The sequence below is a fragment of the Marmota flaviventris genome, chromosome 5 (assembly GCF_047511675.1).
Source record: "Marmota flaviventris isolate mMarFla1 chromosome 5, mMarFla1.hap1, whole genome shotgun sequence".
Taxonomy (NCBI): domain Eukaryota; kingdom Metazoa; phylum Chordata; class Mammalia; order Rodentia; family Sciuridae; genus Marmota; species Marmota flaviventris.
This window is the reverse complement of record NC_092502.1, coordinates 110,446,583-110,518,671: the sequence shown is the minus strand read 5'-3', so window position 1 is coordinate 110,518,671 and position 72,089 is coordinate 110,446,583. Positions and strand designations below refer to the sequence as shown.

At 41.1% G+C, this 72,089-nt stretch overlaps 1 pseudogene; it reads left to right on the top strand.

Annotated features, from left to right (window-relative positions):
* The first annotated feature begins 19,274 nt into the window (after positions 1-19,274).
* Positions 19,275-52,542, top strand: LOC139705914 (homeobox protein TGIF2-like; annotated as a pseudogene).
* Positions 52,543-72,089: the final 19,547 nt, after the last annotated feature.

Sequence of the window (72,089 nt, the reverse complement as noted above, 5' to 3'; positions counted from 1 at the left end):
TCCCAGCATCTCCCCCCTTCTGATTAATTAAACAACAAGCAATGTGGCTTAAGGACCGTGCCTGGTAGGTTGTCCAATTCAACATATGGTTCTTACCCGTCATCGGAAAACTGACCTTTAGGCGTCAGCCTCCTGTCTTAGGTTGATACCACTGCAATTGAATCATACCCGTCACTGACTACCGGTCCAGCATACAGCCATACTTGTGGATAGGTCTATGCACCAGTGGGGGGGTGAGGTTCTTTGCCTCACCTCTGTTGGCCCCCAAATTTGGCCTTGGTGCCAGTGGGGGAGTGAGGTTAATGTGGCTTATGGACCGTGCCTGGTAGGTTGTCCAATTCAACATATGGTTCTTACCCGTCATCGGAAAACTGACCTTTAGGCGTCAGCCTCCTGTCTTAGGTTGATACCACTGCAATTGGATCATACCCGTCACTGACTACCGGTCCAGCATAAGCCATTGGCCCCCAAATTTTAGACCATCACTAGCAGAAGGGAGGAGGATACAGAAATGCCACGACACCAAGCCAATTGACGGCTCCTTGGGAAAAAATTGCATCACTGGTGACACCATCAGCAAAGATATGTCAGCACTACCACAATTAACATGGGGTGCGCTGGCAAGGAAATAAAAATTGCATCACTAGTGACACCATCAGCAAAGATATGCCAGCATTACCACAATTCGCTGCACCAAACGATAGTTACATAGTCCAGGCAAGTTCTGCAAGCAGTTCAAAGCAGAGGAATCTATCAATATGTCCATTTCCTCCCAAAATCCGTTTCCTCCCAAAGTAAGTTGACTCTTTGATTGAGCATTACTTGTTGAGGTCTTCACTGGCACTGGGATGGAGATAGGAATTCTGGCAATGATGCTAAAGAGACATTATCCTGAAAAGAATTATTAAATATAATGAAAAGGAAAGGTGAAAGTAAACAAACAGATCTGTTAACCTACTTTAAAAACAATCCTTAACAGCTGTTTACCTAATTTAAATTAATAAACAAACAGATCTGTTAACCACCTTTAAAAACAATCTTTAACAGCTGTTTACCTAATTTAAATTAAACCATTTAAATCACGTGAATAAAAATAATAATTCGGATCCATTTTTTCATGAGCGCTCCTCATATAAGAAATATGGACATACGCACATACAGACATACAACACAAAACACAAGAGTGTACACAAACGTACAACACATAAGAAAATAGTAAAGGCCTTGTAGCTTTACCTAGGTGAAATCTCCATTGCAATGTTTAAAAACTCCACAGTCAAAAAATAAAACTGATCAGAAAAACATTAACCTAGGTTTGTATGAGCTCAAAAAATAAAAATAGAACCTTATGATGTGGAAAAATGCAATAATAAAATAGCTATTGAAAAAAGCATCCTGGTTAATCACTGTCGCAGATGTAAGAATGGCCAAGCTGGAGTTCTGGATATCAGCTGTTATGGATTTGAGTCAAATCATCTTCTTTTCGATCTGTAGAAACTGTTTTAGTTAATCTCTCTGGAATCCAAATGGGCTGCTGTTCTCCCTGTGGAAAAACACAAACAGACCCCCGACTCCAGACAATCACTGGGTCAGGACCTTTCCATTGTCCTGTTAGAATATCCTTCTAAAGTACCTTAGGCTTATGTATGTTTTTTGGATACATATGCCTTTCCGCAGCACTAAGTCCTGATGAATCCAAATTTAAAAAGTTTAGAGTAAAAAGGGTTATTTTAAGTTTATCCTTGGGGGATATATACCCCTTTCCAATTCCCTCTTTTTGCTTTAATAAGTACATTTTAATAGTTTGATGAGCTCTTTCAACTATGCCTTATCCCTGTGGATTGTATGGGATTCCTGTTAAGTAAAATATTAACTGATTTTTCTTCAGGGATGATGTTCCAAAATATTCTATATGCATCCTTTGGAAATTTAAAGATCCTTTTAAATTTAAGTCTTTCAAAAGCATTTTGCCTTAGTTTTTAGAATTACTTTAGTCCTTTTAATTTTTGATGTGGTTTTAAACCAATTTTCTTTTAGTTTAACGTTTTCTAAATTGGCTCTTGTCTATAAATTTTAACATCCTCATCTGAGACTTCTAATTTTCTGCACCACCAGAAATTAAAGTTGATGGGCTTTTTGAAAAAATTACTAATAATCTCCTTGTTCTTCTATTTTATCCAATATTTGACTTTAAACTTTTCTCTTCTACCTTTTTCTATCTTGAATGTCTGTATCTAATAGTTGTCTTAGCTTTTTGCATTTTCTATCTGAAATACCTTTACTTGACATTTTCAACCATTTTCTATCTTATTTCTATCTTTAAGTTTTTTTTTTTCCCTAAGGTTTGTACATTCACCCTTAGTTGCTTTTTTTTCCTCCTAGTTTTCTTTTGTTTCCTATTTTGTGGGTTTAAAATTTTTGTCTTCCTACATCTTTTCTATCTTCTTACATCTTTTCTATCTTTTTTTTCACCTTTTTGTACTTCTGTCTTCAAGGTTTTTCACTTCAAATTTCTAATATTCTTTCTCCAAATTGCTTTTATCTTATTATCTTTTAAGTAATATTTTTAAGATTAACTAGGCTTCGAATGATGCAATCTTTCCTCTGTCATGAAGGCATCTTAACCACCTTCAATTTAACCTTTTAAAGCCTTCCAATTATCATCTATACTGTACTTTTAAATGTACTTTCCAATTCCCTCTTTTTGCTTTAATAAGTATATGTCTGTATCTAATAGTTGTCTAGCTTTTTGCATTTTTCTATCTGAAATACCTTACTTGACATTTTCAACCATGTTTTATCTTATTTCTATCTTCTAGTTTTTTTTTTTCCCCCTAAGGTTTGTATATTTACCCTTAGTTGCTTATTTTCCTCCTAGTTTTTTTTTTTCTTCCTATTTTGTGGGTTTAAAATTTTTGTCTTCCTACATTTTTTTATCTTTCTACATCTTTTCTATCTTTTTTGTTTTTAACTTTCTATACTTCTGTCTTTAAAGTTTTTCACTTTAAATTTTTAATCTTCTTTATCTAAATATCTTTTATCCTATTATCTTCCCATTTTTTTTAAAGTAATGCCTTTAAGATTAACTAGGCTTCGAATGATGCAATAAAGCAATCTTTTTTCCGCCATGAAGGTATCTCGACCACCTTCAATTTAACCTTTTAAAGCCTTTTAATTATCATCTATACTGTACTTTTAAATGTACTTTTTCACCACCTACAGCTTCACTCTTTTAAACAAGGCTTAGATTCTGTTTAAATCGCTTTAATGTTAGTTTACATGGCTGCCCTTCAACCAAAGGCTTTTTTTTTTTTAACTCCATTGAGAAGCTTTGTCTCAATCTGCCATGTACAAATACCTTTTTCTTCTTTCTTCCTTTCTCAAGCTTTTAAAGTAAGTCTAGTTTCCTCAAAATCTTTTTAAACGGCATTTTACAACTTTTTACTTTACCACACAGAGATTATCTCATCTAGAAACATTTCTTTTTCCTTTAACCTTTTATATTAAAATATATTTTCACATCTTGAATCTTTTTCTATCTCTTTTTTAACCGTTAACCCTTTTTATAAATTCACATTTTGAAACAACTCTTATAAAATTTCTGATTTAGACAAATTACTCCACTTTAATAAGATGAAAGACTTTCATGTTTTTTATGATACTATAATACTATAATTGAAACCCAACTGAAAATTTTTCTACTCTTTGTATATAAATTACACGATAGAATCTTAACACTTAGTAACCTTATTTCAGCAAAGACACAGACACAAAGCAATATTAAACATTTTTCCATTTACCAATTTATGAAAACACACATAATGTTTAAATATATTACCTTATGGAACTTAAGTAAAGAGTATTTGATTTCATATTTAGTGGTTGATATTTTAACACTTTAGCTTTGTAAATTAATCAGATGTCTGTAAAAACCAAGATCTTAGACAAATGTAGTAAACAGAACTAGCCATCTCTTTCTTGTTGAAGAAAAATCCTTCTACAGGATACCATGATGGTCCCATTAATATACTTAATAACTCATCTTTAAAAAGCCATGGGCTACATTTTTGTATTGTATCAACATATGCCCTAATTGTTCTTGGTCTCACTGTGGTGCCTTCTTCCTCTAACAATTTCTCTTGCTTGGAGGCGAACAACTTCAAACCTTGAGTCAACCATTTTTCCCAGTTTGCCTGAGAAAGTTCTAGGAACAGGCAACTTGAAATAAAAACAAAATAAATCAAAACGAGAACATATTGTTTTTTGAAATGGTCACCCATTCTTTCGCTCTTCTTCAGGGGCGAGCAATTTCACTTACCTCTAAGCTTCAGAAGTTCCCCACATGGGCCGCCAAATGCCACAGTCTGGCTGGGCACAAATGCCGCAGTCTGGCTGGGCACACAATCACGAGCCACCATACAGCTTGTAGATTCAAACAGCAACTCTTTATTCCCGAACTCACACCAGCCGTCTACAATCACGTTCTGGGGAAATCCACGTTCTCTGCCCAAATCCACGTTCTCTGCCCAAATCCACCTCCACTGGGCTTCTATCTCCCAAAGAATATACTGTCTGAATCCCGTCAGAACTCAAGGGGAACTCAGGCAGCAGGATACGCCCTATTCCCAGCAGGAATAATCTTAAACCTTAAACCTGGAACCTAAACTGGGAACGCCCTAAACACGATTATCTTAAAACCGGGAACACCCTAATCTGCCTTGGTCCTTGAGCAAGGTCACCTACATTCAATGTCGCTGCAACATGTCAGCAACATGGGGTACGCTGGCAAGGAAATTGTCATACCTACTTGGCTAATGGCTCCCAGCAGGGGGGCAGAGTTTCCTGTCCCAAAGGGATGCATTTATCTGATTTGCCTTAAAAGCTCTGAGATGTATATAAAAGAAAAGGGAACCCAGACCAAGACAGAGGGCTGGCATGCAAGGAGGACCCAGCACTGCTTCCTGCTAGCACAGCTGTTGGTGACCTGGAGGCCCTACTTTTCCCTTAGACCAGCCTGATGCATGCCCGCCTTGGGTGATACTCAGCCTGCTCTCACCACGTGCAGCCCTCTGGGTCAGTAGCTGGAGACTTCAGTAATTGGGGACCCAGACTTGGCCAAGAAAAAGAAAGGTTTGGTTATGTTGGAAGTGCAGGTTTGGGGACAGCCAGCGGGAATGGAAATCTCACTAGCAGCATTGACTCACCAACATTCCTGCTAACTTCTCACATCTGGTGTAAATTTACCTGCTGCACCGCTGATGGAGCCAGAAGTAATGGCTTTGGCTTTGGTAAAGCCATAAACTGGGTTTGGATTTTGCAGGATTTTGGATTTTGACACCAGCAACTGGAATCGCAGATCACTAGTGCCTTACCCAAAAGGAAAGGAGCCTGCTTTTCACCTTAGCACTGCCTTTAGTTGCACGGAGAGAACGTTTCTCCGCACTCTGGGATTTCCCTTTCTCAGTCCTAGGCCGGTTGGTGCAGCCTTTCCCAGGTTGTCTTTCTGGGCGTTCCTATTTGCTCTCTGACCAGCAGCGCGCCCCCGACAGTTTTCCCGTGACAGCACATATTCGCACCAAGCCTGGGTGGCACTAAGTCTCCTGTCTTTGCGTCGCCAGATTCTAGATAACAGCACCGTGGTTGGCGCCAAAGTGGAAGGTTGGCGCCAAAGTGGAAGTTTGTCGCTGGCAGCAATAGCTAGTTGAGGTCCTTTGCGGAATCCCAGCACACCGTTCTCTCCCGCCTACTTTCTCTTGGTCTCGGCTCAGCTAGTTGTTCCGTTGGCGCGTTTTCTCGGTGGCACCGCCGAATACATAGCTCTGATGGGTCCTAAAGTGCAGTTTCCGCGGTTGCCCGGATCAGAGTTCCTTAGTGGCAGCCTGGCTGGCAGGGCCACCGCGCCTGTGTTCCCCAGCCCTTTGGCTAGAGCGGCGCCTGCGCTTTTTCTTTCCCAGATCAGTCTTCCCAGCGCTCTCCTCTCTTTGGCCGCCAAAGAACCGAGTTTTGTTTCGGTGGCGGCTTCATCTCTGTCGCAGGATCCCTGTCCTCCCTGCGTCCTGCGTTTATTGGCTTAGCAAGCTTCGATTTAGAGGCGCCTGTGATTTCCATTCCTTGTCCGCCCCAGTACCAGAAGCGTCCTGATTGGAGGCTAAGCTAGAAGCCAAAGCGCTTCCTGGGGTTCCTCCTTGGGTTTCCAGATCCTTGGAGTCCCCGCTTGTCCATGGCGAGTTGAGACTTAACAACGGAGGGCGATCGCTTCGTCGGAGCAAGTCCGGGATTGGCCATTTCTTAGTGTTTATTCCAGCCTCCGATTTTTAGAACTCGGGTTTAGCAGCAGCGCCTGTCATTTAAGTGGAAGCAAGTTCCGGATTGGTGAGAGCAAACTCCATTTCAGCTTTGTGGGTGATGGTTACGTCGGGTACAAACGTGGGTACTGGCGAATGCCATTTTTCTGAAAGGCCAGTTCAACAATTGTCACTTTAGCACTATCCGCAGTTTCTTTTTCCTAACAAGTTTGGTTTTGCAATGGAGGGCTCTGCTTTGACTAAGTTCGGGTTTGTACCTCCCTGGGAAACGCGATGTGGCCACCAAAGCCATTTCTCTGGGTTGCACCAGTTCCCTTATCTCAGCGGCATGCAGCTGCCTGTGACTTTTTTATTCACGTAGAACCCAGGGAACACCGGCTATTGGGACTTTTAGGCATCGCCAATATCTCTGTCTTTTTAATCTTAGAAAATATAGGTTTAGGCAGAAAAGGTCTCAGATACATCCCACGGGAATATCACAATCCAAGATGACACCATGCAACAAACCATGGTTTGCAGTTTCCTTGTAGGGCTCTCTGTTTTGTTCATTTTGAAGAAATTTTTCTTTTGGTAAATTTTGCCGTGCGTTTTGTAGTGTTTTCGTGTTGGCTTTTAATAATTTTATTACTTTTTTGTACTTACGTAAATGTTATGCTTGTCCTAGGGATTCCCTCAGTGTCGCCCAGGAGCTTTGTGCCTCCTTGAAGGGCACCCCTTTCTGCACAGAAAAGCCCTCTTCACCATGGCTGATTTTGGGACTGTCAGCAAAAGAGTCTCTGCAAAAGAGTCCAATGTAGATAAACTTCCTATTTTCCTGTCACCCTGTTTACTTGGCCACTGGCTGAGAAGATACCAGCACTCCAGGTGCTGGACATCCCCTTACTAGTTTTCACAAACCTATACAGTATAGTACTTTGAAGAAATGTGCAAACAAGGCCTCTGGCCTTGAGCTGGGCTTCACAGAGATGTCTACATTTTTAAGATAAGTTACAAATGGGCTCCATGGTAACAGCTGGCAGGGGGAGGAAAGAAAGGGGAGAAGAAGCTCTCCCCTTCTCAGGTGTTGTCCTTGAAGAGTTAACTTGACCAGAACAGTGAAAGAAAAAGCTGCTTTTATGTGAACTTTTGCAGATTTTGAACTTCTGAGCCCCTCCCCTTACACACTGGGTATAAAACTCTGAAACTCCCTGAACTCGGGGTTCAGGGGATTGATTGATTACAGCAAAGCTTGTACCCTCTGAACCTGGCTGCAGCCAAATAAAACTATTTCCTGCTGTCTTTGGTGCCTTGCCTCATTTGTCCCTATGACAACCTGACTTGTTCCTCCAGGAGCCAGTGTGATGGTTTAGGTGTGCTGTGCCCCAAAAGCTCACATGTGAGACAATGCAAGGTTTGGAGGAGAAATGATTTGGCTTTATTAGCCTTAATTTAATCAATGAATGAATCCCTGACGGGATTAACTGGGTGGTAACTGGAAGCCGGTGAGGTGTGGCCAGAGGAAGCCATTTACTGGGGGCGTGGCTATGGGGTATAGGTCCCTATCTGGCTGGTGGAGTCCCCCCCACTTCCTGCTGGGGACCACCACTTGAGCTGCTTCCCTGTTCTGCCTGCCCTAAGCCCAAAGGAATGAGGCTGGCCTTCCATGGATAAGACCTCTGAAACAGTGAGGCCTTAAATAAACTCTTCCTTCTATAATTGTGCTGGTTGACTCCTTTTAGTCACAGTAGCCAAGAAAGCTGACTAAAACAGCTGGGAAGCAGGGCTCCGCCTCCGCAAGGCTAGTGTGCCTGCAGCCAAGTTCTGGTGCCAGCACTGCTCCTAGCCCTACAGGGAGCGGGGTTTCTCACCAGCCCTTGGGGCAGCAGTGCCCAGTGGATTTCCAGGTTGCCATTCTGAGCCAAGCGCCCCCAAACCGTGTCTCCCTCAGGAGACCTGGTGGTTTCCTGTGCAGCTGCTTTCTTGGTCCTAGCACCGCAATTTTCCCAGGGCTACTTTTCATTGAGGAGGTGTTCACTGAGAGGACTGGGCTCAGTTTTTCCATCACAGGTTGTGTTTTCGCCTCCTGTGTGTTTTTGTGGGAGAAGGGTAACCGAACCCCAAGAGATCACCCCTTGGTGACTGCAAAGCCAATCAGCACAGGCAGAAGGCCTAGGAAAGGGCTACTACTTGTAGTAAGCAAGGGGCAAGCTGGGGATGATCCCAAACCGGTGACTGGTGTCCCGTAAACAAGGAAGGCTGGGGAAACACTTACTTGGAAGACCTCAGGTATGCAGGTATGACTTGTGACAAGTAGAGGGTGGACAGTTTCCTGTGCATGCTCAGTTGAGAAGCTTAGGAAGGCTGGTTCCAAGAGTTGGGCTGAAAGGTGCTGGGACCCCTCCTAGCCTGAAACTGTATGCAATTGAGTGAAACCTGTGGGTGCTAAAACAAGGTAGGTTTGGGGATCATCATGGACTGTAGCTATAACACCACAACTTGAGCTCCTTTTGCAACTCTTTTATTGCAGCAGTTTGAAATCCATTTCATTATGACATAAATCACAAATCAGATCAGTAAAATGGACATTCCTCAAAAAATTTAAGTAGCCCAGAAAATAAAGGTAATGCCCTAGTGAAGCCAGGAGAATAATCTGGTGAATCAGTCATTTATTCCTGGGTGCTCCTGTGGATATTTGTTAAAGCCTCCATGCCTGTTTTGAATCTTTTCAAGGTGCTTTTGGATTTCACAAGTGTTAATATTAATGCAGTGGGAAGTATATTGGCAATAGAAAACACATGCTTTTTGCTTGGTTGGAATATAACCTAAAGGAATTTTGTTATGGCACACTGATTTTCCTAAGAATTCTATAACCTTTTGCTGGGTGCTAGATGGCCCAAAGAGGTTTCATTAGTTGTGCTTTTTTAGGGTGAAAGACTTGTCATCACATGTAAAAACACAGGCACAAGCTGTCACATTCCTGAGCATGTTTAGTTCCAGACCATGCTTCTTCAGACCTGTGTTCACTGGTGGCAGAGGGAAGCCCTCCTGGGTGGAAAATTTGGCATTATAATGAATTTGAAGCCAGTGGCCTCCAGATTCCTGGTGAAGGGGTGTTTCCAGGCAGCTTGGACAATGGTAGCTGCTAGATATAGCCAAGCCCTCCTCCTGCTGTTACCGCTGTTGACAGGTGACGAGTTCTTGCTTCCCCAATGTTGAAGAATAACACCAAAGAAGCACACCGAGGCAAGGTCAGAGTAGAAATTAGAAGATTATTAAAGGACAGCAGAAAAGACTTCTCCCGGAGGAAGAAGGGGACCCAAGAGGTGGAATCCGTGGAAGTGCGGTTGTTTCCCCTTTTTATAGTTTTGGTGATGGAATGTAGGTTGGAAGGCCCGAGGGGTGGGACACAGGTGGGCCAAAGAAGTAATCTGGTCAGGAAGGACTTCTGAATCAGCACCTTTTTGCTGGGGGCTGTTCATTAACATTTCTTTGAGGTGGACTATTCCATGAGTTGTCCTGTGTTTTCCCTGAGTCATTCTCCGCATGGCCTCCATTTTAGATTTCACTCGATTTAGACCCGATTTACCTAACTACACTGACTACCTAATTTTAAATCTGGCTTCACTGCCTTGCTTGGAACTGCCAGTTCTAGTCTCAGGAGTCCCACTCATTCATCCTTGAGGACCAAAGCACCTGAGGTGCCACCGCAGGCTCCTGGGTCTTGTGTGAACTAGGGTCAAATCATGTGATGATATGGGTCTTCCCCCACTTTGGACAGTCTCTTTTGCTTCCTTAAAAACCAGAGAGGAGCCAGCCAACAAGGATTTGTAGCAGACCAGTGGTATCCCAAGTTTCTGGCTCAGGGACTCCAGGCTGAGTGAGTACAAAGCACACCTGCCCAGGGTCCATCCCACACAGTCCTCATCACCACTAAGCATCCACCTCTCATGTGCAGACTTCCAGCTTAACCAGGTCCTCCACCAGAACTATAGCAAAGCTTCTTCAAAGTCCCTGTGTTGAGAGTGATGGAGCAATAATGGATACTTGCCCAGCTTTAAGTGGCCGATCCACTGCAGCTCCATGGGATGCGAATCAAGACGGTTCTCTACATGTATATGTGTACTTCTGCTGAATAAAACAGAACAGTGTCCAGTAACCAATCATTCCTATGCATGTACATGTAAGCTGGGATTTTAAAAACAATAGCCTCAACTTATCCCCATGAGATTTGGCTACCAAATGAGCTTCACAGTCAAATATATACTCCAAACATTAGGTAAAAATGTTTTTGGATTATTGTATTGCTAATAAAGAGTCATTGAACTGTACTCCAAATTCTTCCTTGCAAGAAAGCCACAACCCAACCCACTATCAGGAGTTGGGCGCAGTGGTGCTTGCCTCTAATCCCAGCGGCTCAGGAGGCTGAAACAGGAGGATCAAGTGTTCAAAGCCAGCCTCAGCAACTTAGCCAGGCTCTAAGCAACTCAGTGAGACCCTGTCTCTAAGTAAAATAGAAAAAGGTGTGTGTGGGGGGGCTGCTGGGGATGTGGCTAAGTGCCCCTGCCCTGGTACCAAACAAAAAGAGAATGCCTACGGGGCCTCCATTCTCTTGGCGAAAGCAAAGAATATTACATAAATCCTTCTCTTTCCAGTGAGAGGTCTTATTGATGTCAATACCAGAAATAGTTGAGGAGGAAAATGAGAAAAAAATGGGGGAAATAATTCCTTTCCATTGCTTACTGATAGTTTTTCTTATCTGTACCTCCTGAGAAATAAAGTGCAATAAAGTAAATTAAAGACTTTAAATAATGGCATTTCAGTGTCCCTAAAATACATCTGTGTCACACTTCCTAGCCTAGGTCTTCTTTGGAGAAACTCACTAAAATATTCCCTGAAATACTGAAAATGCAAAGTTACCCTTCAATGGAGTGCAACACATGGGAAAAAAGTAGTACTTTGCAATTCACAACAGGGATGTGTATGGTTCTTCAATATTAGAATCCACATCAACAGAGGCCACACAGAGAAGTGTGACTGCAAATGGAGAAGAGGATGTGCTGGAAACTGGGGTCTATCTAAATGCCCTGACATTTTGCAGCAGTCCCAAAGGACGAATCATTATCTCTAATTTTCACTTCCTGATATCTTTGATATTGTGCTGATCATCTATTTTATGTCAGTGTTCTCCTTGCTTCTCAGAATGCAATGGGTGCTCTCAATTCCATTCCCTGTTGACCCTATTGACCCTATTAAGGTTCTGGCACCTTAGCCAATTAATGGATGTAGGGATTCCAAGCAAGACCCTGTCTCAAAAAATAAAAAGGGGTGGGGACTGGTAGTAGCTCAGTGTCATAGCACCCCTGATTTCAATCCCCACTATCAGGAAGAGGTAGGGGAAACTGCACTCTTATGACTTGATGGCAGATTGTCCTGCTTTCAGGCTTGTTATAGTTTAGGTATTAGTTGCCCCCCCCAAAAAAAAAAAAAAAAAAAACTCATGTGTGAAACAAAGCAAGAAATTTTGGAGGGGAAATAACTGGGTCATGCAGATTTTAACTTAATCAATGCATCAGTCCTCTGATAGATATTAACTGGGAGGTAACTATAGGCAGGTAGGGGGTGGATGGATGTTAGAGTCTGTAAACAAGTCAAGATGGCGCTTGGCATTTTGCCAGAGGGAGTGGTTTGAGAAGTAACGCCAGAGCCATTAAGTGTGGAGATTCCTTATTGGTTGACTGCTGTATCTAGTTTATGTTAATTAAGATAAGCTGTGTATTCAATAATGTATATATACCCCTCCTGTCCTACAATAAACGGCTCCCACTCCTGCTGTATCAATCTACACAAGTTGCTCGTCACCTCCCGGTTATTTTGCTGCAGCCAGACTGCAGCAGATGGAGGAGGTGGGTCCTTGGTAGCTGCCTTTGGTTTATATTTTGTCCTCCTTAAGTGGAGCTATTTTGTGCTCTCCCTCCCCTACTCCACCTCTGCTCTCTTTTCTGGTTCAATGACCTGAGCTGCTTTTCTCCACCACACAGGATGTTCTGCCCCACCTTGGGCACAGAGCAAGAGAACAATGGAGTTGGTTACCTGTGGACTGACATCTCTGAAACCGAGAGCCCCCAAATAAACATTTTCTCTTCTAATTGTTCTTCTCATATCTTTTTATCACAGCAGTGGAAAAGCTGATAAAACAAACCCAGGGCCTGGCACAGTGCTGGCACATGCTCAGTTCAGCTCAGGAGGCTGAGGCAAGAGGATCAAGAGTTCAAAGCCAATCTCAGCAAATTAGCCAGGCACTAAGCAACGCAGTGAGACTCTGTCTCTAAATATAATACAAAATAGGGCTGGGGATGTGGCTCAGTGGTCGAGTGCCCCTGAGTAAATTTCTGGAACAAAAAAAAAAAAAAAAAAATGGGGCCAGACTGCCACAACTGTCCACCTCAGTCCTGTTTCCTCTGGTGAGCTAGATTGGTAGAGCAGGATTCCCAGAATGGGAACTCAGAATGGAAAGGACATTTGTGTAGAAATTTGTCTGCACCCAAGGGAGCCAGAGACTATGCATCTCCAGAACCCAATGTTTGGAGGTGTGTTTGGAGAGGAGAGATGCTGGAGGCCTCAGGGCAACTTGAGGCTCACATGTGGCCCCCTGAGACAGACTCAGGGAAGAAGTGCCGGGAGATCCAGCAGGATTATTCCCAGACTAATTTCTCTGGGTAGCTGCCTGTCTGCTAGCTAGACCAAATGTGTGTAAATAACAGGATATCTATGGCCCCTGGCCACCCCTTCTAAGAAGGAACAAGCCACCACCAGCCCCATGCCTAGTAGAGCAGAGCTAGAGAGGGTCCTGCACCCATTACATCACAGTATAAGACACCAATTTTTAAGTACCATCAAATAGCATAAAACTAAATAAATACAAAGATCTAAGTACTGTGATCAGTCAGGCTTTATTAAATCAACAGTGATCTATATGTAAATCCATTGATTACTTTACAGTAGTAGGTTTGTCTCAGATGAAGCTGTATTATACTTCCAACATGGAAATGATATGAGGGAAAAGAAAGAAAGAAAGGAAAGAAGGAAGACAGAACCTGCAAAAGATATGTCCATTTTACTTTTGTTCCCATTAAGTTCTTCTTTCAATTCATGATACTCATCATTCACTTTTACCACCAAAGAGTATTCAAGAAACCTCCTTGAAAAAGTGAGAGCTGACTTGGCCTCCATTTCAGAGAAGCTTAAAATAAAGGCTGCAGCAGTTTGAGAACTTGCTGAGGGTCACTCATCTAGAAAGCCATGCAACTGCTCTGTGACTCAGTTTGAGACTTATAGCTTCTTGCAGTTGCACACATGTACACAAATTCTGAAATCCTTTTAATTTAGCACTCTGGAACCAGAACACTAAACTGGGGAAGTGAAAGACCACAGCAAGACTGATCTGCCCTGCTCCTCAGCATCCTAAGTCACCATTCACACATTTCCCTTCCAGACTTTCTCTGTTCAAAGAACAGGGTTCTAGACTGTGCTCCAAAACTAGCAATGTGATTTGGTGCAATAGTGAACCAGCTGCCCCCAAACAGCTTTCCTCTCACAAATCTGGTGGGAATTTTTCATTCAAAATCTTATGCCAGTCTCCTCTCAACCTCCATAATTTCATCCAGGAGGATAAGATTCTGTGTGAATATCATTAATTCTGTTTTAGGAAGTAATTTGCTCCAAAGACTGCACTCCCCACCCAGCTTTCCGGAATCTAGATAGGACTGCCCAGGGGATCAGAAGGGAATACTCAGACAAGTGCTCATGATTTCTCACACCAATCCCCTGCCATAATCTGTGTAACCTGTCAGAGAGCAGTATGTGGCTGCAGGCAGTGGTCCTGGGAGTTCAACAGACCAGGTGGCAGAACTTCTGGGTTCAATATACTGTGGAACATGGCCACCCGCTTTCTCTCTGGACCTGGATGATCTGCCCTGGGTTGACCAGGAGTTTCACTGGAACCTGATTTCCAACACCACTGTCCCTCACCCTCCCCTAAGCTCCACACCCCCAGTGCATTGCCTAGAGCTTCTTCCCTGGGACATCTGTGGAAACTGCTACTTTCCTCCCAACTACTTCCTGGCTTGGTTGTTGAGGGAATGTTACTAAGGAAACGTGAAGCCCTGTGCCTGGCACTCAAACCAGCAGAAGAAATCACGGGGTTTAAATTAAAATAATAATAATAATAATAAGTCGTGAAAAAACATTTCTTCATTGCAATTAGGAAACAATACAAACCAAACACATCCATTCAAGGCCAAACTCTCCAAAAGAAAATTTAAAAAGCAAAACATCTGGGCAACCATTTCCATAAAGTGAAGCTGCACACCTGGGGCAAGGGCTGTGGGTGGAACTCAGTGTAGCATGCCCCAAGCCCTGGATTCAATACCCATGCACGGAAAACAAAAAACAACACCCAGTGCAGTCTGGCAATATCAATTTTCCATGTAGCATACTAAGCCAACGTTGTTGCTAACTGGGGTTGCTGGATAGGCTAAATTAAAAGGATTTCAGAATTTGTGTACACTTGTGCAATTGTGACTGTTGCAAACTGTCATGCAACCAAGAAATCCTTGGCGAGGGTAAGAGAAAGCTGGTAATGCCTAAGTCATCCACCAATTGGGTATTCTGTGCAACTAAGAAGTCTGAGGCACTGCTTGGCTAGTACTGGTTTCCTTCCACTAAGTTCTGACCTGAAAATGCAACCTTGGGAGGTGCTTCAAATCTCAAGCATACCTAGCTGGATTTGAAAGAAAAAAAGGAAGGAAGGAAGGAAGCGAGGGAGGGAGAAAGAAAGAGAGAGAGAGAGAAAGAGAGAGAGAGAGAGAGAGAGAGAGAGAGAGAGAGAGAGAGAGAGAGAGAAAAGAAAAGAAAAGAAAAAATCTTTCACCGGAACTTACTCAGAAAAAGAACATTTCACAGCACAACTAAGAAATCACAGGCAAGGAATAAAACAGAAACGTGTTGAACTTAATTCGTTCACATTCAGAGGTGGAAAATTCTGAGACTAGGCTAAGTTGGATCTCCTGGGCCTACCCGCACTTGCCTGGACAAAGAAATCTCAGATATGGCCAAAGGGAGTCCTGCTACACTTAAGTAATGGTAGCACTCACCTTCAGTGCTAAACCTTGCCTTCCACAGCAAACCTAAGTGGAAAGACTGCTAGACATGCAAATCAGCAAGGAATCTTTCCAAACTGGTGATCTGTGCACTTGTCCCATGTGCTCAATCACCTGGTCCTACCAAGAGAAATCATAAGATTGATAACCACCCCCGCAGGACTTTTGACAGAATCAAAATTACTGAGCGTGAAACGCAATGGACCGCATTCCTTAAAAAAACAAAGACATGACAATAGAAATAAAACGAACTGGGTGGGACTGAAAAAAAGACAAAAATATACAAAATGCATAAATACTTAAACCAAATCAGTATGTAAAATCAGCATGGTGGCTCATGCCTACTGTAATCCCAGCAACTTGAAAGGCTGGGGATCATAAGTTTGAGGCCAGCCTCAGCAATTTAGTGAGCCCAGTCTCCCAAGCAACTGAGCGAGAGGATGTCTTCATAAATAAATAAATATTTTAAAACCACGTTGTAATAACGAAAGGGATATGAAATGAGCAAAGCCACGGCATATGTATATTTATATTTATATTGCAAATCGTGCTAAGTAACAAAACTTAATGAGTATTAAGGATTAAAAAATAAAATCGAGAAACCAATTCATTCTTTGAAGCTACAAAATTCTGAGAGTGATTCTAAAATCGTACATGTCATATCTAAAAGTTGAAATGGATAAAAGTTTAAAGTTATGGAAGGGAATGTGTAATAGGACGAATACAAACGTTTGAAACAGAAGAAAACGGCAAGCAATAGGCGACCTGAAACGTTACAGAGAATCTTCAGGAGAAAGAATTTTTAAAAATTGACAAAGAATAACTAAAGGCAAATCTCAGTGCGCTTTGATTTCCTAGTGAAGTCGTTTTGTAACCCAGAATCTTTTCAGAGTAAGATCCGAGCAGCTCCTTCTCCGACCTAAGGCTGCCTCGCTGCCAGAGAAGGATGGGCAGCACCCCCAGGCATTGAGAACTCGGGCGAATCCACCAGGAGGGCTGAGGAAAGCAGGTGCGGGTTCCACCAGTTGGAGGAGACAGGTCGGGAACTGAACCAGAGCCGGCTCAAGGGCACTCGGAGAGACACTGGTCCGCAGAGGTCTGGGTGTTTGGCGGCTTGTCGCCGGGGTAGGGGCTGGGGGGCTGCGTCCTTGGCAGTGAAATCCGCTACAGCTTCACTACCTTGGGCTCTTCCCCAGGCTCCTCCCCATCTGCCTCCAGTTTCTGGCGTCGCAGCTTCCCGGCCTCGGTTGGTTCCCAGGAGCTCTGTACTCCCGCGGAATCCGTTTTGCAGGTGGCCCCAGCGCCCCCGCCAACAGGACTGGAGAGCCGCTCCCAGTCGAAGTCACAGTTGTCACCGGGAGAACTCTGCTAGGACAGGGTTGCAAGGGAGAGGACAAGGCCACCGGCTTCTGAACACAGGAGGAGGCCGCGCCTCTGGCGCCACCTCCACGGAATCCCAAGCTGCTTCACAGGGCCCAGAAAATGCTGCTCCATCGCGTGAGCCTCAGAGAAGCAGGACAGAAGCCTCTGCGCTGATGGAGAGAGGAGGCAGAGCCTCCCACCATCCCGAGTATTTATGTCCTCCAGCGGAGGGCGGAGACAAGCCTGAGAGGCTAAAACGCAGTGACAGCAAACTCCAGGAGCTCAGTAGACGAAAACAATACGATAGAAATTTAGATCGCACATAAAACGGAAACGATTAAACGCTACGGGAAAACGTAGCCCAATAACAAACGAAATAAACGGAGCTGAAGGGAACTGAACTAAGAAATCCAGAGCCGGCTCTGCGGCCGGCATCACTGTGGTGGGTGCACAAATCGCCTCCTGCCCATTTATGCAGTATCCTGCCAGCATTGCACCTGGCCGCTGTGCCGACTCAGGCTCTCTTAGAACCACAAGAGTGTCCTGTTTCTGGCACCAGTTTCCTACCGAGCCGTGGCATTTCTCCCAGCTGGGCCTGTGGATGGAACTGCTGCACCCTCTCCCAAAGCTCTTGCTTCTCCGTGACCAACCGACTAAAGGACTAAACGCAGCCCAAAGCAGTGTTCTTTTGACAACAGCAACGCCCTTCGCTGGAGCCTGGTGTCTCCTGCGCCACTGCGTCTGGGTTCCCAAGCCGCTAGGCACAGGTCTCATTGCCAGGAGACCTAGGGGCCAGGCAGTGATTGCCTTAGGTTCAGTTCCAATTCAGCTCCGTTTATTTGGGTTTGTTATTCGGCTACGTTTTCCTGTCGCCTTTAATCATTTCGGTTTTCTGTAGGAGACTCCACCCGCCAGAGAGCAGTGTATACCCAATAGCCACGCCCCCGGGGAATCCCTTCCTCAGGCCACACCCCACCGGCCTCCTGAGTCAATCTCATCAGGGATTCATTCACCCAATAAATCAAGGCTAATTAAGCCCAATCATTTCTCCTCTAAACTTTGCATTGTCTCACACGTGAACTTTCGGGGCACGTCACATAAACACAGGCTCCTGGAGGAACAAGTCAGGAGGCACAAAGATTTCCAGACTGCAGATGGCCATTGTTGATTGCCCAGTTTCTGGTCAAGTAAACCAATCTAATCAATTCTCCTTTGATAATCATACTTCCTGTTGATTCTGTTCCTCTGGAGACCCCTGACTAATACAAAATTTCCTTCCCCAAATTTTGGTACTGAGTGATTTTCATGGTTATTCACATCTATGTATTTTCTACTTTACCTTGTGCTTTTTTCTTTGATCAGAAAATTATTTGAAATGCTTTTTGCTTTCTACAAATGTGTGGATTTTTACTTCCCCTTCTTTATTATTGATTTCTAGCTTCATCCCATTGGGTGTTTAGAAGACACTGACAGCTATCTTTAAAATGTTTTTAAAACTCTCCATTATGAGCCATGAATACCTTTCATGAGGGATTATAACCTAACCTACACCAAAGAGCCCCAAGTCTTCCTCTTATATTGGTGACTCATTTTTCAAGGTATGAATTGTACAGTCAGATATGAGTAGATCAATCAGACTAAAGCACCAGATCTGAAAACAAAAACTCATTTTCCATTTTTAAATTGGTTTTTGGAAGTATTTCTACTCACAAGTACCCTGCAGGCAGAGTTCAGGAAGAAAAAGGGTTACAACCAAACCATGTTGTGAGAATCTGGGTATTGTGCTGACAACCCTGCTAAAGCCAGAAGAAAAAATATCTATTTTTCAGTAACTTGAATGGAGCAAGACAGCCTCCCAACTACACAAACTAACAGATTTTTGGTGTTGTTGTTAATCTCATTAACTGAACTTTGTGATGGGATTTCCTTTTAGGATTAAAGCCAACACCACCCAGGTTCCCAGTCTGTGGTTAGAAAGTCCCTGGAGGCCAGAGGGGTTTAAGAGCACCCAAACTGCTGCCTGCTAAGTTCCACATACTTGGTGGTGCCTGGTGTGAGGCCCACAAAGCCATGGAGCCATGTTTTCCCTGCTCTGTGCCACAGGCTTGGAATTCTGCAGAGCAGGCACCAAGACTCCAGAGGCCTCCAACCCTGAGCTCAAAATGGCCTGAGCCCTTGCCACTGCCTTCTACAACCACCCACCAGATATCTCCTATGACTGCAAAGACTTCCATGGTGACCTGCATTCTACACCCTGAGGGCTTCTTTCCTAGCATAGGTCAAAAAAAGATGACTTTCCCAGAGAACACAGCACCTTGTGCCAGGACACAGAGCCTCCTGTCCTGGACCAGGAGTCTGTGAACAAGAAGAAGCCCCAGGCGCCCCCAGAAAAGTCGGGGGTCTCGCAGGAACCCCTCTATTGGTTGCCCGCTGGAGCTCCCTTTTTGTGTTCTAGGTGCACAGGTGAGGGATGTCTGGAGCCCCAGACCTCTTGGTGGTGGTGACCCTTGTAAGAGGCCTCTTCCTCCTGCCCCTGCCAGCAGCCAGGGGACTAGCCAAGGCTGTTGGGAGGGGATTCCAGGCCTTCTGCGCAGGACTCCCTGAGGCTGCTTGAGTCTGCCACCTTAGAAACGCAGGAGCATTGAGAATTCCCCTGCAACTCTTGTTTAGAAAAGCATTTTGGAAGGAATCATGTTTTCTCAATCAAATTGTGCCAAAATGTGAAATTCTTTGTTGTATAGTCCTCCTGTTGGGAATGTTGGGGAAAGTGGAGGCTCAGACTGCTGGGTGGTAAGAGACCATGTCCAGATTTAAGAGGGTCAAGTCTGTATTTAAGGGGGCCCTCCCTCGTTGTTCTTGTTTTGCTTATTGGCAGGGTGGGTTAGTGGCTTTTGCTAGGTATAGGTGGGTTAGACGGGTAACTAGTGTACCAGGGGTTTCACATGCTGTGTCTCCAAGCAGATACACAGCAGCCTTGAGCACCCAGCTTGAGAAAAGATCTTTCTGTACCACCCTGTCCTCTGTTACCTCTAAGTCTATCATAGAGGTGCTACTGCCATATTGCAGGATTTAATCTCAGTCACAGTTTTAGATTTGTTCTAGTTTTCTTCTTGTTTCAGCCTTGGTAGGCATTGTTAATGTTAGCATTCATCCAACTTGATAGGCTTAAGAGTTGCCAATGATTAAGAGGCTTCTGGGTATGTCAATGAGGGTGTGTCTAGAAATGATTGGCATGTGGGATAGCCAACTGAAGTGGAGTCCCTCCCTAATGTAGTCAGCACCATCCAATAGGATGGTGGCTTGGATGGAATAAAAGGGGGAAGAACAAGGCAGCTGCACCAGATACAACTGCAATTCTTCTAGAAGGGGTTCTTGATTGCTGCTGCCATCACTTGAGGATATCCTACTCTTGCTTCTTCACTCCTCCAAAGTAGGCTCTGCCATTGATTGTCCAGGGAGTTTCTGGAAGCCTTCTGTTTCAGTACCTGAGAGCACTACTGATTTCTCTTGTTTCCTAGGGCTTCAGCCACTTGTGCAGCTACAGGTTCCTCCAGCTCTACAGCCTGCAGATGGCCATTGGGGACTACCCAGCTCCTGGTCAAGTAAGCCAATCTAACAAATCCCCTTTTTATAATCATACTTCCTGTTGATTCTGTTCCTCTTGAGAAACCTGACTAATACACCTTCCTGGTCACTGTTCCTGCTTCATCCCATAAATTCCTGTACAGTGTTTGTCATTGTTATTTATATTAATGTATCTTCTACTCTCCTTTCTGCTTTTCTTTTTGATCAGAAAATTGTTTGTTGGGCTGGGGATGTGGCTCAAGTGGTAGTGCGCTCGCCTGGCATGCGTGCGGCCCGGGTTCGATCCTCAGCACCACATACAAACAAAGATGTTGTGTCCGCCGATAACTAAAAAATAAATATTAAAATTAAAAAAAAAAAATGTTAAAAAAAAAGAAAATTGTTTGAACTGTTTTTTGCTTTCTACAAATTTGTGAATTTTCACTTCCCTTTTTTATTACTGATGTCTAGCTTCCTCCTATTGGTTGTTACAAAGACACTGACAACTATCTTTAAAATATTTTTTTTAAAAATCTCCACTATAGGTCATGAATATCTTTCATAAGAAACTTGACATAATGTGCTCCAAAGAGCTCCAAATCTTTTTATTATATTAGAGATTTGTTTTTCAAGATATGAATTGGATGGAGTCGGGTATGAGGTCATAGATCAATGAGATTGGGTATAAGGTCATAGATCAATGAGATTTTAGCATGAGATCTGAAACTCAAAACTCATTTTCCCATTTTTAATTGCTTTTTGGAAGTATTCTTAGTCAGAAGTATTCTATCACTCAGGAAGAGTTCAGGCAGGAAAAGGGTTAAACCAAACCATGTTGAGAGAATCTGGGTATTGTGCTGACAACCCCGAGAAAGCCAGAAGAAAAATGTGACTTACATGCAACAAAATGGCCTCCCAGTTACAGAGACTAACAGATGATACGTTTTTATTGTTGTTGTTGTTGATCTCATTAATTGAGCTTTGTGATGTGATTTTTTTTAGGATTAAAGTGAGGTTCCCAGTCTGTGGTTTGGAACTCCCAAGAGGCCAGTGGAGTATACAAATGCAAAAGGTGCTCCCTGCTAAGTCCCACATACTTGGTGGTACCTGGTGTGAGGCCCACAGTGCCAAGGATCAGCACTTTCCCATCTACGTGCCACCAGATTGGAATTCTGCAGACCAGATGCCTGGGCCCTGGCCACTTCCCTTCTATATCCACCAAGAGGATAGCTCCTATGACAGCCAAGATTTTGACTGCAACCTGCTTTCCACACTGCAAGGACGTCTTTGCTGGGAACAGTCTGAACAAAGTGACTTTCCCAGAGCACAAGGTACCTTGTTCCAGGACACAGAGCCTCCTGTCCTGCACAAGGCATCCACAACACAGAACAAGCCCCCAGTGCCCCGCCATCAACCACCAGCTGGGGCTCCCTTTTTGTGTTCCCAGTGCACCTGTGAGGAAAGTCTGGAGCCCAAGACCTCTGCTGGTAGTGATCCTTGTAAGAGACCTCTTCCTCCTGCCCCTGCAAGCCACCATGGGACCAGCCAAGGCTGCTGGGAATGGATCTGGGCCCTTCTGCGCAAGATTCTCTGAAGCTGCTTGAGTCTGCAACCTTTGAGGTCCAGCAGCGCTGGGATTTCCCTTGTTTGGAGGAGCATTTTGGAACAGATCCTGTAACAGTAATGCTTGTGAGTCTGCACCCATTGGCATAGATCTTCCAGAAGACTTCACCCAGAATATTTTGCTGCCAGGGGACTTCCAAGGAACTCTACTAAAGCTGGCCTTCTTGGGTTTTAAAAGTTTCAACTTGAAATCATACTCTGGTTTTTACAACCTTATCAGATACATCCTCAATACTTTTAGATAACAAATACATCCTCAGTAGATTTTTGTTCTTATTTTGACACATGATCTAGTGCAGTTGCAGAAGCTTCTCTTGAATTTGTAATTCTTTTGCCTCAGCCTCCTAGGTCACTGAGATTACAAACCTGTACTACCCTGACACATATTGCAAGATTTATCTTTACAATTAATTTAATATTCAGGGAGCTGGAGTACTGTTTCTCAGTGATATTTTACAAAATATCTAAATGGAGCTAAATTTTTGCTCCAGTGAAATAACTGAAAAAGGACAATTATGTAAAGTAATTCTAATGAATATGTTGCAAGTGATTCTGCTCTGCTAAATGTGCTAATATCTTTAGTATATAACTCCGGGAAGAAAGTGGATTCAATAAGTTGTATGAGTATAGCATCTATTTGATAAGACTCAAAGCAAGGGATACCTTCGATTTGCATCAGAAACATTACACTCTGTAGTGCATAAGACAATGGAGCAGCTTGGGTTTGAATCAACACATGAAATGATATTTCATAGGTTTTTAGGTCCAGATATACAAGTCTAATCCCTTGGATTGAAATTTATGTTTGTATTTGCACTTGGAATTGGTCTCCTGGGTTGAAATTTCACCCTGAGCTCTTTCCATATAGTCATAGTTTGGCATTCTTATTTCATCGATAAGGGCTCCCTCTCCCTACCTTTCTCCTTTCCTTCTTTCCTTCCACCTTTCTTTCATTCTTTTTCAGATACTGCACACAACTTTGATGGATCCCAAGCTCCAGGATGACTACTGTGACTTCTATGGCCAACGCAGCTCCAGACACTGGCTTATTCCTGGACCTCTATGTAGTTTCTTCTTCCTGAATCTTGCCCTCTGCTACATTATCTTCTAGCAATCTAGAGCTCTATTCAGTGATGTCCTCGCCCCACCAAGGTTTCACCTAATTCTGACTGCTGATATGTTCTTGCTTTAAAATTACATGAGTGTTTCTCCTAGAGCAGAAAAGTAATGAGGCTTGGAGGTGGTATGAACCTGGAATCTGGAAAGGAGAGTTCAGATTACACTGGGTATCCAGAGTTCCTTACTGTTATGGTGCTAAGTGCTAACCATAAAGAGATGTTATGAGGTCAAAGATTTGAAATCATAATTGAAGATTCAGCAAGACAACAGATTGGGATGAATAATAGGGAAGAAAAAAATGGATATGAATGAGGTAAAGAGGAAACAATGTACATGAGAACTGGACACTTAATGCTTTTCAACATACTAATTATTGATAATTAGATAGAATCAATGACATTCACCCAAAATTAATTACAAAAATGCTCAAAATTACAGAACTCTTTTCATATTCCCTCAGACAAATATATAATACTACAAGCTTCTCCAGTAGGAAAGATAAGGCTAGCCTCACTAATGTTAGACATAAGAAAAGTAAAAGAAACACATTTATATGGCATATTAAAAAGTGCTAAGGGGCTGGGGATGTGGCTCAAGCAGTAGTGCGCTTGCCTGGCATGTGCGGGGCGCTGGGTTCCATCCTCAGCACCACATAAAATAAAAGATGTTGTGTCCACCGAAAACTAAAAAAATAAATATTAGAAAAACAATTCTCTCTCTCTCTCTCTCTCTCTCTCTCTCTCTCTCTCTCTCTTTAAAAAAAAAAGTGCTAAGGATTTTTATTACAGGTCTAGGGATGTAGGTCAGTGTTGGAGCTCTTGCCTAGCATGCATAAGTCCCTGGATTTGATTCCTACTTTATAAAACAGAAGAAGAAATTTTCATTATAACCCATGTTGTTAAAAAGTTAGCAAAAATATGCTCTTCAAAACTGGTTGTTTAGTAGGATACTTGAATATGCAACATAGCCATGTGTACTAACAATTTTAAACACTGTTTGACACAGGAATTCCATTTTTTAAAATTTATTCCACAGATTCACTCCCGAAACAAGAAACTCTATGAAATAAAAGTGGCTTTTTTTTCATAGTACAAGATAAAAATGATCCACTTAGTTAGAAAGAAGGCAACACTTAGAAATCAAAAGGGAATAGATTGTATAGAGGTTCTAGGACATATTAAATGTCTTTATAAGTCCAAGAGGTAGAGAATACTATGGATTTTGCATCTATGTACATGTTTATAGTGATGCAAACATAGCTTCCCATTGACATAGAATCATGAAGATTTTAAATCTCTAAACCAACATAATGATGCTACACAATTTTACAGATTTTATGTAGAACCTTCAATCTTTCACTTTCATTTCTTTCGGTGTCTTCCTGGAAATTATTCTAATGAAATGAAATTTAAGTAATGACTTTTTTAGCAAAATATTTGTAGAGTCACAAAAACTACAAAAATGTACTGAGACTTTAGTCTGCAAAATGGATGCAAATGATATCAAAAGTAATTCAATTAAGAAGCTTATTAAATTATGAAATGGATACAAAAAATACTGAAGATTATTAAAAGACAAACTTTTAAATCATACAAAGATTAATTAAGGTTAGTTAAAGATTAGTTACATAAAGGTGTCATAGTACAATTAAGTGGGGGTCTAGTCAGGAGATACCTTCTTCTCTTCCTGGTACAATTTCTAAATCAGACCAAAGCACTTGGCCTCTCCCTGTGCTAATTATCAAAGGCTAAGCCTTCCTCAGGCTGTGGAATAGAAACAGAACCTGTGGCCCTCTGCCTGTTGCAAGAAACCACCCTGACTTTTGGCCCTAGGCACACTTGTAGCTTCAGGGACTCATTCCTGCACTGAAAATCCAATGAATATAGTAAATTAAAAATCATATCCCTTTACTATGGTTTTAAGACAATATGTTAATATTATGTATCAGATGTTATACTAGGTATGAAATTTAATTGTTTTCTTTCAGTTTTACAAAAAATGAAAACAATTTTGTAGGCCCCTAAAGTATTGTAAGGCCTTAGATTACTTTGTCTAGTGGGTGGGTAAGACCTGTCTGGTATCCTAGGGATTTGTGTTAGCAGCAGCTGGGCTCTGGCTCTACAGGGGCCAAATTATAAACCCACTTTAAAGCAGAATTCACTTGGTCCTGCATGTTTAAGATGAAACTTTGTGAGGGACTCTTTGCTTTTGTGTGTTTTCATAGACTCCCAATGATAAAAACTCCTCCTCCTCAGATCTTTGTGACAAAAATTTGACAGTAAAACCCACACTGTGGCTTCTTTCCCTCAAACAGAGATTTCTTTATGAATCATTTTCAATTCAAGATCATGAGACTCTTGATTGTATTTCAGGAAAACAATACCATATAGAAAATAAACATAATCTCCTAGGAAAGTCTTAAATTTTTTAAAAAAGGGCTGGGTTGTGACTCAGTGATAGAGCACTGCCCTAGCATATGCGAGCCCTGGGTTAGATCCTCAGCAGCACATAACATAAATAAATAAAAATATAGTTATCAGGTCCAACTATAACTAAAAAATAAATATTATTTTTTTAAAACATAATTCCTTTCAATGTAAGATTTTGAAAGAGAGTTAGTGATTGTGAAAGTCAGCCAGCTTTGTGTACTACCTCTATGCAATTGACCATTATCAATCCCTAAAATGTCTGTAAGTCTACTACTCCATCATTTATACTACTCAGAAGGTTGAGGCAAGAGGATCACAAGTTCCAGTCTAGACTCAGTAATTTAATGAGGCCACAAGCAACTTAGTGTGACTCTCTCTTAAAAGATAAAAACAGCAGAGGATGAAACCCAGTGTTAAGGTATCCCAGGTACATTCCCAAGTACCAAGAAGAAAAAAAGACAAAATTAATGTCAGTTTTTCTTTTCTATTAATTTATTCTGCTAGCATTATTTTTTATCATGTCCTATGCTATGTATTTCTTCCCATGATTATCAATACTGATAGCATAAGTTGTATAAAGACTTTTAGAGAGTTCTAATTTTGTTTTATGCAAATTTAACCAAAGGAAAGTACAGCTAATTATTTGGCTAGGCTGTGTATGTGTGTGTGTGTGTATGTGTGTGTGTGTGTGTGTGTGTGTGTGTGTGTGTGTGTGAGAGAGAGAGAGAGAGAGAGAGAGAGAGAGAGAGTAAAAACAATGAAACTTCCTCAAAAATGAAAAAATGTCCTTTTTTGTACATCTACTTTTGTAACGTATAAAGTCTCTCAAGGTCTGGAAACTTTGGGCAGTGGCATATGTAGTCATATCTCATTGTGCTTTTTTTTTTTTTTTCTTTATTTCTTCCCTGTGGTGGTGCTGGTGATTGAAACAAGGGCTTCACACATGGTCAACAAGGCCTCTACCCCTCACCTCCATCTCAAATTTTTTTTTGAGACAGGAACTTGCTTATTTACTGTGGCTGACCTTGAACTTGTTTCCCCCCTCCCTCAGACTCTAAGTCCTTGGGACTACAGGACTGAGCCATTACACCTAGCTTCCTGCCTTTCTTTATCATGGAGCCTAATCCTCCAGTTCTCAAGTTTCAAAAAAATCAACAAGGAGAGGGAGAGGATGAAAAGCTGATTTAGACTTAAGTCTTTAAAGTGAGGGTGATCACATGGCATGTTTCTCTATATCTGAACCACAAAAACACTCTAACTCCTCTTTGATCCTCTACTCCTATTCCATGCCATGGACAATTAATCTGATGAGAAACACAAAGCAAACAGGTCTAATCCCACTGTTCAGGAAGACCTAGCACCTAAACCCCTCTAAATCCAAATCCCCTTAATCTAAAGCCTACTGCATTTCAGGGAACAGGAAAATTTAAAAGTTCATGTCCATCCTAATGAAGACATTTACTTCCCTTAAAGCTCAGCCCAGTGTATAGTAATTTATTTTCATTTTTTGCTACAGGATATTGCTCTGTTGTTCAGGGTGGCTTCAAAGTCCTGGGCTCAAGCAAGGCTCCTGGGTCTGTGCCTCCTATGTAGCTTGGACTACTGGTACACATCATGGCACCCTGCTGATGATAGTTGGCTAAAGCAACCTGAGCAAACTGATATTTGCCATGTGACCCCACTGTCGTGAAGGGCAAAAGGTGCAGCTTATGCAGTCCTGGTGGAGAAACAAATAATGTCCATGTGCTTCTGCCATTTTCAATGCTTTGTTCACTCATATCACTCAATGTCATTTTACTCTATAGGTTCTTAATCAAGGAACTGACAATCCTTAATGTTAGGCACTGCAATAAACATAATCAATTCACAGTAAACAATTTTAGATTAATTCTAAGCACTGAAAACACATTTAATCATGACAGGCTCATGAAAGACACTCCCTCTGCATGCTAAGCTGAAGTGTCAAATCAAACATCTCAAGCCTTGGGCTCTAAGTCCAGCAGATGCACACTTACTCTGACTGTGGAGGTCAGATCAGGAACCAAGGCAGGCTTCTCCTAGGGTGGAGCTGATGTCTGGCTGAGGAGGCAGTCATAGGGAAAAGTTCTTTCTCACCAGAGTTAAGAGGCTGCTGTAGAGTCAAGAGCTGTGAGAACAATGCTGTGAGGATCAGGCAGATGAGAAGAGTTGGGATGTCAGTCTAGGTCCTCATCAAGCTCTCAGGCTTGTGTGCATCTGTGTCAGCTGGCAGAATATCTGTTTATTTGACCCATCATTTATACTAAATTTGGGGGCTTCTTACCATCCTTTCAATCCCTATCAACTGCCACCAGGTTTCTCAGTGACATCAGTTGCTCTGGGGTTAAACATCTGGTCTGGTTATTGCCACGCTGATTTTCTTGCTTTTTGCTCTCATCAGGGTGAGGGCAACATGGGAGAGACTCGACTCTGAGCTTGTCAGAGTAGGGAGAAGTGAATAGTTTGTGTTTGAGGGCCATACTAGAGGGCTCTGTAGGTAGGCATGCCTGGTGAGACTGCAGGTTTCAAACTGGAGGGTTAAAATGGAGTTGCTTAGGCTAAGGCCTAAGGCCATCCTTACACCCACCACTGGACAGAGTCTACCAGGGCAGGAATCTGTAACTGCCTGGACATGTCTGACCTAGAGCTGATGTCTTGGATTCCCTGGTTGTCAACTCAGAAGGCCCAAAACTAGAGATTTAAATTGGTCTCCTTTCCTAGTTAATGTAACTGGAGACCATTTAAAAGACACTTATTGATGCTGGTTCTCTCCAGAGCTCAAGAAGGTCACATTCAGTTATGAAGAAACACCAGCAATCGGCCACCCAACTACACATTCTGTTAGCACACTACCCTCATATCTCCAGAGATGCCCTTGGGTTCAGCCTATAGCTCTGAGCTGGGTAATTATCTCCTTCTTGCCCCAGACCCACCTAAACATCTTCCCACCCTGACTCACCCTCTTAAAATCAATAGACAGACAGTGAATAAAGGAATGGCTTTAATCATCACGAAAAATTCAATCAGATTAGAAACTATGAGAATTCTCAGTCCATCTAAAAGAAGAGTTTCTTATCAAATTAATTACACAAAGAAGGAAGATTTAAGGTTCAAGACCAGTCTCAGCAATTTAGAGACATCTTTCTTTTTTTGTTTGTTTGTTTGTTGTTGTTTTGTTTTTCTTTTTTTGTGCATGTGTTTGTGTTCATGTGTGTGCATTTTCTTCTTCTGGTTTAGGAAAAAAATCTTTTTCAGTAAGGATCATCTCAGTGGGATAGGGGGAGTTCATGTACAGGTTAATCTGGCCGTGAGCTCTGTAATTGTGGCAGTATATCTTGGTTCTTTGCTCATTTGGACACATTAAATGACCAAAAACCCACATCTAAAACCTCAAGTTCAACATTACTCTCTCCATATTTAAGAATGTCTGCCAAAATTGAGCACTTTTTTTTTTTTTTTTTAAATCTATAGACCCTCATTCAGCCCCACTCTTTGGTCTAGACACACCAATCAACTCTACCATTTTAACAGTGGAATGGCAAACATTTTTTGTTTGTTTTTGTTTTTTTGGTTACTGATGACTGAACCCAGGGGTACTTAATACTGAGTTAATCCCCAGGTCTTTTTGAATTTTCTATTTTGAGTCAGGTCTCACTAAGTTGCATAAAGCCTCACAAAGTTGCTGAGGATGATCTTGAACTTGGGAATCTCCTGTTTCAGTCTCTAGAGCTGCTGGGATTGCAGGCATGAACCACTATGCCAAACCACATTGTTTCTTTAAAGGGACATTTTTCAGACACTTGGTGGCCCTTTGGATATGCATACCCTTGATGGCTTTGGCAGTTTCTTTGTGTCTTAAAAGTGAACACAAAGATTTGAACCTCTTGATTTGTAAGATTTTGTGGGGTTATGTGCATCAAGACAATAGTGAGCTTTTTCACAGATCACCTTGGACAAGTTATAGGAAGAGGACTGATTCATTTTTCAGGTGATTATATTTTCACTTGATATAAAAAGCTTCAGGGGATATATCTAATTTTATTAAGAAGGAATTTCAACATTTTAAAAATTTTATTTATTAATTTATTTTTGTGGTAGCATTGGGAAGTGAACCCAGAGCCTCATACAGGCCAGGCAAGAACTCTACTATTAATCTGCAATCAAAGCCCTTCTTTGAGAGTTCCTAAGATCTTTTTATGTACATTTCATCTGCAGCTTTGAACTCTAACATAGTAGTCTCTGATGTGCCTCAGCACACCCTACCTCTTCATTCTCCTGCAGTGGACATTCATGTTGCTGCTATCCCCTGTCACCACACATAATTGTCCCTATGCACCTGTGGGAGAATTTATCTAGGGAAGGTGCCCATAAACATAACTGTTCCCTCAAAAGCGTCTTACCAGAATTTTGCTGAGCATTGCCAGATTGTTTTTTAGGGTGAACACTGCATTGACTTTCCAACAATAGTGTTGTGCTTTACTGCATGCACACATTCCCCCCAAACACTTGGAGTGACCCAGTATTCTGACATTTGCTGGGGCTTTGTGGTTTGCTTTGGGATTGATGGCCTCCTGATCCAGTTTTTTCTAATTTTTTAAATTTTCTCTTTGTGAGTCTGTTGCTGTGTGTTTTTGAGAGATATTCTCTGATGTTCAGTCTTAAATATGTCTTTGCTTTTTGAACAGATTATGAGTTATCTTCATCCCTCATGCTTAAACTGAGTGTGGTCAGTTTCTATTCCTAAAGGCAAAAGGAACACAAGTGTGCCTACCTTTCAGCCTGTTACAATTTCTTTTATTTTTATCAACTGCAAAAGAATAGACATAGGTTTCATTCATAAAATATACATTTTCTCCATAAAAAGTATTAAAATATTTCTGCTTTCAGGATGTTCTTATCAGGTTAGTTTTACATTTTGATTTGAGCAAAAATATGAGTAAAGAAAATGCCTTTTAAATTTTTATTTTGATATTTTACAGTTTTCCTTTCATATAAGCTTTTCAATCAAAAGATAAATTGCCTAAACAGACATTTTTTACATTTTCTATATATATTAATTGCATTAATACAGGGATCCAGAAACCGGAGGCAGAAGTTCTGCCTTCTAAGACCTCCTGTTTCTGGTGGGTATTAAATCATATCTGAGTGACATTAGTCTGAAAGGGACCAGTTTCTGGGAGAGGCTGTGCTGGGCAGGGGTAGTTGTGTGAATGCATTAGAAACTGGAGATTTCCAGGCCCTTCCTTAAGTAGATGCAGAATAAAAGTACTATTCAAGGAGACACACATCCCACCTAAGAAACTCCCACCACACATTCTTTTCTATACTTGGATTGATTTGTTTGAGGCCAACAGCTGGGGCTCCTTTGCATTGCTCCCCCTGGATACCTTCCATACCTCTGCCCACCAAAGCAAGAGGAACCCTTCTCTAAGGCTCTGATATCAAGTCCACAGCACAGCTCAGAATCAGAGCTTTGTCCCCCACCCCTTGCAGCACCCCTCCATCCTCTCGTCTCTCTTCATTCTGTCTACTGTGGAGCAAGTGAACCAAATATTTATGAGGACCTGTAAAAACAACATCAATTGCTTATTAGAAAGTAAAAAAAGAGACACGTGTAAGAGAGAAATCTTATATTTGTCTGAAAGAGGAGAATAAATAGAATCTCTCAGATTGAACACTCAGTACTCCTAGGGCTCAGTGGTCATGGGCCAGGGTTAAAGATCAGTATGTTTCTGGGCAGCCTGTCTCCAGGACTACATGAATGTGACCAAGAGAAGCTGCCAGGGTAGGCGACTTCATGGTTGCTTTGCAGCATGGCACTCTCCTGAGGCTGAATTTGAGTTCTTCTGTGTCATGGGCATAGGGTTCCAGCGAGGCAGGCAGGAGGAACTAGGCATGTTTCTTAGTATCTGGGCTGCAGGCAACTGACTACGTCAAGGGCAGGCCCAATATAGCAGCCCCCATGGCCTAGATATCAGTTCCCAGTAGAAATGTAGGCTGTGCCAACAGGGTTCTTCCTAGCTTAGGATAGAAGGGGAGTAGCCATGGCCTAGAATCTTCTGAGCTCAGTGTCAAAAGCAACTGGGATCTCAGTGTCATCTCTGCAGGATCCAGAGCCTGCTTCACACAGGAGTAAATGGTCCATGATGATTTTGGCCTCTAGATCAGGAAAAACAGTGTTAGGGCTGAGAGAAGTGGCAAAGGATTGACTGGCTGCTAAGCATTCAGATGCTTATATATGGCTCTCTTGCACAGTCTTAACGTAGAGTTCATTATGTTGGGTGATGATGGTACTCTTGGAGGCAAGTTGCTTCAGAAGGCTGGGTCTGATGAACTTCAGTAGAAAAGTAGTCATCTTCACTTGACTATCCTGTATATCTAAGAAGAACAAATCAAAAAAGCAAAACAAAAAAAGGAAAGCAATCATCTTGAATGCACTTATAATCAATCAAAATGGTATCAGTTATTCATTAGGTTAAGGTTAAAATATTTTACAAAGGCTTGCTTCTTATGAAATGCCAGTCTCTCTGTTTCCTTTACATATGTGATATCCTATGTCACATAGCATTTCTTCAGGGCATGTACCTTCTTCTTCTACAAAGGCTTAATTCACTATTCCAAATCAAACCACAGGCTATGCTGTAGCTGAGAATGAAATTTAGGACCTCTTGGGGAGGACTGTTGGAGAGAAGATGGAGATCAATTCTCCAGTCTTCACTGGAATTCTCAGCTGCCTGTGTTGTTTCTGTACTGCTGAATTTCTACATCAAAAGGACTAAGCGGAAGAGAGAGGTGGTGGGAGGGAAGGAAAGGGAGGGAGGGCAAGCTATAGCTTAAATATCAAATAACTAAATACAGTTCAGATTCAAATTCTTGTCTCAACTTATAACAGATTTAAGTGTCATTTAAATTTTATAAGCCACAGGTGGTGGTGATTGATTAACCTCTGAGTGAGAACCAAATTGTTAATTTCAAAAAGCAGATTATAGATATTAAGAAATCATAGAGGTCAGTCAGGCACAGTTGTCTCATACACCTGTAATCCTAGCTACTAGAGAAGCTAACACAGAAAGAGTGAAAGTTTGAGGCCTGGATGAGTAACTGAAGGAGATCCTGTCTCAGAATGATAACAAAGGTTGGGGATATATCTCTGTTCTAAAGCGATTCAGCTTCAATTCCCAGTACAGAAGAAGATAAAAGAAAATGTAAACAAAGTGACAGTTCCTGAGACATAATACGACTAATAACCCTTTTAAAGTTATATTTATTCTTATGTGATTGGTACTATTATGCTAAAAACATAACCCCAATGAAGGACAAATGCATGACTGTGGCCCTTTAAACATCTCCCTAATGTAAGAGGATTTTTCACATTCTTGTACCAGATCCACTTTATATTTATTTTCTTTTTGAGAAAGGGTCTTACTAAATTTCTCAGGTTGTCCTAGAACTTGAAATTCTTCCATCTCAGTCTCCTGAGTGGATGGGATTACATGCATGGTGCACTGTTGCCTGGCTATCGGATTCACTTTAAAATTGTCAGAAGTACATATATTTAGCATCTTACAGGACTACAGTCTACTGTGATTAATTATCCTTTTACTTTCAATGTCATAAACTCTGCATTAGTATTACCTTAAGCATATGCAGAGTGCTTACTTTTTGCCAGGTGTTATGAAAATAGCTATAAGTATGTCATATTCCTTCTCAAATGTGGAATTTAAAAAAATAAACATTACTTTAATGTAGAATAGGAATTATTAGAGACTGGGAAGGCGTCAAGAGAAGTAGAAGAAGAGTGGATGGATGTGAGCATTACACTCCATATGTATATATGGAAATATAACATTAATCCCTCCCCAATAGGTACTGTTTAATATGTGCCAATAAGTAAATCAATTTTAAAGGCATTACATATGCAAAGATGAATAAAATCCATTATTCCCTCTCCTTTAGGAGCAGGCACAGAAGTCTACAACCCTAGAGCACCACCTAGAAAGAGAACAGGGTTAGGGAATAATTCCCCAGCTTGAAAAGCCTTCAGGAGACCAGAACCCAATCTAGTTTACTGGGGCTGATGAGCAGAATTCGTAAAAGCACAGAAATGACTTCCACATGGATAGGATTGGAGACTTCTGTCTAAGTACCTGTCTGGTCTTGGCAGCCCCAAGCTGCTGCAGATGAGGTTCTTGTCCCAGTAGATTAGGAGATACAAAAGAAGAGAAGGGAAGAAGAACCTGATGGAGGCCATATGTGCCCCCAGAGGCTTTCCCACAGCCTGCTCCTGCTTTCTTGGTCTCTGAAACCCATTTCTGTTTCTTATCCACTGTCCTGTGCTGCTGTCCCCACTCAGGAGCCCTGCAGATTCACACCTTCCTGGGTTGGGTTGGAAAGGCACAGGGTGGAGTGGTGCCCAGATCTTGAGCCTGGAATATGCCTTGGCACAGGGACAGTTTCCTTTCTGTGCCTTTCCTTTCTAGACATTTAAGAAGTTTTGCAAATTCAATCAACATTATTTGGTCTATAATAATAGATATAATAATATTTGTCTTAATTGGTTTTATGGATTGTGAGGGAATATTTCTCAATGACATTCTATCCCCTCTTCAAATAAAGAAAAAAATAAGTCATCATTTCATGAATTTATTCAGTTAGTTGTTAAGTAGGAGAGCAAAACCCTCAGTGATTGGGGCAACAGAAGACCCTTTTTTGTCCATTTGCCTCTAGGTTCAGAACTGACTTTTGCCTTCCTATTCCCTTTTACCAGCACTAGCTTCTTCCTTGGGCCCTGGCTACAATCCTATCCCTATCTTTCAGAATCCCTTAAGTGAGTTCACACCACACCTATCATTGAAAGTACATAATTTGTTATGGAAAATTGAGATTTTCCTCATTCATCTTGTTTTATTTTTTAGAGTGAAAAACTAGAGGGCCATTATGAAAGGCAGAGGTTGGAACATGACAAAAGAGCCCCTCTCAAGAATGAAGAAACTGACTTCCATGCTGAGGATCCAAGGTGGCTGCATCCCTGCTCTATGTATGCCCTGTCCAGTCACCTGCCATTTGCCACTGTGGAGCTCTGGACTGTTCTGATGCTGAATGCCCTTAACTGCCCATGCCCCGCCAAATAGAGAACAAGGACTTTGCCCCTTTCAGCAGAAAATAGCTTGGAGATGTCGTTGCCCACTTTCCATAGAAATGGAGGCTAGAAATTGACAATGGGGAAATGTAACAGGGGTTCATTTGATGCTTTCACTATATCCCTTGGGGCTTTGAAACTTACATTTTTTTTTCTTTTGTCCAACCTTCTTCTTCCTGATCTTCTTCCTAATCTTTTTCCTATCCTTTTTTCCCCTGATCTTCACCTTCCTGATCTCTTCTCCCTAATCTCATTTTCTCTGAATCACCTCTATAAAAGCCCCCTGTTCCTGCTGATGGGCAGACTCACAGCCTTTGGGACAGGAGTCCCCTGTGTTTCTCCTTTGTTAGCAAAGCAATAAACCTTCTTTTCCCCTTTTATCAATAAAAAAGGGGCTTAATTTTGATTTTTCAACTGTATGCATTTGGATAAATGGACTCTACTCTTTTCCTGCCATTAGATGTGAAAAGAGAAAGACTCTTGATCTCCCATTCCTATTTACTGTTCTAGTTTTATTAAAAGGTGTTTTAGAAAATAGAGAAAGATATCTAAAGCCATAGATAAAGTAGGAGATAGTGATAAATCATAAAGGGTATCTTTTAATCACTAAAGGCAACTGAAATTAAAATGATGTTGCTGAGACATAAGTTTTCATTGCCTAAAATAAAACTTTATTTCACAATGCCATCAAAACCCCCAAGTATATCCAAACATTTGAAAGGGCAGATGTTGGAGCACCAGGGTACCAATGACAAGTGTTTCTAACTGATCCAAAGCAGAAATCAAGAGCTCAGAGTTTTGTTTATACTTCCCTGCCTAATGGCACATAGAAATCACAGCTCATCATACCCCATGAAGCAAAGATCTTCTCTTCCCTTTTCTATAATGGTGGGTAGTGTGCTGCAGCGGCAAAGACCAGGATCTGGTTTGTGAAAAGAAAATAGAAAAGGCTTTGCCCTGTAGGCCCAGGTCATGTTGGCTATGGTTTTTAATCTATTAGTACTGTGTGATGTGGTTCCTTTCTGTGGGCTTCACCTGAGGGCTGGTTAGAACTGCACTTCCACCTACTGAATCAGAATCTCTTTTTAAAGTATGGGCTGGTGATTCCTTTTTGCATTAGAGTTTGAGGTGCACTTTGCCAATTGGGTCCTGGGAGTTTGGAAACTGGCTGAGGAAAAATAAATATATGGAGAGTTCAACAGCTCAGATTGCTGCATCCAAATGGATGACAATAGACAAACAGTTACACTTGTATGTGCCCCTCCTTCCCTGAGCACCTCTGGGCAGGGAGAGGGGCGGCAGCGGAGGTGGCCTGGACATTTAGCTCTGAGTCAGTTGGGCACATCTCTTTTGATTATTGCTGCCAGTTTCATAGGGCAGAGGGGCCTTAGGCAGATGTGGGGCCCAGAGAAACGTTCAGGGCTATGGAGGGTGTGAGAGGGAGATGCTGGAGCAGCGGGAGGCTTAGCTCACCTCTGTTTGTCTGCAGATGTGCTGGGCTTTGGCTAGGACTCAGGGCTGGCTCTGATTCCTTCTAACTCTTGGGCACAGACAGTGTGTTTTGTTCTCTTTTTTTCTATTTTTTTAGACTTTCTCTGAGGGTCTCTTGACATCTCTTTATATTTAGACCTTCTTCTTTGTTGGGTCCCCATCCTAGGTCTGGACAATGGGCTGGAAACTGGAATTGTAACATATCTTGGAGTAGCACAGCCTGGCAAAATCTGCATATGTATATTCCTGCCTTTTGTTCCTATAAATTGCAACACTAGTGTAGGATGAGAGAAGGAAGACTAGCTGCCTTCTCAGTTTGGGTCAAACTCCAATTAAATTCATTTTTCCTTTGTATATTGTTTTTTTTTTTTTTTTTTTTTCTTATTTCAGATGCAAAAGCCAAATCCACTCCATCTGAACACCAGCAAGGCCTCTGCCCTGGGGTGCCATGAACTGGGAGGTTGAGACAGGAGAATCATAAATTCAGGACCAATCTGAAGTGAGATTCCATCTCAAAAGCAAAAACAAAATGATGATGACTGAAGACAAAACCACAAAAGTTTAGAAAAATAAACTCTACTCAGTTATAATTTAGCAACTTGCCATCCAAGACAATACGAACTCCCGGTGTAATAATTGTTCTGGAAAATCCACATTTACAAGACCAGGATTCTCATCCTGGCTGGACACTAGAAACATTCAAAAGAACTGATGGTATCTGAGTCCTGACCCACCAAAAATTGGTCTGAGGAGGCCAATACACAACTAGGGTTGAAAACACCTGCCGTATACTCTGTCTGTTGATTGCAGTAGAATTTCTAGGGGCAAAAATTTGTCCTGGACAGTTTTGCAAGGCACTGCATGTGCAACTTGTCCACCCAGGGCTGCTTTTCTTCCTCCCTTCCTTTCTTCTTTCTTCTTTTTTGTTTTGCTGTACTGGTGTTCAAACTCAGGGCCTCGTGAATGCTAGGATCCCTCTCCACTGAGCCACATCCCCTGGCCCAAGGCTGCTTCTGACCAGCTTCTCACTGACAGATGACAGGAAGTTCATTTGCTCACCTTCATCTCTCCTTCCACTTCTACTTCCAACACCACCTGCTGAAACTCCCCATTGTATTGTCAGCTCTTTTTTCTTTTCTTTTTTTTTAAAGAGAGAGAGAGAGAGAGAGAGAGAGAGAGAGAGAGAGAGAGAGAGAGAAGTTTTTAAATATTTATTTTTCAGTTTTTGATGGACACAATATCTTTAATTTATTTTTTATGTGCTGCTGAGGATCTAACCCAGTGCCCTGTGCATGCCAGGTGAGCATGCTACCGCTTGAGCCACATCCTCAGCCCCCCTTTTTTTAAATTAATATTTTTTAGTTGTACATGGGCGCAGTACCTTTATTTTGTTTATTTACTTTTATGTGGTGCTGAGGATCAAACCCAGTGTTTTTAAAATTTTCTTCCTTTTATGGCTCTATATCCTTGTGAGTTGGGGAAAAACAGCACATTCTATTTTGTGGAACTGTCTTTTTATTTTTGCATAAAAAACAACCTTCCTTTCTTTTGTTGACAATCAGAATTATCTTTGATCATATATAATCAATTTCTCAGTTTACCAGGGATACATGTAGTGAAATAAACCTCAGAGATGGATGTTTAGGATTATGTTATGACGCTAGAAGCAGCTGATAAGAGACATTTGGAAGAAATTCACAACAATGTGATCATCTTGTATAAATGATTCTTTCCTCCCCTATTTCATGTAAGAATGTCATTAGATGTATTTAGCAATCTGTTAAATAGACTTCCTTGTCAAACCCAAGACTGAGAACTGTTTCTTAGTCATTTTTACAGAACTTTTTACATTAACTGCCTTGCATTTGAGATGGGTTCATCAAATATTTAACTGAATTAATCATATTAATCAAATTGTAGATGAAGAGACACCCAAACCCTAAATTAACTATAAACCCTAAATAGCATCCAGATTCTTAAAGCTATCCAAAAGTAGAGTAACATGAGTGTATTATCAAAAGGTAAATTTAACTTCCACAAAGTCTGCCCTTAGGGTGAGCACCATACATGACATCCTAGGGGACTTTCTCCAGGAGACTTCCCCATTCCTGCACTATTGGTCAAAGTAGAAGGACAGCAAGTTTGGATAAGTTTAGTATGTTATGTACCACAGAACTGAATGAGAGACCAATCTAAGAGAACTTTACTTAAATAGACCTGGGGAAGAAAAACAATGGCTTTCCTAAATTGAGAACTTCTTAGGAAACAGGTGCTATATTGAGTTCTATATAAATAGCAAGCCTCACTATTACCCACCACTTGGAGATGAAGACAGTTGAGAAAACTGAGGGGTAGAACAATTAAGTAACTTCCCCAAGGTGTCCCAGCTCAGGAATGGAGTGCTGGGATTTGAACTCTGGCTGTCTGGCTCCAGACTCATTACTCTCTCCACTATGCTACCTCTCCAAATGTATTATTAAACTTTCTTTCTCTTATGTAATAAATTAAGACTTTTCCTATTTTTTTCCACTGCCACCTAGAACTCATTTGTCTTGTATTCCATTCCTAGCTCATTGGATAAACTTATTCATAAAACTCATTCTTAAAAACTACACTCTGTTGACAAGACTCCTAAAGCCCAAGAAATAAATCAAGAATCAATAAATAGATGGATTCAAACTGAAAAACTTCTTCTCAGAAACAGAAACAATGAGGTGAAGAAAGAGCCTACAGAATGGAAGCAAATTTTTACTATATGCACATCAGAGAAAGCACTAATGTCCAGGATATGTAAAGAACCCAAAAAAATTAACACCGAAAAAACAAATAACCCAATCAATAAATGGGCTAAGGAACTGAACAGACACTTCTCAGAAGATATACAATTGACCAACAAATATATGAAAGAATGTTTAACTTTTTAGTAATGAGAGAAATGAGAATCAAAACTAATCTAAGATTTCATCTCACTTCAGTCAGTAATATTAAGTGTTGTCAAGGATGTGGGGGGAAAGGCATACTCGTACATTGCTGTTGAGACTGCAAATTGGTGGAGATTCCTTAGAAAACTTGGAATGGAACCACCATTTGACCCAGCTATCCCACTCCTCAGTTTATACCTAAAGGATTTAAAAACAGCATACTACAGGAACACAGCCACATCAAAGTTTATAGCCACACAATTCATAATAGCTAAACTGTGGAACCAATCTAGATGCCCTCTGTAGATGAATGGATAAAGAAAATGTGGTATATATACACAATGGAATATTATTCAGCAATAAAAGATAATAAAATCATGGCATTTTCAGATAAATGGATGGAGTTGAAGAATTGTGTTAAATGAAGTAAGTCAATCTCAAAAAACTAAAGGCCAAGGTTTTCTCTGATAAGTGAATGCTGATCCATAATGGGTACATCATGGGAGGAATGCATGAACTTTGGATAGGGCAAAAGGTTGTGTGAGGAAGGGAGGGGTCATGGAGATAAGAAAGATGGTAGAATGAGATGGACATCATTACCCAGGTACACATATGATGACATCAATAGTGTGACTTTACTTTGTGCACAACCAGAGAAATGAAAAATTGTTCTCCATTTGTGTACTGTGAATCAAAATGCATTCTGCTCTCACGTATAAATAATTAGAACAAACAAATTAATTATTTAAAAAACTACACTCTGAAACGAACTTGGGAAGCCAACAATATAGACAAACAAACTGTGAGTTCTTTGATTACTGTTGCATTAGGATTTCTATAATGTTGCCCAGTGCCAAATAGGTTTTTGTTTTATTTTGTTTTGTTTTGTTTTATATTGGAGATTGAAATCAGGGGCACTGTGCTCCTGAGCCACATCCCCTGACCTATTTTTTTTTTTTTTTTTTAGTTTCTGAGGGCCTTGTTAATTTGTTGAGGCTGGCATAGAACTTGCCATCCTCTTTCCTCAGCCTCCTGAGTCACTGGAATTACAGGTGTGTGCCACCACTTCACCTTATTTGTTTATTTTTATGTGGTGCAGAGGATCAAACCCAGTGCCTCACACATGCTAGACAAGCGCTCTGCCATTGAGCTACAGCCCCAGAACCTCTTTTCATGTTTTGTTTTGCTAAGTTTCTTACTGTCTCATTTAAGTTTCTGAGGCTGGTTTTGAAATTGTGATTCTCCTGCCTCAGCCTCCTGAATTGTGGAGATTATAGGCATATACCACCATACTTGGCTAACATTAGTAATTCTGAGGATGAGAAAATTTAAAGGAATGTGTGAGCTACCCCATAATATCTGTTTTTAAGACTTAAGATTGAAGGGCTGGGATTGTGGCTCAGTGGTAGAGTGCTTGCCTGGCACATGTGAGGCACTGTGTTTGATCCTCAGCACCACATAAAAATAAATAAAATAAAAGTATCATGTCCATCTACAACTAAACAACAACAATAACAATAACAAAACCTTAAGATTGAGATCATAGTTTGGAAACAAGGGAAGCAACTTGACTTTTTCCTTCCCCCAGAGGAGTCACAAGTCTGGGTATAGCAAGAGATGACCTGAGTGGGAATCAGAATGTTCCAGAACTACCTGTGAATATGAAAAGTCAGGAAAGAAGAGAGACATTTGTCCACCAGTCTAAGTCACTAAAATGCCTCCCTAAACCCTTTGGGAAAAAAATTCGGATTCACTACTTTAGGACCAAATAGCTTCACTCATTTAAATAGAATTTTTTAAACCAATTTTCTGTTTATCTCTGATAACTCTCCACTGAGAGGAAATTACAGAAATCTTAAAATTTAGGTCTTTGTTATATGGCTGCTTCAAAAGTCATGAAATTTTAAAACAAACCTCTGTTTTCTACAAAACTGGGTGTATCCCATGCATTGGCTCTAACACATGATCGGAGATTTCCGAAGTCAGGAGGGATTGTTAGTACTTTGTAACACCATCATGACTACATGACCAAGACCAGAGTAAAGAAAGGGCTGTTGACATGGTTGGCTGGGTTTTGTTGTTACTAGAACTACTACTTCTTCTGGTCTGTGCTCCCTCTAATTATTTGTGGTTGTTATTATTTTCTGTGGATTGTAGGGGAGAAGATGCACTAGAGAACAAATGTTCTCTCTCTATATATAGTCAGTGAGTAAAATTATAGTTGTGGATTGGATATTAAATGTCCCCCAAAAGCCCATTTTTGAAGGCTTGGTCTCCAGCTGATGTTGAAAATCAATTTACCTGCAGTCCTTCTTGGCTTAAGTGGTTTAATGTTATATTTCATTCATTTATTTGGAGATGGAGGTCTCACTGTGTTGCTAAGGCTGGCCCTGAACTCCTGGGCTCAAGCAATTCTCCTGCTTCAGCCTCCCAAGAAACTAGGACTATGGGCCCTCACCACTGCAAAAGAATGATTTCAAATGTCCCAAGGAACTTTATTGATGCAGAAAGCTGAGAAACATTAGGTAGTAGGAATGAAAAAATTCTTTTCATCTTCAACATTTTGACCATAGGATTATAGTCTTTTGAGATTAGGTAACGCTTTGTCAATCTTTCAAGGTATTGTAAATGATGTTCTCAATTGCTCTGTTGGCCTCCATTTAGAAAATTGTTTCAAACTTTTTACAGCACGATCAAGTTCTCATAAGTCACACCTGTGAATATTATCTGTGGAAAATATGCTTTGAACGAAGTGTGGTTGAATACAGGAAAACCCCTGGACAATGGTTCTTTCCAAGAGTGCATGGGGCTCAATGTTCATAGCAGCTCAATTCACGATAGCTAAGACATGGAACCAACCTAGATGCCCTTCCACAGAAAAATGAGTTGAGCTTTGTACCGGGTGAGACATAAGGATTTAATTTCATTTTGCTACATATGGATTTCCAGTTTTCCCAGAAGCATTTGTTGAAGAGACTATCTTTCCTCCACAAATGTTTTTGGTGACTGTGTCTAGTATGAAATAACTGTGCTCATGTGGGTTTGTTTCTGTGTCTCCTATTCTGTACCATTGGCCTACATGTCTGTTATGGTGCCAATACCATGCTGTTTTTGTTATTATGGATTTGTAGTATAGTTTAAGGTCTAATATTGTGATGCCTCCTGCTTCACTCTTCTTGCTAAGAATTGCTTTGGCTCTTCTGGGTCCCTTATTTTTCCAAATGGATTTCACGATTGCTTTTTCTACTTCTATGAAGAATTTCATTGGGATTTTAATAGGAATTGCATTAAATCTGTATAACACTTTTGGTAGTATGGTCATTTTGACTATACTAATTCTGCCTATCCAAGAATGGGAGATCTTTCCTTCATCTAAGGTCTTCTTCAATTTCTTTCTTTAGAGTTATATAGTTTTCACTGTAGAGGTCTTTCACCTATTTTGTTAGATTGATTCCCAATTATTTTATTTTTTTTTTTTTTGTGAGTCTATTGCAAATGGGGTAGTTTTCCTAATTTCTCCTTGAGTGGATTCATCACTGATGTATTATGGGTGTTAATTTTATATCCTCTTACTTTGCTGAATTCATTTATGAATTCTACAGATTTTCTGATGGAATTTTTTGTGTCTTCTAAATATAGAATCATGTCATTGGCAAATAGGGATAGTGAGTTCTTCTTTTCCTATTCATATCTCTTTAATTTCTTTCCTCTAATTGCTCTGGCTAGTTTCCAGGACTATGTTGAAGAGAAGTGATAAAAAAAAAAGGCATTCTCGTATTGTTCTAGTTTGATTTTTAAATATTTTTTAAAAGTTGTAGTTGGACACAATATCTTTATTTTATTTATTTATTTTTATGTGGTGTTGAGGATTGAACCCAGTGCTTCACATGTGCAAGATGAGTGCTCTACCACTGAGCCACAATCCCAGCCCCTTGTTCTGGTTTTTTAGAGGAAATGTTCTCAATTTTTCTCCATTTAGAATGATGCAGGTCTTGGGTTTAACATATATAGCTTTTACAAAGTTGAAGTATGTTCCTACTATCCCTAGTTTTTCTAGTGTTTTGAACATGAAGAGGTGCTGTATTTTGTCAAATGCTTTGTCTGCATCTATTGAAATGATCATATTATTCTTGTCTTTAAGTCTGTTGATGTGATGAATTACATTTATTGATTTCTGTATGTTGAATCAACCTTGAATCCCTGAAGTGAACCCCACTTGATTGTGATGCACTATCTTTTTAATGTTTTTGTATGCAATTTGCCAGAATTTTACTGAGAATTTTTGCATCTATATCCATCAGGGATATTGGACAGAAGTTTTCTTTCCTTGAGGTACCTTTGTCTGGTTTTGGTATAGGGTGATATTAGCCTCATAAAATGAGTTTGGAGGGGTTCTTCTTTTTCTATTTCATGGAATAACTTGAGGAGTATTGGTATTAATTCTTTTTTGAAGATCTTGTAGAACTCAGTTGAGAATCCATCTGGTCCTTGGATTTTCTTGGTTGGTAGGCTTTTGATGGCATATTCTATTTCATTGCTTGAAACTGATCTGTTTAAATTGGGTATGTCCTCCTGATTCAATTTGAATAGGTCATATGTCTCTAGAAATTTGTTGATGTCTTCAAATTTCCTATTTATTTTCTATTTCTATTAGAACCTACTAGAAGAAAAAGTAGGTCCAAATCTTCACCTTGTTGGCTTAGAAACTGACTTCCTTAACAAGACACCTAAAGTGTTAAGAAGTAAAATCAAGAATTAATAAATGTGATGGATTCAAACTAAAAAGCTTCTTCTCGGCAAAGGAAACAATCAATAACATGAAGAGAAAGCCCACAAAATTAAAGAAAATCTTTACCACATGCACCTCAGATAGAACATAAATCACCAGGATATATAAAGAATTCAAAAAACTTAACATAAAAAAAAACACACAAATAACCCAATCAACAAATGGGCTAAGGAATGGAACCAGATGATTCACAGAAGAAAAAATACAATCGATCAAAAAATTAAGAAAAAGTGTTCACCATCTCTAGCAGTTAGAGAAATGCAAATCAAAACTAAGATTTCATCTCACTCCAGTCAGAATGACAATTATTAAGAATAAAAGCAATAATAAATAATGGTGAGGATGTAGGGGAAAATGTACACTCATACATTGCTGGTGGGAATGCAAATTGGTGGAACCATAAAGCAAAGCAGTATGGAGATTTCTCAGAAAACTTGAAATGGAACCACCATTTAACCCATCTATCTTATTCCTCATTATATATCCAAAGTACTTAAAATCAGTATGCTACAGTAATACAGCCACATCAATGTTTATAACAGCTCAATTCACAATAGCCAAACTGAGGAACCAACCTAGATGTCCTTCAACAGATGCATGGATAAAGAAAATGTGGTATATATACACAGTAGAATATTACTGAGACTTAAAGAAGAATGAAATTATGGCATTTGCCAGTAAATGGATGGCTCTGTAGACTATCATGGTAAGGGAAATAAGCCAGTTTAAAAAAAAAAAAAAAAAAGGCCAAATGTTTTCTCTGATATGTGGATGCTAATTCACAATAAGTGTGTGGGGACTAGGGAAGAACAGATGTAATTGAGGTTAGACAGAGGAGAGTGAAGGGAAAAGAGGAAATATGGGAGTAGAAATGGTAGTAGAATGAATTAGACATTATTGCCCTGTGTGCATATACAATTATACAACCAGTATGATTCTATATTGTGTACAAACAGAAGAGGGAGGAGTTCTCCCTTAATGTATGATGTGTCAAAATGTGTTCTACTGTCAAGTATAGCTAATTAGAACAAATAAAGTAAAAACAGATGAATGAATAAAGAAAATGTGGTATATATACACAATGCAATATTACTCAGCCACAAAGAAGAATGAAATTATGGCATTTGACAGTAAATGGATGGCTCTGTAGAATGCTAAAGGAAATAAACCAATTCCAAAAACCAAAGGCCAAATGTTGTCTCTGATATGTGGATGCTGACTCACAATAAGTGGGAGAATGAGGGAAGGGCTGGAGGTTTATTGCATTGGACAGGGAAGAATGGGGGAAAAAGAGGAGGGATGGGAATGGGAAAGACAGTAGAATGAATTAGACATAACTTTCATATGTTTATATATGAACACATGACCAGTATAACTCTACATTATGTACAATCATAGAATGAGATGTTATACTCTCCACATATGTATAATATGTCAAAATACATTCTACTGTCATGTATAACTAAAAAGAACAAATAAAAAATAAAGAGATCAAAAAATTTTTTAAAAGTGCATGTGGCAACACACATGACTGACTTAATTCCAATGCAAATTCCTTGAGGCAGAGACCATGTCTACTTTGTACTTTTGTATCTGCAGTTGGCAAGTGGATGGCACACAGTAGTATCAATATTTTTTGAAGAATAAACAAGATGCCATGAATATCCAGATGCCATGGCACATGCCTGTAATCTCAATGGCTCAGGAGGCTGAGGCAGGAGGAATGTGAGTTCAAAGCCAGCCTCAGCAATTTAGCGGGGCTCTAAGTAACTCAGTGAGTCCCTGTCTCTAGATAAATATTAAGAAAGGGCTGGGGAGGTGATTCAATTGTTAAGCACCCCTGAGTTCAATTCCTGGTACCAAAAAAAGAATTAAACAAATGAATAAATTAGGAAGTGGTTATATCAGCCATTTCTCATGTTTGCCAACTTTAATGAAGAGTGATTTTTCTTCACCAAATGGTTATTCCAAATGTAAACTTATAGAATAAAAATTTCCCTCATTTCAAAGGATGGTGGTTACTCTAACAGCCCTTAATCAGAAGCCTGTCTTAGTGATTGCAACTGAACTTATTCACACATTTTTCAACCTTATTGGAACATGGAGTGTTCATAGAATGACAGGAGGCACTGTTTAATCTGAAGATTATGTTGAGTCACCTGAGTTATGCTGCGGGGAGATTGATGGTACCGGAAAATTAAATACAGCACATTTAAAAGTTAGTGTAGGAATTGTGATAGGTTGGTATCAATAAATAATTAGAAGATGACATTTCATTTTATGGGTTTGTGTCAGCAACAAATTATAAAATGTCAACACTTTCTTATTTGGTATTGTAAAACACCAGATGTCAGATTAATAGTTACATAAAGATTTTATTCATTTTCCAAAAAAAATCTTAGACCTGAGTCATAAATAATAGACAATACACTTATTTTGTACAACTCAGTCCTTTTTAATAACAAAGAAATTGATGATTTCTTTGATAATTCCAGAATTCAAATTCCACTGTAAGTAGCTGAATCAGTTACATTCCGTGATACATTTGTTAGAAATATTTTCATTTCACATACGGCAATGCACAGAGCCAGATCATTTGAGCACTCATATCTGGCCTCAAGATCTAGATAATGTTAGAAACACATGGTAATCAGAGACCCAATACTTCTTATTTAATATATTATATGACTATAGAATTTAATTCAAATATGACTGAATGATCTCTACCCTTTTATTAACTTTTTTTGTGTAATTTTCCAAATGTTCTCAATTTTTTTTTCACCCTTGGTTTATTTTATTTGGTTTAGCCTGACACGGTTTTATGGGACTCTTGATAATTGGGTATCATAGGTAAAAATAATCCAGGGGGTCTGGGACACATTTTAGAGTTACCTGTGCTCTAAATGGACAGGTGAATGGACAGAAGGGGTCCTTCTCAGCATGAGCTGTCACATCCCTTCTTTCTTTCCTCTTCCTAACACCTTTCTTTTTTTTTTTTTTTTTTTTTCCAACAGAGGGATATGGTGACCCAGTGGAGTAAGGGCTTACTGATATGAACAATCAAAGCTAGCAGAGTTTGAGGGCTGCGGTTATGCTCAGTGGCAGAGCGCTTCCCTCGCACATGTGAAACACAGGGTTCAATCCTCAGCATCACACAGGAAATAAATAAATACAATAAATATACTATGTCCATGTATAACTAAAAATATATTTTTAAAAGCTATCAGAGTTTGATTTCAGTAGTTAATGAATAAAGGTATAGCTTTTACAATGTGCTTTTAGTTTATCTATGTAAAAGGCTATATAGATTAACTGAACATCATTTTCAAAAATAGAAAAAAGGAAAAAAGGGCTAGTTTGAAACCATCCTAATGACTCCATGTGACAAACTTACCTTCATTTTTGTCTTACTGTGATTTTGTCTTACTGTGATTGATTTAGACTTCATCAGTATTTCTTTTCAATGAAATTGGAAGCTCCAAGACTTCTACAGACAATAAATTCTATTCAAATAATAAGTATCTTGGGAGGTGCTTGGTCATTTTAAAAATTCTAAAATATCCTTATATACATGTCCTTTGTCCAAAGAATGAAGTAGGGCTGAAGATGCAACTCAGTGGAAGAGTGTTTCCTAGCATGTGCCAAACCATAGTTCAATCCTCAGTATGGCAACAAATAAAATAAGGTAGATTTGATGGATAAATACAGCTTTTTAAAAATCATTCTATGGGCCTGGGGATATAGGTAAGTTGGTAGACTGCCTGCTTCACTCACACGAGGCCCTGCTGTTCAATCCCCAGCACCACCAAAAGAAAAAAAAAAGTAAAACTTGCTATGAATGTAAACATCATCAATTAAAACAAAAACCAGTGCTGGGCTGGGGTTGTGTCTCAGCTGTAGAGCACTTGCTTAGAAGGTGTGAGGCACTGGGTTTGATTCTTAGCACCACATATAAGATAAAATAAAGTTTCATCAGCAACTACAAAATACATTAAGTTTTTTTAAAAAAGGAATTTGCTTACAAAATTATATTCTACATAATTTTTAAAAGGATACAGTAAAGATCCTTGGTAAGCATCTACCAGGTAACTCTTCCAGGCCATTGCAGACCTGGCCCTGTAAGAATCTGTAAGTTAATAATTCAAGCAGTTGCCATTATTCAGTCAATAAATACTCAGCAAATGTGTATGTGCACAGAGCTTTGATATGTTGTAAGAGAGACAAATATGAGTGATAATTTAAAAATTTTTATAGTTATAGATGGACAGCATGACTTTATTTTATTTATTTATTTTTATGTTGTGCTGAGTTGATCGAACCCAGTGCCTCACACAGGTTAGGCAAGTTCTCTGCCACTGAGCTCCAGCCCCAGCCTGAGTAATAAATTTTTGACTGTCAAGGAACTTAATCTTAATAGTAGCTGAGACCCAACATAAACAACCAAAATTACCCTAAAGGCAAGATGACACAGGAAAAGCACAAAACAGATGCAATGGGAGACAGAGGAAGAAGAAAATGACAGTTGACAAGACACAATCACAAAATAAGAGGACCAGAATGAGAAGACAACCCATTCACCCTTGGCACTGGGATATCAGCACCACACTCAAACCAAGGTGAGGAGCTCAGAGCACCTCAGCTAAGAGCTAAGTTCTGTCTTCCACTTAAATCACCTGCCACCTTCATCCTCAGGCTCTTGAAGAGTTTTAGGGGTAAATTAATTGAGATAAGCCATACACTTGCTAATTTCAGGTATCGTGAGTTTATAAGGAAATATTTTTATGTATTTTAATTTGATTGATGCATTTTATTTCTCATCATTTCAGCCAATATGCCTAATAGCATGCCCAGTGTACTTTAAGGAGCTGGCCAAGGACAAGCAGACAGTTGTGATGTATGGAAGACTAGCATTGGAGCAATACAGCCTGGCCACCAATTTGGGGGAAACAGAAAAATAAACGTTTTCCTTCTAGGGACTCTATCTCAATTAAGTTGTTTAAGTGCCCAGGGGACCAAGAGAAAAAAGCAGCAACAATGACAGACAGTAGCTATGGCTATTGATAAGCCATGAATCTCATCCAGAGTATATGCAGACATGCAGCAGGGACCAGTGTTACTAGCACACTCTTTGTTCTCTACCCTGTTTACCCAAGTGTTTTAAATGAGATAAATCTTTTTCTGCTCAATTTCAGACACTGCTGCAAAATTCCTCTATCCTTGGAGCGCAATTGCATGTTCAAAAGGAAGATGCAGCTGGGTGTGGTGTAATCCCAGCGGCTCAGGGGTCTGAGGCAGTAGGATTGCAAGTTCAAAGCCAACCTCAGCAAAAGTGAGGTGCTAAGCAATTCAGTGAGATCTTGTTTCAAAATAAAATACACTAGGACTGGAAATAGGCCGAGTGCCCCTGAGTTCAGTCTCTGGTCCCCCCTCCAAAAGGAAAATGCAAATGGAATTGACAATCACCAAAATCATTAAAGCCAATGGGTCAAGATGACTAATGTTCTCTTACATAGAAGCAGCAGCAGGGATTAGCAAATCAGTATATCAAGAAATCAACTGTGTAAAAAGAACAGAGAATCTCCTTTTGTCTCATTTCATGCTTGCATTATTGCTCATTCTATTTTCTTTAAGAGACTCAAGAACTCTCTTATCATTTTTCCAATGGTGTGTGCATTCTGTGGCAGAATATCAGGACTAAAATCATTTTCTTTCTTTTTTTAATTTATTTTTAGTTGTTGATAGACCTTTGTTTTATTTATTTATATGCGGTGCTGAAAACTGGACTCAGTGCCTCACACATGCCAGACAAGTTGACTACCACTGATCCCCAGCCCCAGCCCCTGAGATCATTTTATTATATGTGTAATACTAAATGGAATGTCAACTGTATCAATTTATTAAAGGGGAAGTTTTCTGTTTTAATGTACAAAATTAAATTCAACAAAACATTCACAAAGCACCAGATAAGCATTGGGAATTCAGGACCCTTGACAGTTTTCCCCACTTCTCAAGCACTAACAATTTATTCTCCTTAGCAAGCAGGCTGATCTCTTCCCCAAGCTAGTAAGAAAGTGGTATATTTCATCTGTAGGTAACTCATTTGCAACAAAGATAGCCCACTCATTTCTATTGCAGCTTAACTTGCCACTAAAATAGACACAGACGTACCATTGTTTACAAGTGCTGCTTCCTTGGAAGGCTGTTAGACAATTGAATTGTTTCCTCCCTGAATTACATTATAATTTCATCAATGAGTTCAATGATCATTTTTGAAATGACAACAATTGGGGGTTTTAATTTTTAAATTTTATCTATGTATTTGTTTATTTGCAATACTGGGAATTGAACCTAGGGCCTTGTGCTTGCTTGCTAGGCAAGCACTGTATCACTGAGCTATACTCACAGCCCTATTTTCAAAATTTTTGACTTTTAAAATGCTCTTGCATTCCTCAGAAAAATTGGAATGGAACTAGCATTTGGCCTTGTTATCCCACTCCACGCTATATACCCAAAGGACTAAAAATCAGCATTATACAATGACACAGCCACATCAATGTTTATAGCAGCTCAATTTACAACAGTTAGGTTATGGAACCAACCTATCCTTCAACAGATGAATGGATAAAGGAAATGTAGTATACATACACAATGGAATATTCTCAGAAGAATGAAATTATGGTAAATGGATGACTCTGTAGACTATCATGCTAAGTAAAATAAAGCCAGTTCTAAAAAACCAAAAGTCAAATGTTCTCTCTGATATGCAGATCTAACAATGGGAGCAGCTATGGAAGTTCAGTGGATTATACAAAGGAGAATGAAAGGAAGGGGGGATGAGAATAGAAAAGTCAACAGAATGAATTGGACATGACTTTCCTAGGTGCATAAATGAATACATGACCAGTGAAACTCCATATCATGTATAACCCACAAAAATGGGATTCTGATTAGTATAAGATGTACTCCATGTAAGTAAAATATGTCAAAATGCATCTACCATTATGTATATCTAAAAGAACAAATTTTAAAAAGAGGAGAAAAAATAAAAATGTAAAATGCTGTTGCATTAATTTGCATACTTATTTAGAGGTGATTATATATGTGTATGCAATTTTCTGATTACTAAGAAGTACATAAAATAAGTATGGACATGCTAGGTGGGCACCAAGGCATATGCCTGTAATCTCAGCAAGTTGAGAGGCTGAGGCAAGAGGATTGTAAGTTTGAGGCCAGCCTTAGCACCTTGATGAGCTCCTGTTTCAAAACAAAACATTTTTAAAAAGGGGCTAAGAATGAAGCTTAGTGGTAAAGCACCCCTGGGTTCAATTCCCAATACTGGGTTGGGGTCACAGAAATAAAAGAAATACTCAAAACAAAAAAAAAAAAATGTAAATAATAATATTTTTTTTTTTCCTTCAACAGCCCAAAATCTAATTATAGAAAGCCAGACATTCAGACTTTAAGCAGTTGATAAACAAGGCAGAAGAAATGATTGAGTGCAGACAATTTACCACACTCACTTAATGGCTTAAAACAGCATGGATGTATTCTCTTAAAGCTCAGGAGGTTAGGGCTGGGGTTGTGACTCAACAGTAGAGCACTCACCTAGCATGTCCAAGGCCCTGGGTTCAATCCTCAGCATCACATAAAAACAAATAAATAAAATAAAAAGGTATTGTGTCCAACTATAACTAAAAAATAAATATTAAAAAAAAAAAAAGTTAAGGATATTAGACCTGTGAGCTGTCAGGCCTGGTCGATATGTGTGCAACCCTGGTTCCCCTGTCCCACCCAGAATGCCCAGATGAGGCCAAATGGGTCTAAAAGCCACCAGGAAAACCTCATCTAAGACCCTGTCTAGCTCCTAGGCACCATGTCGGACATGATCTGGGTGGGGACCAAGGCCTTCTCTCCCTGGCTGGCAAGAGGAAGTGCACAGGGAACATGCCCAATGGCTCTTTGAAGATCCTCTGGGACTGGCTGTACTTGCACTACTACAAGCCCTGCCCCTCAATTCAGAAGCTGAGCCTTTCTGGTTAGACCAACTTTTTTTTTTTTTTGCTGCACATATGTGATTGGTTCATCAACCTCTGGCGGTGTCTTCCCCAGACACGCTTTGGCAGGATGGCAAAGTCCCTAATCAGTTTAGCATTTCCTGTCATGGTGCTAAACCCTGGAAAGTGGCCCTGCCAGGTGGTAATAGCTGCTTACTGTAACAGTGCTGACTGTATCAGTACCAGGTCCATCAGTGTGCTCATTGTCTGTGTGCTCCACACTTGCCCTCCTGACCAGGGCTGAGGCTGGGAACTCCACAGGTGGACTCATCAACACACCACAGTTGATAAACTAGGCAGAAGAAATGATTGAGTGCAGACAGTACCCTCACAGGTAGGAATTAGAGTCAATTGAAAGAACTAGGTCTTCATCAGGAGCAGCAGGACCTGGCACCCTAGATCCTACACATTCCAATCACTTTAGTTTTTGAGAACCCCAAGAAGGCATCAGCCAACAAGGGTGCTCAAGGCTCAAGCCAGCTGTTCTGGGTTCCTGGTTCACTTCCCTTTTATACAGAGGGTCTTCTATAGATCACTGCCAAGCATCAGGACCATCTTCTCTGTCCAGAGGTCTTCCGCAGGATGGTGTAAGCTGGCATCACTGCATTGTGACAGGGACTGCTCTGCTAACTCTGCCAAGTCTCCAGGCCTCCTCAGTGATGAGACAAAAGATCCATAGAAAGGAACAGCCTCAGGCTGGGGTTGTGGCTCAGAGTAGAACACTTGCCTAGCATGTGTGAGGCACTGGGTTCGATTCTCGACACCACATATAAATAAACAAAATAAAGGTCCAAAAAAAAAACAAAAACAAAAAACAAAAAACAAAACAAAACAAAAAACACCAATCTTGTAAAAAAGAAAAGAAAAGAATTGCTAACTCTAATCAGAGGCAAACAGAAAAGGGAATACAGAGAAATTTGGGGAGGACACTATTCAATCCCCTGTATTCATCAATACCTTTCTAATCAATGAGGTGGTATCATGGAGGGAAGGGAGGTCCAGCCACAAGCCTTCAGGCCACAACAGGAAGCCCAGGTCAAAATGCCTCAAAGAGGGCTCACAAGAACCCCCTCCCTTCCCTCAAACAGAGGCCTGCCTCAGGGGCATAACACAAGGGCTACAAGGGGAGATGCCTGCCTCTGTAATCCATAGCCCAAAGTCCCTGACACACAGCAAGTGATGAGGAGTTTCCAACCACTCAGAATAGCTCCACACAGAAACTTCTGTGGGTCCTGAGGGATGTGGGCTGCTGATAAGTAGAGATGGCTGAGAAGCTGGTTCTCTTTCTCAGGACAAGTACAACAAAGGTTCGGTTATAAATGGCCAGAAAGCATATTTGACAAGACAGGGCTATTGATCAGGAAATAATGCTCTGGTGGAAGCAGCACTCTTTTCAATGAGTAATTAAGATGGTATCACTTGATAACTACTCCAGGGATCATCCCTCTTTCTGCTCAGTGTCATTAATCTGGTGTCATGGCAACAGGCTGGCCTTGAGTTCTCCCTCTGGACCTTTCTTGTGCTAATGTGGCAATCTCCTGCCTCTGCACTGGTGTGTACATCCTTGCAGTTCTTGTTCCCTTAGCAGCAGCAGCAGCAGCAGCAGCAGCAGCAGCAGCACTGGGGTGCCGCAGTCTGGCTGGGCACAATCAGGAGCCACTTGTCAAAAGAAACTAACTTTATTTTTAGAACCAAACACGCCAAACAAACAGCATCTCAGGAAAAACCCCTCAGAGCCTCAACTGCCACCACCGGCTTTCCACACGCCTGTCTCTCCCCCCACAAGCTTCTCTCCACCTTCCACAATCCTCCTGCTCTTGAGGCCGATTGGCTGGGTCACGTGGGCAGAGCCAAAAAGTCCCCCAATGAGCAGCTCCGTGGTCTGAAAGGGCAGGGAAACAGTCCAATGAGCATCACCGCAGAGGAGCCAATCAGCTAGATGTTGCTGGGGCCGAGGAGCCAATCAGCTAGATGTTGCTGGGGCCGCTGTGAGCCAATCATCAGCCGGCAGCTGGATTGCTGGCAGCTGGAAGTTTGCTGGGGCCCCTTCGGCTGTGGCTCTCAACATCTCCCCCTCTCTGTTTAAACAACAAGCATGTGGCTTAGGGACCGTGCCTGTTAGGCAGTCCAATTCAACATATGGTCCTTACCCGTCATCGGATGAACTGACCTCTAGGCGTCAGCCTCCTGTCTTAGGTTGGTACCACTGCAATTGGATCATACCCGTCACTGACTACCGGTCCAGCATACAGCTATACTTGTGGATAGGCCTTTGCACCAGTGGGGGGGTGAGGTTCTTTGCCTCACCTCTGTTGGCCCCCAAATTTTAGACCATCACTAGTAGAGGAGGATGCAAAATGCCATGACATTAAGCCAATTGAGGGCTCCTTTGAAAAATTGTACCACCGGTGACATCATCAGCAAAAATACCCCAACACTACCACAAGTCGCTGCACCAACAGATAGTTCAAAATGCATACAGGTGAGCTCACAATGTGTCCAGGCAAGTTCTGCAAGCAGTTCAGTGATGGCTATTGTAGAAGGTGTAGATTGGTTTTATCTTTGACTTCACCAGCACTGGGATGAAGATAGGAATTCTGGCAATAATGGCTAAAGAAAAAATTATGTAACATTACAGAAGGCACTAAAAGAAAACAATTTTCTTAACAATTTACATTGTCTTTAAGAGAATTATTAAATATAATGAAAAGGAAAGGTGAAAGTAAACAAACAGATCTGTTAACCTTCTTTTTTGTTTACATATTAAAACAATCCTCAACAGTTGTTTACCCAATTTAAATTAAACCATATAAATCACGTGAAAAAAAAAATATTTGGATCCATTTTATCATGAGCGCTCATCATATATGATATATGGACATTCAAACATATAACACAAAACACAAGTGTGCACACATAACATAATACATACAACACATAACATTATAGTAAAGGCCTTATAACTTTTTACAGGTGAAATCTCCATTGCAATGTTTAAAAACTCTATAGTCAAAAAATAGAACTGATCAGCAAAACATTAACCTAGGTCTGTATGAGCTCAAAAAACAAAATAGAACTTCATGATATGGCAAAGGGCAATAATAAAATAGATATTGAAAAAAGCATCCTGGTTCTGTTGCAGATGTAAGAATAGCCAAACTGGAGTTTTGGATATCAGTTGTTATGGATTTGAGCCAAATCATCTTCTTTTTGGTCTGTAGAAATCGCTTTAGTTAATCTTTCTGGAATCCAAATCGGCTGCTGTTCTCCCTGTGGAAACACATAAACAGACCCCCGACTCCAGACAATCACTGGGTCAGGACTTTGGTTAATCTCTCTGGAATCCAAATCGGCTGCTGTTCTCCCTGTGGAAACACACAAACAGACCCCCGACTCCAGACAATTACTGGGTCAGGACCTTTCCATTGTCCTGTTAGAATATCCTTCCAAAGTACCTTGGGCTTATGTACATTTTTTGGACACATATGCCTTTCCGCAGCACTAAGTCCTGATGAATCCAAATTTAAAAAGTTTAGAGTAAAAAGGGTTATTTTAAGTTTATCTTTGGGGAATATATACCCCTTCCCAATTCCTTCTTTTTGCTTTAATAAGTACATTTTAATAGTTTGATGAGCTCTTTCAACTATGCCTTGTCCCTGTGGATTGTATGGGATTCCTGTTATATGAGTAATGCCAAATGTTGAGCAAAATTGTTTAAAAGAGGTAGAAGTATAACCAGGGGCATTATCTGTTTTTAACTGTTTTGGAACACCCACAGTGGCAAAATTTTGTAAGCAATGAGCTATAACATCTTTAGTTTTTTCTCCGGCATGAAGGGAGCCCATCAAAAATCCAGAAGAAGTATCAACTGTAACATGCAAATATTTTAATTTTCCAAATTCTGGCAAGTGTGTGACGTCCATCTGCCAAATATGGTTAGGTATCAATCCTCTAGGATTGACTCCAAGATTAACTTGTGGTAAAAAGGTCACACAATTTTGACATTGTTTTATTATTTGTCTAGCTTGTTCCTTAGTTATTTTAAAACGCTTTTGTAAAGTATTAGCATTGACATGGAACTTTTTATGAAAATTTATAGCTTCTTCTAGTGTAGAGAAAATATGTATGTCATGTGTAGTTTTATCTGCTAAATCATTGCCCAAACTAAGGGCTCCAGGCAATCCTGTATGTGCCCTGATATGTCCTATAAAGAATGGATCTTTTCTGTCCCAGATTAGACTTTGTATAGTGGAAAGCAAAGAGAAAACAGTAGAAGAAGGGGAAATCCTACCAGCATCTTCAAGAGATACTATAGCATTAACTACATACTGACTATCAGAAAATAAATTAAATACAGAATCTTTAAACATCACAAAAGCTTGTAAAACTGCATTAAGCTCTACCTTTTGAGCTGATTGTTTGGGTACTAAAAATGTAAAAGTTTGATCAGGGGTAACTACTGCTGCTGTACCATTATTTGACCCATCAGTGAATATATTTGGAGCATTCATGATAGGTGTTTTTCTTGTCATTTTTGGAAAAATTACAGGATGCAATGACCAAAAAGACAATAAAGGATTAGATGGTAAGTGGTTATCAAATGAAACATTAGATTTGCACATGATTATTGCCCAAGTATTTAACTCATTAGCTAACTCATCAATTTGATTCATAGTATATGGAGTAATAATTTTATTGGGAGAAATTCCAAACACTCCCTTTGCTGCTTTTATTCCTTTGAGTATTAATTGTCCTACAGCCTCAGGATACCTAGTAAGAATAGTGTTAGGAGAATAAGATAAATGTATCCATAATAATGGACCTTCTTGCCAAAATACTCCTGTAGGAATATTTTTTGTTGGTAGTACAATAAATAATAAAGGCAAACTTATATCAATTCTATCCAAATGCATATTTTCCATATATGTTTCAATGATTTTTAATGCCTTTCTTGCTTCAGGCGTTAACATTCGGGGTGAATTTGGATCTGATGGACCTTTTAGGATATCAAATAAAGGTCCCAACTCTCCTGTTGGTATACCTAAATAAGGCCTTATCCAATTTATGTCTCCTAATAACTTTTGAAAGTCATTAAGTGATTTGAGTTGATCTACTCGTATTTGAATTTTTGGTGGACGGACCATGGTTGAGGATAATAGAACTCCTAAATAATTAATTGGAAAATTTAATTGTACTTTATCTATTGCTATCTCTAGATTATAATTTTTTAATAAGTTTGTAAGTGTGGCATAACATTCTAGCAATGTGTTTTTATCTTTGTGTGCTAATAATACATCATCCATATAGTGAAATATTTGTAGTTCAGAATTTTGATTTCTAAGTGGCTGGATTGCTTTGTTAACATAAATTTGACACATAGTTGGGCTGTTAGCCATCCCTTGAGGGAGTACTTTCCATTCATATCTCTGATCAGGACCTTCATGATTCAGTGCAGGGATAGTAAATGCAAAACGTGGACTATCCTCAGGATGAATTGGAATTGAAAAAAAACAATCTTTAATATCTATAACTAAAACATACCAGGTTTTTGGCAAAGCAGACAACTGAGGAATCCCTGATTGAGCAGGTCCCATAATAACCATCTCATTATTAATGGCTCTTAAATCTTGCAATAATCTCCATTTACCAGATTTCTTTTTGATGACAAAAATGGGAGTATTATGGGGAGATACAGAAGGTTGTATATGTCCTTCTGCTAATTGTTGTTTGACCAGGTCATGGGCTGCTTGTATCTTTTCTTTAGTCAGGGGCCACTGAGGAACCCACACTGGTCTTTCTGATTTCCAAGTAATTTTTATTGTCTCAGTGGCCCTTTCTGAAAATCCAACCCATGTCTGTCTGTTCCTTGATCTATTTGTATTGGTGCTGCTATACCTTGTTCTTGTTTTTCTAATCTTTTTCCTTTCCTAAAACCTTGTCTAGTCATAATAGTGGGTGCATTTTGGTTGATGTTATTTGTTAATGTCAAACCTAATTGATCTAGGACATCTCGTCCCCATAAATTTACGGGAAGATGATCCAATACATATGGCTGTATAGTTCCTTCACATCCTTCAGGATCCTTCCAATCTAATACCATTGCACTTCTATGGGGATTAGTCGCCACTCCTAGGCCTCGAAGCGTTTGAGTGGCTTGTTGTAATGGCCAATGTTTTGGCCATTCTTGACGAGAGATGATGCTAAGGTCTGCACCTGTATCCAGTAGCCCATTAAATTCATGTCCTTGAATATTTAGTTTTAGCATGGGGCGAGAATCTAAATTTAAAGAAAGCATAGCCCAATCTACACCTGTGGAACCTAATCCCTTGGAACCTCTTTCTACAGTACGACTGGAAAATTTATCATGTAGGCTGGGTATTATTAGTAACTGTGCTATTCTATCTCCTGGTGAAATTACTGATATACCCTTTGGAGAACTGGCTATAATTTTTATTTCACCTTCATAATCGGGATCAATTACCCCAGGACTTATCATAAGTCCTTTTAGAGTAGAAGAGCTGCGTCCCAATAATAAGCCTACTGTTCCTTTGGGAAGAGGTCCTTTCACCCCTGTGGGAATGATTTGAACTCCCATCTCTGGAGTTAGTACTGCTCTGGCGGAAGCGCAGATGTCCAACGCTGCGCTCCCTCTGGTTTGTCTGATGAGGGATCTGATGGACAATGTGTCCTGGGCACTACCCTGATGGGGTTGCTGGGTTCCTCCAGTGCTCCGTATATTTGTGGTTTTGGGCCCCGGAGCATTGGGCCCCCTTGTCCATTTTTTGGCAATGGAGCCTGATGCCTTTCTCCACGATATCGTGGATAAACACCTGGTCCTTGTTCGTTTTTTGATAATGGAGTACCCTCTATGGTGGTTTGAGAACGGCATTCATTAGCCCAATGTCTCCCTCTACGGCATCGTGGGCAAATACCTGGTATTCTACTCCTTGGATACCTAGTTTTGTTAAACCCTCCTCCAATGGGGCACTAGTAGAACTTGTGGGGAACTTGCTAGAATCTCAGAAGCTCAGAAGCTCAGACCCCACCCCAGCATCAGAATCTGACCTTAGCAGCATCCCCAGATGATTCAGAGTCACAGTCAAGTTCAGAAAGCACTGCCAGATAGAGACTTCCCTTGAAGAACACCAGCAACAGCTTCATGCAGAGGTTTCTCTTCTGAAGAGCCACCTTTTTTTCTTTTAGTGAGCCTTGCAGGCCTGTCAAGATTTCAACAAAGAGTATGAGAGAGACACTGTTTATACTGTAAGGAGAAAGCCTGGGAATGTAGCCTGGGACTCTGGACTGTAAATCTGGAATCATATCCAGCTGTATAAAGCAGAGGAGGCTGTTCCAGAATCTGGACCAAACAAATGACAAAGCAAGCTCCATTCCAGCCAGGCTACAAGAGGATGCATCACAGCAATGAATTTCTTGTCTAAACACTGACCTAAGAATGTTCATGAAAAAGTGTTGCTATCCTAGAGAATCAAGTTTGAAGGATTTTCCTCCATTCCTAGAAGGCATAGGAAAGGCCACAAGGCAGGTCTCTACAATCATAATGAAATGAGAAAGAAGCCAATTCCCTGGATACTTTCATTCCTCCTAGTGGGAGTAGATCTAATCCTCAACTGTGTAATAGGGAGAAGTTCATCACAATGTAAGTGAGTCTCCTGACACCGCTTATCCAATTGAACCTTAAAGTCCTGTTCATCCAGAACTCCGCAGTCTATAGACAGTATGTAACTTCCATCTGATGTTTACACTCTTGGTCAGTAATCATATCACCTCTGCCCAAAAGCTGGCCCATTGTCTGAGCCAACAATTATTGGGACACCAAATCTGAGAATAATTTCCCAGAGAAGCATCCTAGTATCTCCCTAGCCTTTTCAGTGCGGGTGGGAAAGGCTTCCACCCAGTCAGAGTATGAACACACAAGAACCAAAAGTTATTTATAGCCCCCTGAGCATGTAGTTCAGTGAAGTTTACTTCCAAGTCTTCAAAAGATGCTCCTCCTATAGTTTGGATTCCTGTTGGGAGCTCTGGCCCCTGACAAGGATTGTTGTGAGCACAAACTTCACATTGTTTGCAGATCATCCAGGTGTTGCTTGTGAGCCAGGGGACATAGAACTGTCTCAAGTGCTGTATGTGAAGCCACATTTAAAGATAGGTAGTTAGTGTAGTTAGGTAAATCGGGTCTAATATCCAGTAAAATAAAAAATGAAGGCCATGTTGAGAATGGAGCCCAGGAAAGCAGAGCAGCACTTGGGGAAATTGAAATGTTAATGTTCCCAAGGCCCAGAGCCCATTCTAAAGGAATGTTAAAGAAGCAGCTCCCAGCAAACTGGGAAGTACTAGTCAAAGGCAGCCCCAGGCCCTTCCTGCCCAGATTACTCCTCTGGCCCATCTACCCCTCACCTTTAGTCTTCTCACCTACATTCTATCACTGCAAGATAACAGAACAAAGGACAGAAATGTGGGAAAGATGAAAGAATACCTTAGCTATAATCCCTTCCACAGATTCCACCTCTTGGTTACCCTTCTTCCTCCAGGGAGAAGTCTTTTCTGCTGTCCTTAATAAAGTTTCTACTTTCCACTCTAAACTTGCCTGGGTGTGCTTCTCTGGTGTTATACTTCAGCATTGCGGAAGCAAGGACTCATCACCTGTAAACAGCGGTAACATAGGTCCAACATGTTTTCCTGCGAAACTGTCTGATAAAGGCTGGGGCTAGAATCTCCGGGATAGCTATTCCGGCCATCAGAAAATCTCCACCATCCACCTAGGAGAAAAGTTTCTTTTTTCAGTCTTAAATCACTTACTTTCATGTTGGGAGTATGTTGGCTCCTATTCTGTTAGCTAGTCAGCTAGACAGAAGGGCAGCATTTAAACCTGGGACTGGATTTTCTTCCCATTTCTTTCAGATAGCTAACCTGGCCTCTCTGTCAACTCTCTGGTGCCTGAGAAACCACAGTGTTTCCCTTTCGATGACATTGGCAATATATAATCACAACCTTCCTGGGAGCCCACAGTGCATCCAAAAGTTTAAGAATTTCTTGCCCATACATTATGTCCCTTTTTTTCTCTCCTAATTAGCATACATAAGGCCCTATGAACATGAAGGGTAGCCAACACATATTTTGAGTCTATGTAAATATCCACACAGACTCCTGCTGGCAACTGAGGTGCTTGAATCAAAGCAATAAGTTTTACTTTTTGTGCTGAAGTTCCCTGAGGCAGAGGTTCTGCCTTGACAGTGGAGTCCAGAGTGACCATTGTATATCCAGCAAAACATACCTCATCTTTTATAAAACTGCTTCCATCTGTGAAGAACTCTGCATCAGCGACTTTGAGAGGCTGGTCTGTTAGGTCTGGTCTGCTGGAGAACACTTCATCCATGACCTCAACACATATGTGATCAGGTTTTCCAGGTCCAATGGGCAACAAAGTTGCTGGGTTTAGAGTTCTGAGGACCTCGACGTGGATACGTGGATTTTCACATATCATGCCCTGATATTTGACCATTTTTTCATTAGTCAACCAATAGTGTCCTTTATATTCTAACAATGTCAAAATTGAATGAGGAACTCTGACAACCAGCTCTTGTCCCATGGCCAGTTTATCAGCTTCCAATACCAGAAGAGCTGTGGCTGTAAGGGCCCGTAAACAAGGTGGCCAGTCCTGGGCTACAGAGTCCAGCTGTTTAGACAAATAGGCCACTGGAGGGTTCCATGTCCCCAGCATCTGAGTCAAAACTCCCATAGCCACTCCAGACCTATCATGGACATACAGAAAGAAAGGCTTTGTGAGGTCAGGGAGCCCTAATCCAGGTGCACCGGTGAGTGCTTGTTTAATGTCTTCAAAGGCCTTTTGCTTAGTTGGCCCCCATATTAGACGATCCTGTTCTCCCCTCTTTGTGGCTTTATAGAGAGGTTTTGTCTTAACTGAAAGATGGGGATCCATATATGGCTGAACTCAGTAGCCCCCAAGAATTCTCTAGTCTGATGGCAGGTTGAAGGGACTGGAATTGAGCAGATCTCCTGTTTCTTTTGAGGCCCAGTGGTTGTTCTGTTCTATTGCTGAGTCAGATGGTGACTAAGCTATTTGACTTTTTCTTGATAGATGTGGACTTTTACGTTAGAGTCCAGTGCTGTCACAAAGATGGTGTACTCAAGCACCTGGGAGGAACTGTCATTTAGGGAAGGGAGGCATATATAGAGCCTCTGGTGCTTTAAGATGCAGGATTTTATTTTATTTTATTTTATTTTAGTTATCTCCCAGTGCAGGATCTTGGCTGCTAGGATTCTCCAACTCTTAAATCTAATGTAAATCTTAACAGAGACTGATGACCTGGGACATCATTTGTGTAAAAGCCACTTATGTCAATCTCATCGTGGGCTGTCTGCCAAGGATGGAGGTCAGTGGTGGTACCAGTGTGGCAGCCACATTGTGCCCATCTAGGTGTTGCTCCTTGACTGTGTGGCTTTCTCCTCCTGCCAGGTGGAAGCCTGCTCTAATTGTCCATAGTAGCTGCCCCGCTTGTGTTTTTGTTCAGTATGCCTGGGTGCATGGGGCTCTGTGGCCCTTCCTGCTGGTGGCTCCCAGCATGTGGCTTGGAGCCAGGGTGGCAAGTCCTTTTGGAGTGAGCACCCTATGGCCCACTATCTGCTGTTAACATGAACATATTCATGGTTCATTTGGAGGCTTGCAGCACCTGAGCCCTCCTGAGGTGCTGGGTCCCGTGCATCAGATGCAGTTGGGTGTCTATGGGACCCCTGCCATATTCGTCAATCATCAACTTCCAAGCAAGTGGGAAGAAACTGAAAGGAGGGGCTGGGACCAAAGGCTGGAGGAAAACATTCACTCCTTCTCTGTTCAAGGCTTAGCATTTGAGCATGACAGTGGGTGCTCTCCTGCTGGGGCCACTGGAGGCTTCCCATTTTTCTGGCCACGCTTTTTTTTCCTTATAAACATTTGGACCATTGGCTTTGTTCTAGTGAGACACCCCCCCCCCCTTTGAGTGACCTCTGGGTTTGTGGTGAGGGCCACTGTAAGAAGATCCATCCTCCTCTTCATCTTTTTGGTCTGCCTGTCTTTGAGTCTCTGGATCTCGATCGATGAAAACTGTGGTGGCCACCTTAATCAGCTCACTGGCACACTTCTTAGTAAAGCCCTCTAGGATTGTAATTTTTGGCAAATGGCTCTCTGAGCCTGTCCCACTAAGGCTGCATTGATCACCTGTTGCTTGCACCTGTGCATTTCTTTACTGACAAACTTGCATTGCGGCTGTTACACTTGTATGTGCCCCTCCTCCCCCGGGCACCTCTGGGCAGAGAGAGGGGCGGCAGCGGAGGTGGCCTGGACATTTAGCTCTGAGTCAGTTGGGCACATCTCTTTTGATTATTGCTGCCAGAGAAATGTTCAGGGCTATGGAGGGTACGACAGGGAGATGCTAGAGCAGCGGGAGGCTTATCTCAGCTCTGATTGTCTGCAGATGTGCTGGGCTTAGGCTGGGGCTCAGGGCTGGCTCTGATTCCTTCTAACTCTTGGGCACAGACAGTGTGTTTTGTTCTCTTTTTACTTTTCTTTTAGAGTTTCTATGAGGGCTTCTTGACATCTCTTCATTTTTAGACCTTCTTCTTTGTTGAGGCCCTGTCCTAGGTCTGGATAACGGGCTGCATCAGATCAGTCATGGCCCAAGCTTTCTCCATGTAGGAGGGAGTATGATTTTTCCAGCTTATGAGCTCAGTGGTGGTGAAAGGCTCGCACACAAAACTGCCTTGTCTCCCTCAGACATTTCCCTTCTGGTCAACATGGGTATGTCCTTTAGTCCCTTGCAGGGGCATCTGGAGAGTTCTCATCTGAGTTGTGGCTATGGTCTCGGGACAAATCTCCCACCTTCATCTTTGGAGGTGAAAGAGTCTTTGGTCCTAGGAAGCCTTTAGCTCTGAGGACATCACAGAGGAAGGAATAGCCAGTATTGGGGGCCATCATTTGTTGCCTCTGAGGACAAGGGGGCTGAAAGGAGAGTCTGTTGTCCCAGTGGTCTTGGCAACGTTGGGTAGAGTGGCACATAAGGTCTTGGGTCGTCTTCTGGCTCACAGGAAAAACTGTTTGCCTTCCTCTTTCCTAGTCAGATTTTCTGTTTAGCTGCTTTCCTCTGGGTCTTAGAGATGCTCCTGGTGAACATCAGCTTGGACTGTCCATCTAGACAGGCTCTCAACCAAGGGGGCTGTTTCTGAACTATCTCTTGCAAGCAATCAATATAAGCAAATTGGTTCAGGGGTTCCAACAACAATCAAAAGGATCTCAGCAATGACTCTCTCTTCTAAAGATCCATCTGGTGGCCAGCCCACATCTTGGGTGGGCCATTCTAATTCACAGAGTATACAACCTTTGTGGAGTGAGTTTCACTCCACAGTTACCAGGAAAACCTTCCTAAAGGTTTCTAACACACGTCAGAAGGCTCAGTTTCCTTAGTGTGCCTCCCATGTTCCACCCTGCATCGGTGGAGCACACTTTAGAACAAAACACGCTTAGGACAAGAGTTGCTTCATCCATCTCCTGCCACTCCTCTCATGGGGACTTAGGGCCCTCTTAGCCTTGCAAGTCGGTATCAACCGCTGACCTGGAGCTTTCACCTGGATGTTGGTGGGTGAAATTCCGCCATAGACTGTATGAGGTGCCACGGAACCGCGGATCAGGACTCTGCACTTGCTTTGGCCCTCGGGTTGGGTCGGAAACCTTCCCTTTGTCTGTCTCATTCACAAAGTTTCACACACTTTCCCACAGACATGGCCAGGACAGAATTTCTATACCGCCCAAATTCCAATAATTCCAAACCAAACAAAAAGGGAGTCACGGTTTCCCCTCTGCTCGCTGTCCCTGAACAGAGACTACTCTGGCGACTCCCCGGGTTCATTTCAGCTTCAACTAGTTTGGACAGTACTCGGGACCCAACAGAGGTTGATCTGTTGTAGGGACAAACGAGGCAAGGCAAGGCACCGAAGATGGCAGGAAACAGTTTTATTTGGCTGCAGCCAGGTTCAGAGGGTACAGCCTTTGCTGTAATCAATCAATTCCCTGAACCTCGAGTTCAGGGAGTTTCAGCGTTTTATACCCAGCGTGTAAGGGGAGGGTCTCAGAAGTTCACAGTCTGCAGAAGTTGACATAAAAGCAGCTTTTTCTTTCACTGTTTTGGTCAAGTTAACTCTTCAAGGACAACACCTGAGAAGGGGAGAGCTTCTTTTCCCCTTTTTTCCTCTCCCTGCCAGTTGTTACCAAGGAACCCAATCGTAACTTATCTTAAAAATATAGACATCTCTGTGAAGCCCAGCTCAAGGCCAGAGGCCTTGTTTGCACATTTCTTCAAAGTACTATACTGAATATGTTTGTGAAAAACTAGTAAGGGGGTGCCCAGCACCTGGAGTGCTGCTACCTTCTCTGCCAGTGGCCAAGTCAAACAGGGCAACAAGAATATAGGAAGTTTATCTACATTGAACTCTTTTGCAGAGACTCTTTTGCTGACAGTCCTAAAATCAGCCATGGTAAAGATTTCTGGAGAAGCCCAGTTAAGACCTTCCTGTGGAGAGAGGGGGTGCCACTTCAATGCTTCAGGGTCTGAGCTGTGGTCTTATTAGAAAACCTGTGGGTGTTCTGGCTGTTCTGGGAACATCCCTTCTCCCCCTAGATTGTGACCTGTGCTTCAACTCCTGTTGAACTGGGTGGCACTTTTGGAAATTTGTATACTATGCTGAGCATTCTCTTCAGGTCCTAGGTGTCTTGTAGCTAAATTTAGATGCAGCCTGCTCTTTCTTTCCTTTGTCTTTTTTGTCTTGTGAAGGAGAATCAGAATTCTTTGGTTGCCCACTCAACCCCTCCCTACCTCTCCTGACTCTGATTGGTCTGTGGTTCTCTGAACTGTCCTGCTCTGCCCACTGTCTGTTAAGGTATCTGCTTCTATTGCCCTTTGCTGTTTGGATTTTTCTGTGGGTGACCCTCAACTGACCTAAGGTCTGCAGCTTCAATGTACTCCTTGTTGGCCCCTTATAGTTCTTTTTTGCTTTTTGGTATTGGGGATCAAATATGCCTCACAATCCTAGGCAAGCACCCTACCACTGAGCTATGCCCCTAGCACCTTAGTAGAGCTTCTTAATGTTTGTGCCTCTGTATCATTTAGAAAATGAAATAATTTTATTTTACTAAATTGTGAAAACAAAGAGTTTATTTTAAAATTCAAGTGATGTAGAAAGGTCTCATTAGGAAGTAGTCGTGGAAATCATAGTCTAATGTCACTCCAGTATTAATATTTTCATAGTTAATTTGAGGTTATCACCCTGGATTTGTGTTTTCCATGCACATATAACACATAAATTTACCTGAATGAACTCACATTTTGTTCCCTGGTATTTTAAAATTTTGATTCTTATTTATTTATTTATTGGCACCAGGAATTGAACCCAGGGGCACTTAACCACTGAGACACATCCCCAGCCAATTTTTAATTTTTTAATTAGAAACTGTGTCTCACCAAGTTGCTAAGGGCCTCATAAGTTGCTGAGACTGGCACTGAATTCTCAGTCCTCCTGCCTCTGCTCCCCTAGTGGTTGACCTCCAAACATGAGCCTCTGCTCTTGGCCTGTGGGTGACCTTCTAAGAAGGGCTTTAAAGTCCAGTGTGGAGAGAGATGCTGAATCTAGCACAAACTGCTGGCCTTTCATTCCCTTGTGAACACAAGGGTGGTGGTACCTGCACCATGTACTTCTTCAGTGGAGTGGAGGGATTATAATTTAAAAATTTTAGCATGAGATTGATCTCTTTTTAGGTGCAAAGGGATGGAAACTATCCTTAGGTCTCAGGGTCTGAACTGTCTTATTAGAAAAACTGTGGGTGTTCTGGCTGTTCTGGGAACATTCCCTCTCCCCCTAGATTGTGATCTGTGCTTCAACTCCTGTTGGACTGGGGGGGGGGGGGCTCTGGAAATTTACATTATTTGCATAGAATACTATGCTGAGCACTCCCTTTAGGTCCTCAACATCTTGTTGCTAAATTTAGCAGCCCGCTCTTTCTTTCCTTTGTCTTGTGAAGGAGAATCAGAATTCTTTGGTTGCCCACTCAACCCCTCCCTACCTCTCCTGACTCTGATTGGTCTGTGGTTCTCTGAACTGTCCTGCTCTGCCCACTATCTGTTAAGGTATCTGCTTCTATTGCCCCTTGCTGTTTGGATTTTTCTGTGGGTGACCCTCAACTGACCTAAGGTCTGCACAGCTTTAATCTCCTCCTTGTTGCCCCTTATAGTTGTTTTTTGGCTTTTTGGTATTGGGGATCAAATATGCCTCAAAATCCTAGGCAAGCACCCTACCACTGAGCTATGCCCCTAGCACCTTAGTAGAGCTTCTTAATGTTTGTGCCTCTGTATCATTTAGAAAATGAAATAATTTTATTTTACTAAATTGTGAAAACAAAGAGTTTATTTTAAAATTCAAGTGATGTAGAAAGGTCTCATTAGGAAGTAGTCGTGGAAATCATAGTCTAATGTGACTCCAGTATTAATATTTTCATAGTTAATTTGAGGTTATCACCCTGGATTTGTGTTTTCCATGCACATATAACACATAAATTTACCTGAATGAACTCACATTTTGTTCCCTGGTATTTTAAAATTTTGATTCTTATTTATTTATTTATTGGCACCAATAAATAAATTGGAATTGAATCCAGGGGCACTTAACTACTGAGCCACATCCCCAGCCCATTTTAAAATTTTTATTTAGAGACAGGGTCTTGCAAAGTTGCTTAGGGCCTCACTATGTTGCTGAGGCTAGCTTTGAATTTACACTCCTGCAGCCTCAGCCTCCAGAGCCACTGGGATTACATGCCTCTGCCATTGCACCTGGCTTGTTCCCTGCTGCCTTATGTGACAGTTTGTCTTAAGGTTTTTCATGTCAGTAAATGGAAACATGAATAACTTAAAAAAATTGTGGAGCATTTTTTTTCTTTTTGTATTTATTTATTTATTTTTAGTTTTGATGGACATAGTAACTTTATTTTATTTATTCATTTCTATGTGGTGTTGAGGATGGAACCCAATGCCCCATACACGTGATGGGAGCCCTCCTTCACTGAGAAGGAAGCCCTGGAGCATTTTCAATATTCACAAAAGTTGAGAGATTGTGCTTTTGCCACTTTTCACCTCTTCAATAATTCTCCATGCATGGCCAGCAAAACCATTGCATTGAATGTTCTATTGTGTACCTCTCAAAGTTAAGTTCTCACAAAGACTTAAGACTATCGGGGCTCAAGCGGTAGCGTGCTTGCCTGGCATGCGTGCGGCCCGGGTTCGATCCTCAGCACCACATACAAAACAAAGACGTTGTATCTGCCGATAACTAAAAAATAAATATTAAAATTCTCTCTCTCTCTCTTTAAAAAAAAAAAAAAGACTTAAGACTATCAACAGTAATTCATTACTATTGTCACACTGGTGGTGTTTGGATTTTCTTAGTTGTCTCAAAACATGAAAAGTTTGTTTGCCTCATGGTCTAAATAGTTTCCCAAAGGCTGAGTGATATTTTGTTTGGATGCACTCTAATTTACTCCATCCTATTGAGGGAGTGGTGATGCCAGAAGTGTGCCATTAGTGTGCTGAAACTTATCTCCTAGGGGGAGGACCCTTCCACCCTTTGACCCTGGGGGTGGAGTCCACACCCCAGGATATAGCTGTGGCTATGTAAAGGAAGTCCCAAAGTGATTCTCCGTTTTGTGAAGAGCCTGCAGGAAGGTGTCTTAAGCAATTTGGAAGCAGTCTTCAATCTCCAACTTCTACCCCTGCAAAACGGTAAGAAATAAATGGTTGTTTGCAAGGTAGAGATGCCATGGGGTCTTGTTTTAGAAGCCTGAATGAGCCAAAGCTTGGATATTTCCTCATAGTAGTCTGCCGTTGTTTGTTTAAACTAGTTTTGCTAATGGGGATTGAGCCTAGGACTACTTTATCACTGAGCTACATCTCCAAAATATATTTTTAGTTGTCAATGAATCTTATTTTACTTTTGTATATGTGGTGCTGAGAATTGAACTCCACATCTCACACATGGTAGGCAAGCGCTCTACCACTGAGCCACAATCCCGGCCCCCTCAGTCCATTTTTGTTATTTATTTTACTTTTTATTCTGAGTTAATAGGGTCTCACTGACTTGCTTGAGATTGGCCTAAAATTGGTATCCTCTAGTCTCGTGCTCCTGAATACTTGGGATCTACTCATGCGCTAGTTCGCCCACATTATTTGCCCTTATTTAAGCGAGTTTGTGGAATATATTTGTTGAATTGGCCCGAACTCTTCAAAATGAGTTTGTGGAAGTGGAATCGCTGGTCCAGCAACAGGGTTGTGAGTCTTTGCATTTCTGCCGGTTCAGTAGGTAGACTTCCTTTGTATTTTGTTCAGCACCTGGGTGGTAGAACATTTTTGTCTTTTTATATTTTGGGGGGTCCCAGGGTTTGAACCCCAGGGAGATTAATTACTGAACCACTTTCCCAGGTGGTTTTTTATATTTTATTTAGAGACAGGGTCTAGCTAAGTTGCTTAGGGCCTTGCTAAATTGCTGAGACTGGTTTTGAATTGGTACTCCTGCCTCAACATCCTGAGCTCTGCTGAGATTATGGAGTGTGTGCCACCTTGCCCAGCCAGTCTTTTCTTTTAATTGCTTTTTGGTTCTTTTTTTTTTTTTTTTTTTTTTTTTTTGCCAGTACTAGGAATTAGACCCAGAGGTGTTCTACCACTGAGCTTTATCCCTGGCCTTTTTAAATTTTTTATTTAGAGGCAGGCTAGCTTGGAACTTTTCATCCTACTGCCTCACCTCCAAAAGTAGAGTTATTTCATATTTGTTGTTGTTGTTTGTTTTCTTTTTCTGGAAGAGGGTCTTCCTATGTTGTCCTAAAGTTCAGGGTTCAAGTTGTCCTCCTGCCTCAGCTTTCTGAGCAGCTGAGACTACAGGCTGGTACTTTCTGGGTCCAGGTTTAGGCGTTTGTTTTTTATTTTCCTTATGATTTTCATCCAAATAGAGGTTTGACTCCAGTTGGGTGAAGTTTTCATCATTTCAGGAAAGTTTTGCAGTTTTATAATTGTAGAGCTTGCATGAGAGTTTATTCCTAAGTGTTTTATTATATATATTTTAGAGAGAGAGAGAGAGAGAGAGAGAGAGAGAGAGAGAATTTTGTAATATTTATTTTTTAGTTCTCGGCGGACACAACATCTTTGTTCGTATGTGGTGCTGAGGATCGAACCCGGGCTGCACGCATGCCAGGCAAGCGTGCTACCACTTGAGCCACATCCCCAGCCCAGTGTTATATATGTTTAACAATTGCTGATTTCTGTGCTGAGGGTATAGGGTGAATGTTGAGCCTGTGTGGAGGCCCTGGGGTTTAATGTCTAGTGTTCACCTGCAGCGGCTCGCCAGCCACTCCCTAACCCTTCAACCCCTCATTTATTCCTAATGAGTTTTCCCCATTGTGTTCTAACTGGTTATCCTTTTTAATATAGATATTTGTTTTCTAGCATTTTTATGAGTTAATGAATGATAATATACATGCTCTATTTTTGGCAGAACTGGAGATTAAATTGAGAGATACACTGATGGGCCAGCTTCCCCCCCCCCTTTGGGGATTTAAGGGTTAATCACAGATATTTTTCTGCTATGGAGATACATCTCAAACCCTTTTTACATTTTTTAAGTTTTTTCCTTTTTTTTTTTTTTAGTTGTAGTTGGACCCACTGCCTGTATTTTATTTTTATGTGGTGCTGAGGATGGAACTCAGCATCTCGCACCTGCTAGGCCACAACCCCAGCCCCACTTTTTACTTTTTAAGACAATGTCTCCCTCAGTGGCTAAAGCTGGCTTCAAACTGGGATTCCTCTTTCCTCAGTTTGAAGAGTTGTTGGGATTAAAGGAGTGTCCCACTGTAACCAGCTGGACATTAATTCTCTTGTGTGTGTGTGTGCGTGCGCGTGCATCCTGTGTGTGTGTGCGTGCATCGTGTGTGTCGTGTGTGTGAGTGTGTGTGTATGAGTGTGTGTGTGTGTGTGTGTGTGTGTGTGTGTGTGTGTTTGATACTGGGGATTCAAACCAGGGGAGTTTCAACATTAAGCTACAGCTATGCATTTTTGTTGTTGTTGTTTTTCCCTAGGGATTGAATCCAGGGCTCTTAAGCACTGAGCCCCATCTTCAGCCTTTTTAAAATATTTTACTTAGAGACAGGGTCTCACTGAGTTGCTTAGTGCCTTGCTAAGTTGCTGAGGCTGGCTTTCAACTCACAATCCTCCTGCCTTGCCTCTGGAGCCGCTGGGATTACAGGTGTGCACCACCTTGCCTGGTTTTGCCATGACAATTTTCACTGCTTATTTTGGCAGAAGGTCTGATTTCCCAGGCTGCTCTCTAACTTTCATTCCTCCTGCCTTAGTGCCTTAGTTCCCCTCTCAGAGACTGAGAGGGGATTATAGATGGTCACCTCTGTGCCTGGCTCTCACATTTTCTAATGAAGACTTTTCCTTTAAAGTGTTTATGATAATCAATGGTAATCTTATGTATAATAAGTGTATTGGTGATTGGTGCTGGTAGTAATGTTTCCACAGGAGTGTCACTATTGTACATATATCTTTTGTTTGTTTCTTCATTTGTTTGCTTTGGGACCTATCCTGTTGTTTGTGAACTGCTTTATAGTTCTAATTTTTTTTTCCCCCTCCGGGAACTAGAAATGGGACCTAGGGGTGATCTACCTCTGAGCTTTATCCCTGGCCCTTTTTACTTTTTATTTAGAAGCAGGCTACCCTGCAACTTTTCATCCTACTGCCTCACCTCCGAAGTAAAGTTATTTCATATTTGTTGTTGTTGTTTGTTTTCTTTTTCTGGAAGAGGGTCTTCCTATGTTGTCCAGGTGAGCCTTAAAGTTCAGGGCTTAAGTTGACCTCATGTCCAAGCTTTCTGAGCAGCTGGGACTACAGGCTGGTACCTTCTGAGTCCAGTTTAGGCATTTGTCTTTGTTTTCCTTATGATTTTTATCCAAATAGAGGTTTGACTTCATTTGGGTGAAGTTTTTTATCATTTCAGTGAAGTTTTGCAGTTTTATACCTGTAGAGCTTGCATGAGAGTTT